The 72,089-nt window shown below is 41.9% G+C and overlaps 1 protein-coding gene, 2 long non-coding RNA genes and 1 pseudogene across 5 annotated transcripts in view; 1 reads left to right on the forward strand and 3 right to left on the reverse strand.

The window, feature by feature from the left end:
• The window catches only part of LOC116551604, a 2,383-nt gene extending 2,034 nt beyond the window's left edge, over positions 1-349 (reverse strand). Inside the window, exon 1 of the long non-coding RNA XR_004269016.1 lies at positions 1-349. This exon is cut by the window's left edge and continues 495 nt beyond it. This is a non-coding gene — a long non-coding RNA (uncharacterized LOC116551604).
• Positions 350-5,061: 4,712 nt separating this feature from the next.
• CRHBP (corticotropin releasing hormone binding protein) lies at positions 5,062-23,326 on the reverse strand. Of its 3 annotated transcripts, XM_032277850.1 has the most exons (7): positions 21,728-23,315; positions 21,249-21,342; positions 20,781-20,938; positions 19,092-19,302; positions 16,296-16,444; positions 11,770-11,887; positions 5,062-5,826 (listed from the first exon to the last, which is right to left on the reverse strand). In XM_032277850.1, the coding sequence occupies exons 1-7, from the start codon at positions 21,806-21,808 to the stop codon at positions 5,669-5,671; spliced, it is 969 nt and encodes a 322-aa protein (XP_032133741.1). In that variant the 5' UTR covers positions 21,809-23,315; the 3' UTR covers positions 5,062-5,668. The 3 variants fall into 3 exon arrangements, with proteins under 3 accessions (XP_032133741.1, XP_032133732.1, XP_032133748.1); XM_032277841.1 differs by lacking the exon at positions 21,249-21,342 and having other exon boundaries at positions 21,728-23,326; XM_032277857.1 differs by lacking the exons at positions 21,249-21,342; positions 21,728-23,315 and adding an exon at positions 21,124-21,208.
• LOC116551624 lies at positions 21,767-33,849 on the forward strand. Its single transcript, XR_004269021.1, has 2 exons — positions 21,767-21,899; positions 33,567-33,849. It is a non-coding gene; the product is annotated as an uncharacterized LOC116551624 (long non-coding RNA).
• Positions 26,670-26,711, reverse strand: LOC116554459 (annotated as a pseudogene).
• Positions 33,850-72,089: the final 38,240 nt, after the last annotated feature.

Below are 72,089 nucleotides of genomic sequence, written 5' to 3' on the forward strand. Positions count from 1 at the left end.
AACCTACTTATTTGAATACAAAGGTGTTTCTCTTTTCTGAAATACTCCACTGCACAGATAAGAGTGTATTCAGATATAATTTCATACAATTACCCTACAACAGGTGTTTCTTTCCACAACTGTCTTTTGGGTGCTTTTGAGCACATAAACAAACTGCCTACAAGTAAATCCTGTCCATCAAGCCTTTGTTTTTCTTTCACAAAGACTCTACTTTGCAGACAAGCTCTGGCAATATTGCCTCCCTATTAAAATAGCAAGCAAGTAGCTGGGTGCAGCGGCCCACGCCTGTAATCCCAGCACTTTGGGAGGCTGAGGTGGACAGATCCCCTGAGGGCAGGAGTTCGAGACCAGCCTGGCCGACAGGGTAAAATCCCCTCTCTCTACTAAAAATACAAAAATTAGCCAGGTGTGGTGGCACGTGCCTCTAATCCCACCTACGCGGGAGGCTGAGGTGGGAGAATCGCTTGAGGGAGGTGGAGGTTGCAGCGAGCTAAGATTGCGCCACTGCACTCCAGGCTGAGAGACAAAGCAAGACTCCATCTCAAAAAAAAAAAAAAAAAAAAAGCAAGCAAGAAAAGTTTGAAATTGGGAGAAATCTGGAAAAATCTTTGTCACAAAAATTTGTCCTGAGTCAAACGTGTTTTCTCCCTAAAGAAAAACTACATAGGAGATGAAGAAAAATTCATCTAGTAAAAGGCAAAATTAAATAAATATAGAAGCAGAAAGACTAAGTTGTTATTGTGGACTTATTTTGTAGCCAAATTCACTAATCAATGTTTTTAACTCATATTGAAGAGAGGGCAATTCACTGTGAGAAGACTGGTATAAGACTGACTTTTATCCATCACTGAATCCAATAGCAGGAGTTATCCTGAAATCCTGAGATGCTCTTTAGGGGTTTGTAAACTCTCAGGTATTTACGTGGTATTTTTGTATTTATGGGGATTTTTTATTGGAAAACAATTTGTAGTTTCTGTCAGATTTTCAAAGAGGTCTAAGGATCACTGTTCTACGATTGTTTAAAGAATGTGGAAGGGTTGCATATGGTTGTATCAGTTAAAGCTTAGTGTTCATAAGATCAAAGATTACACTTGAGGTATTTTGCTTTGGAAGAGTTGAGTCAAGCCTGTCTGGATAGTTGCAACAAAAACGGACAAAATAGCTAAGAATTGGATTTAGACAGGCCCACTATATGAAGTGTGATAACACTCAGTGCTACATATATTTATCTCAGTGGCTTAACAAAATAAAAATTTATTTCTTACTTGCACAAAGTCCAGACTGGCTATGCATAGTCAATAGGCAGCCTTCCATGTGGTCATTCAGGGATCCAGGCTTCTTGCATCCTATAATAGCTCTGTTTTCCTGTATGGCCTTGGAGTCCTCTGTTAGAGCCTCTGTGTCTAACAGACAGTAGATATGGGAAAAGAGGGAAGGTGCGGAGGATCACATGAAGGGGTGGACATCACTTCTACTCACATTCTTTCAGTGATAATTCAGTCACATGACCAAACGTAACTGTAAGAGAGGTTGTAAAGTGAGTTCTGATGAACACAGCATTTGTGCCCTACCCACTTAGATGAAGCAACAGTACCAGCGAGCAGTTGGAGGTAAAGAAGACATGCTGCTTTACATACTAGGAGAAAGTTCAGTACCATGGGCAGATCAAGATATTCTGTAGACCACAGGCTGGAAGACAGTGACAGAAGACGCAGGATTAGAGGAGGTAGAAAAGGATCCAGAAAGCTGGGTACAGTGTCTCATGCCTATAAGCCCAACACTTTGGGAAGCCGCCTTGGATGAATCACTTGAGCCCAGAAGTTTGAGACCAGCTTGAGCAACATAGTGAGAACCCTGTCTCTATAAAAAAAAAAAAATTTCTTTTTCCTTTGAAACGAAATCTCACTCTGTTGCCCAGGCTGGAGTACAACAGCGCGATCTTGGCTCACTGCAACCTCCGCCTCCTGGGTTCAAGTGATTCTCCTGCCCCAGCTTCCCAAGTAGGTGAGATTACAGGGGCCCACCACCATGCCCCGCTAATGTTTGTATTTTTAGTAGAGACAGGGTTTCACCATGCTGGCCAGGTTGGTCTCAAACTTCTGACCTTAGGCAATCTGCCCACCTGGGCGTCCCAAAGTGCTGGATTACAGGTATGGCCACTGCGCCAGGCCTATAAAGTTTTTTTTTTTTTTAATTAGCCACAAGCGGCATGCACCTGTGGCCCCCACCTATGTGGGCAGCTGAGGTGGGAGGTCACTTAACCCAGGAAGTTGAGGCGGCAATCAGCTGTGATCACACCACTGCACTCCAGCCTGCACAACAGAGTAAGACCCTGTCTCAAAAGAAGAAAACGAGAAGCATCTAGAAAATTATATGGCAACAGTGACATAAAACCTATGAGCAAAAATGCTCAGAATTTTACACAGGGAGATAGGAGGAATTTGGAAAATCAGTTATTGGTTGTAGAAGGCAGAGCCCTAGTCACCTAACTGGTATTTAGAAAGATCTATAGGTAGGAGTGAGAGATAAAAACAGCATCGGACAAGAACTAACTACAATGAAATAACCAAGATCTGGAAGATTACAGAAATGGAGAATGGGGCAGGACAGATAGTCCAGACAACTTTTCAAATTATTTGTTCATGAACAGAACGTCAGACAAGAGCTATTCAAATTCCTCTTGCCCAAGGTCAGGACTAGTCCTGGAGCAGTACAGAGCCTACAGACGGAGGTGGACTATGAGAAGAGATGTGTGTGAATTAGATAAATCCTGATATGATCTACCCTCAAATGTTAGGATTAGGGTGAGGATTGGGGCTGGGGCTACTATGCTTCTCAGTCACAGACAACAACCCTAACTAACCCTAGCTTCCTCACAAATGTCCTAGGATAAAACAGTATAACTGAATTACTGCAGTTCCTTCAGTGTACAAAGCAAATGTCCCAGTAGGAGTACAGAGGACCTGGAATGGTTTACTTGCTTAGAAGTAAGAGACAAAAATAAAAATAACAGCCAATGTGAGATGCAGGTCTTGGGCTTTAAATAAATCTGACCATTTAATGTGGACAAGAACCTTTTGAAGAAGGCACTTTTATCCTTCTGTAAAGGTACTGTAAATTACTCAAATTTTACAGGTTAAAAACTAAGGAATGGAGACTTATAAGTGACTTGCTCAGGTAAGTAGGAGAGCTGGGATTCCAAGAAGTTTGGCTACAGAGTCCACGGCCTTAACCACTACCCTATAGTTCCTTTCTTAGAAAGTCAAATTGTTTCATATTATAACTTTTACTCACCTGATGGATGTGCCAGTGAAAACACACCCTATAAATCTCCCCCAGAGATTTCATTTACCATTTTGTTTCCAGAAAGCCGCTCATCCTTTTGGAACACAGGCTAAGTAGTGGACAGTCCAAGAATAAGACATGGACAGTTCACTGGAGTGGCCATATTGAAAACAAAAATTAACTCAAGATGGATTAAAGATTCAAACATAAGACCTAAACCCATAAAAACCCTAGAAGAAAACCTAGGCAATACCATTCAGGACATAGGCATGGGCAAAGACTTCATGACTGAAACACCAAAAAGCAATGGCAACAAAAGCCAAAATAGACAAATGGGATCTAATTAAAGTAAAGAGCTTCTGCACAGCAAAAGAAACTATCATCAGAGTGAACAGGCAATACAGAATGGGAGAAAATTTTTGCAGTCTACCTATCTGACAAAGAGCTAATATCCAGAATCTACAAAGAACTTAAACAAATTTACAGAAAAAAATGACCCCATCAAAAAGTGGGTGAAGGCTCGGAACAGACACTTCTCAAAAGGAGACATGTTTGCAGCCAACAAACATGCAAAAAATGCTCATCATCACTGGTCATTAGAGAAATACAAATTAAATCCACATTGAGATACCATCTCATGCCGGTTAGAATGGCAATCATTAAAAAAATCAGGAGACAGGTGCTGGAGAGGCTGTGGAGATATTGGAACACTTTTATACTGTTGGTGGGAGTGTAAATTAGTTCCACCATTGTGGAAGACAGTGTGGTGATTCCTCAAGGATCTGGAACTAGAAATAGCTTTTGACCCAGCAATCCCATTACTGTGTATATATCCAAAGAATTTTAGATTGTTCTATTATAAAGACACATGAACACATATATTTATTGCAACACTATTCACAATAGCAAAGACTTGGAACCAACCCAAATGCCCATCAATGATAGACTGGACAAAGAAAATATGCACATATACACCATGGAATATTATGCAGCCATAAAAGAAGGATGAGTTCATGTCCTTTGCAGGGACATAGGTGAAGCTAGAAACCGGCATTCTCAGCAAACCAACACAATAACAGAAAACCAAATACCACATGTTCTCACTCGTAAGTGGGAGTTGAACAATGAGAACGCATGGACGCAGGGAGGGGAACATCACACACTGGGAACTGTCAGGTGGTGGGAGACTAGGGGAGGGATAGCATTAGGGGAATTACCTAATGTAGATGACAGGGTGATAGATGCAGCCAACCACCATGCCACGTGTATTCCTATGTAACAAACCTGTATGTTCTGTACAAGTACCCCAGAACTTAAAGTATACTAATAAAATAAAATGAAATGGAAAAAAAAAAAGAATTTTCTTTGTAGCTTAGAACCTTACTTTTTGCTCCAAGATATCTTTTATATACTACATGCTCAGTTTTAAGCCAAACATGGACAAGGTTCAGTCAACAGTAAACTGCCTCCAGTATCAAAGAAGTAGTCAGATTTCTGCAAATTGTGTCTAGGAGAGTTGTAAGGTCCTTACCATCCTTGTAGAAATGTATATCCATTGTGACGAAAACATGTATTCTTATGCAAACAGTGTTGCTTGTGCAAACACTGCAATTCTATCTCTACTCTACATAATTCTACTTCAGTGGTCCACAGTTCTTCTAGCTCTAAGAAGTCCAAAATGATTTAGTTCAGCATTTGGCTCTGCACCACATGATAACATTATTTTCTGATGGTAGCAAGAAAGACGACTACTCAGGAAAGCAAATAAAGCCAACATCAAGGTGCCAACATTCTGAATATATTTATTCATGTTTGTATTTGTGGATGAAAAATTTTTTCCATGCTACAAAGTTTTGTTAAAAACAAGTTGTTACAAATCAACAAATAATTGCTATAACTATTATCTATTGTAACAGAATAATAAATAGAAAATAAATAATACAACTACTTTGAAAATAAACAGATACTTTGCTAAGCACAAGACTTTTTTTCTGTTATTAAACTACTACAAGTGCCACCACTTTTCTTTCTTTGCGTATTTTCCCTGGAGATACATTTTTTTTAATTGCATGTTGCTTTGTGCTTGTCTTACCAGTCCCAGGTTTGTAACACATCAAAGAATTACAACCATTTCCATTCAGAACTATGACCCTACCAATCAGGGGCTGATTTTCTGCCATGTATTCATTTACAGCTTGCAAACATAAAAGAAGAAAAGTACAAAAAGTAATGCGTGATGCGTGTGTGTGTGTGCACGCATGTGCTCTAGACTGGGAATACTGACTGGTATGAAAGACTTTTAACTGGTTGTGCATCAAAATCATACACAATGGCCATTAAAAACTCACTTAGCTATCAGCATGTAAATCATCAGGCTGGTTATTCAAAGACCAGACAAACAGAATTCCCCAATACTGTTTCCATTTGGGTTTTCCAGCTCGTACGGTTCCAGCTGACGATACTCAAAAGTCACACGATTTATGTGTTTTCCACTGGAGACCATGCGCACCACAGTGTTGTCACAGCCAACTTTCATTTGGGCTATAATTGATGGAAAAGATAAAAGTTTCCCAGCAGGTTAGAAACCACACATTCATCATTTAAACGACGGGATCATTTAAACATAATGAAGCCGAGGAAACCTAGCTTCCTCTTTTGTACTCGTGTCATGCATCTACCATCAACTGAAATGTTTTTGTTTCATTCTTATTATATATTAGTTATGGAATAGTGTAATTGAATTCAGTCTTTCTCCTCATGTGCAAGAACACTATTAGAAAAATAAAACTAGCTGGAAAGAGGCAAGAAAATGTCTCCTCGGCCTTTTTTGCCTGCAAAACCTGAGTGGTAAAAGCAGGCGAAGGCAATCAGTCTGGAGTCTCAGTCGCTCTGGTTCAGGGTTTGCAGTGGAAACAGTACTGCCCTCTAAGGACAGGTTGGAAATTTGCAGGGGCAATTTTTGGTTGTCACAGATCTAGGGTTGCAAGGGGTATTTAGTGGGGGCTAGAGGATGGAATGTACTATGGGACATCTATGTAGACCAAAAAAAAAAAAAAAAACCTGTTTTCTGAATTTAAACAAAACTCTGTTTTTTTTTTTGAGACAGAGTTTCGCTCTTGTTACCCAGGCTGGAGTGCAATGGCGCAATCTTGGCTCACCGCAACCTCCGCCTCCTGGGTTCAGGCAATTCTCGTGCCTCAGCCTCCCGAGTAGCTGGGATTACAGGCACGCGCCACCATGCCCAGCTAATTTTTGTATTTTTAGTAGAGACGGGGTTTCATCATGTTGACCAGGATGGTCTCGAGCTCTTGACCTCGTGATCCACCCGCCTCGGCCTCCCAAAGTGCTGGGATTACAGGCGTGAGCCACCGCGCCCAGCCCAAAACTCTGTTTTATACATAAACAAAAAGATCATTTGCATGGTATAGACATACACTGAACACACTAGTTTTTGTTCTATTACCCACTTGCAACTTTTTTTCTGATTTTTTCTGTTCTACTTATACGAAATGACTTCTGACATCCTTGCTTCTCTTAAAACCAATCTTATTCATGATCTGCATAAGATCTGACAACTTTTATATCTCCTCTAGTATGGGTTATATATTGAAACTCATATTCTTTTTATTAAGAATTACTTTCCTCTTATTTATCCAGCCTCTAGCTAGTTCCTCAGGCAAGATTTACGGCCCTACAATAATTATCTCTGCTGTTTGAGTTTTCTCAATCTTTTTTTTCCTCACTTTGTCTCTATAAGGTATTTTTAAATTCTGAGACATGCTATCATTGTCCTTGTGCAATGGGTACCACTCAAACATGTACCTGGGTTAAATGAAGTAAACAGTTCAATAGGGTTATTGAGATAAAAGTCAATTGATGACATAATAGATATAAGCCCTATAATTATTTTTAAAATTAAAATATTAGTTATATATTATTAAAAATATTAATAATATTAAAATATTATTTAATAGAGAGTCTAAGCTTCTACCAGGAGATCCAAATTTATTTTTCTTTTCTTTTTTTTTGTGGGGGTCTTGTCATCCAGGCTGGAGCAGTGGTGTCATCTCAGCTGACCGTAACATCTGCCTCCCAGGTTCAAGTGATTCTCCTGCCTCAGCCTTCCCAGCAGCTGAGATTACAGGTGCGTGTCACTACATCTGGCTAATTTTTGAATTTGGGTAGAGATGGGGTTTCACCATGTTAGCCAGGCTGGTCTTGAACTCCTGGCCTCATGTGATCTGCCCACCTTAGCATCCCAAAATGTTGGGATTACAGGTGTGAGCCACCATGCCTAGCCAAATTTATTTTCCATTAAACAATTTGGAGGTCATTCTTTTTCTGATCTTATTCTGGACTTTAATCTTTATAACATGTCCTATTTTCTTTACTTGAGTATTACTTATTATTTTGACCTAATTCCTAACAAGAGCCAATGTAAAGGGCAGGGTCCCTAATGGTTCAACACTGAACAGCTAGGGAGGGGCTCATGGAAACATAAAGAAAGAAAAGAATTAAGGCAGGAGAATAGGGTCTGGAGGCAGGGAACTTAAAGCCAATTCATGCTGAATCAAGGAAAAGCACTAAGGTCTGGGGGCAGGGAAACTGAGGCCAATTCTCACTGACTTCCCAAAGCTGGGAAACAGGAAAACACCTGAGTCTGGAGGCAGGGGACCTAATGCCAATTAATGCAAACTTCCTAAAGCTGAGCCAAAAGGGGAAACCCCATTCCCCAAGCCCGAGGAGCAAAGGAACAAAAGCTAGTCTCCCTACATGCAACCTTCCTCTTCCACCATGTCCACCTTCCTCTTCCACCATGTCCACCACGTCTCACACAGAAAGGGAGACTGCCTTGGACCGGCCACAGACCAAGCATGAGCTATCTCTTCATCTTCATAGGGTGCCAATTCACCTCAGCCTTTAGCCACAAACCAAATCCTTCATCCAGACAAGCTGTAATTGATGGAAACCTCAAAAGAAGTACTTGAGGCTGGGTGCGGTGGCTCACACCTGTTACCCCAGCACTTTGGGAGGCTGAGGCAGGTGAATCACCTGAGGTCAGGAGTGCGAGACCAGCCTGACCAACATGGAGAAATCCTGTCTCTATTAAAAATACAAAATTAGCTGGGTGTAGTGGCGCACGCCTGTTAATCCCAGCTACTCAGGAGGCTGAGGCAGGAGAATCTCTTGAACCCTGGAAGCAGAGGTTGTAGTAAGCCAAGATAAAGCCATTGTACTTACTCCAACTGACCTGGGCAACAAAAGTGAAACTGTCTCAAAAAAAAAAATGTAGGATGTGAAACCCAGAAAACTTTTGTAACCAGGCCCTGGGGCCGCTTGCTTGGGTCCACTCCCACCCTGTGGAGTGCTTTCTCCCTTTAATAAATCCCTGCTTTCGCTACTTAGTCCTGTGTTTCATTCTTTTGCTGTTTTGTGTGTTTTGTCCAATGCCTTGTTCAAAACGCCAAGAACCTGGACAACTTACACTCAAGGACCCCCTTCCAGTAACGGAATGAAGTCTAAAGTGAACCGAAGTGATATAATTCCGGCCTTAAAATTGTCTTAAAACTGGTTTCAGTCACCTAGGTAATCTAGGCAAAAGTGGTTTTCTGGCCTTAGAATCACCTTTTTTGTTATATCACTTGAGCAGAAAAATGACTTTGGTGTCAATTATCTAAGTTTTTAGGCCTGATTGTTCTTTAATCTTTGTCTTACCTTTTAACCCAGCTGAAGCACAACTCCTCAAAGGTGCTCACCAATCATGAGCATGGAAGTAATTCAGTGCCTCAGACTGTGCACGCAAAAAGCTAGAGAAGTCGCATGCACTGACAGTTTAAACCAGGGCTCGAGTGTCAGTTCACATTAGAGAATACTCTAGTTTTCAGTAAAGTGTGTTTTTAGAAATCTTTTGGGGCCGGGCGCGGTGGCTCAAGCCTGTAATCCCAGCACTTTGGGAGGCCGAGGCGGGTGGATCACGAGGTCAAGAGATCGAGACCATCCTGGTCAACACGGTGAAACCCCGTCTCTATTAAAAATACAAAAAATTAGCTGGGCATGGTGGTGTGTGCCTGTAGTCCCAGCTACTCAGGAGGCTGAGGCAGGAGAATTGCCTGACCCCGGAGGTGGAGGTTGCGGTGAGCCGAGATCACACCATTGCACTCCAGCCTGGGTAACATGTTTGAAACTCCGTCTCAAAAAAAAAAAAAAAAGAAATCTTTTGTTTTTACCTTTTACCTTTCCATCTTCTTGGGGGTCCCTGCTTTCATTTAGAAAATGATGGCTGCCTTAAATCTCATCTGAAACTTTTAGAATACAGGTGGGGAAGGTGGAGTGCATATCAGGCTTTAGTGCTAACTTGTGTATAATTCATCCTTTGGTATCCTCAGGAGATTGGTTCCAAGAAGCTCCCCAACCCACAGATACCAAAATCCACAGATGTTCAAGTCCCTTATATAAATGGCTACCTTTTACCTTTACCTATTTTCATGTAAACTACACACATCCTCGCATATACTTTAAATCATCTGTAGATTACCTATAATACCTAATACAATGTAAAAGCTATGTAAATAGTTGTTATGCTGTATTGTTTTTTATTTGTGTTACTTTTATTGTTTTTTCTTGATTATTTTCTCATTTTTTTTATTTCATGGAGGTGTGGTCCTGCCACGTTGCCCAGGCTGATCTCAAACTGTTGGGCTCAAACAATCCTCCAGCCTCAGCCTCCCAAAGTGCTGGGATTACACTGAGTATTTTCTTTTTTGAGGCAGAATCTTGCTCTGTTGCCCAGGCTGGAGTGCAGTGGCACGATCTCGGCTCACTGCAACCACTACTGTCTGCGTTCAAGCGATTCTTCTGCTTTAGCCTCTTGAGTAGCTGGGACTACAGGTGCGTGCCACCACACCTGGCTAATTTTTAAAATATTTTTGGTAGAGACAGGGTTTCACCATATTGGCCATGCTGGTCTTGAACTCCTGACCTCAGCCTCCCAAAGTGCTGGGATTACAGGTGTGAGACATCCGCCTGGCCTACACTGAATATTTTCTATCTGCAGTTGGTTGAATCCAGGTATGGGGAACCCACAGTTAAGGAGGGCTGACTGTATATTAATTCTATTTTAGAGATGTTTTATTTACTAAGGACCAGCATCAACTCAGAGAGAAAATACTGGTGGTCTGGCCTGGTTTTAATTATAACAGGTAACGGCTGATCAAGAGGACTGTCAGCTTTGCAGCTTCATTGTCTGGCTCGTTAACAATCAGCAGTGACAGGGGAGGAAGGGGGCTACAGTAAGAATTAACTGAGATTAGAGACTGTTGTTCTTCTTCTGTTTTACTTTGGTCTCTCTGAAGATAATCTAGGACTACCATGTCTGAAGTAAAGATATGGGAGTGACCTTTATAGGAATGTCTTATGACAACTCTCTCCCCATCCCCCGGACTTCATTGAGTTGTTTGGTCAGGAAGTCCCATCCATCCTCACCTGACATGAGCATCATCAAGTGAAAATCCTCACTGGCCTCTGACATAGATCTAGGTTCTATTTGGTATGCTGTGCTAAATAAACCAGTCTTTTATTACTGCTGACTGCTTTTAGATTTCAGAATTTACCTCTGTATTACAGTGGCCTTTAAGAGGCTAGTTTAGCTGTTAAAAAGTTATAGACTTTCAGCAGTTCTAAGAATTTCTAATAAAACTTATCACTTTGTTGTTTATTTACTGTAACACACACAAATATACACATACATGAAAAACAGCTATTTTAATATTATCGTATTACTAATTGATGATACATCTACAATTTGAACCATAAGTTTTTCTGTTAATAGATAAACTCTTTAGTGTCTAGAAAATGAAAGCAGGGACCCCCAAGAAAATGGAAAGAATGCAGATTTTTAAAGCCTGGTCTTTTTCATAGTTTTACTTAAGGCCAACCTTAAACACACATCCGTATTGCTTCATAGGTTTCTCTCCCAATGTTGGATATTTTGGTAAAGATATTCATGTTATATGTAGGCTCAAATGTAAAATCCTCATACAGGCTAAGCGGGAAAAACTGAAGTTTTTTTTTTTTTTTGGTGAAACTCACCTTCCAATGTATAAAATATTGAAGAATTCCTTTTTTTTTTTTTTTTTGGGACGGAGTTTCGCTCTTGTTACCCAGGCTGGAGTGCAATGGCGCGATCTCAGCTCACTGCAGCCTCCGCCTCCTGGGTTCAGGCAATTCTCCTGCCTCAGCCTCCTGAGTAGCTAGGATTACAGGCACACGCCACCATGCCCAGCTAATTTTTTGTATTTTTAGTAGAGACGGGGTTTCACCGTGTTGACCAGGATGGTCTCGATCTCTTGACCTCGTGATCCACCCGCCTCGGCCTCCCAAAGTGCTGGGATTACAGGCTTGAGCCACCGCACCCGGCCCAAGAATTGCTTATTTTTTTTAAAACTCTTGATAGGCGCATACATCATCATCAAAGAAATACCTCACCTGGGCCATGAAAGGGGTAGCAGAGATCAGCTAAAGGCATCATCTTGGAAGGGTCCAATCCAGTTCCTCCCAGCAGCTCCACGAAGTCTCCTATTCCCTCACACCCTGCTGAGGATTTCTAGGGGTATAAAGAAGCAGAGAAAGACACATTTAAACCAATTACAGAAGTCAAGCCATTTGACCAGCAGCGGGTCCATGAATTCACTCAATCAGCCCTCAACATCCTGGCAATACCATTTAATTTAACGTCTGGGACTCTGGAAATTAAAAGATATTTACAAGAGAAAAAAATCATAAAAATTGCTTTTCTAAATCAGTTATCATTTTTTTTTTAAAGAAATGTGTGTACGTTTTTTTTTTCATTTTTTGTTAAGCTCAAGGACTGGAATGATAAAATGGAAATCTGTAAACTCCATATAAGACGTCTGGAAATTGCACCTAAAAATGCTTTACTTTTCAAATCATTTGGACATACATACTGAATCACTAGAATTTCCTAATGCATGCAGTCAGACGTAGACGAAGTCAAATATCTACATTTTATAAATAGGGCTTTCACATCTGTTTTTCCTTCACCTAATCTCTTTTCTTCTTCTTTTTAAAGGAACTTTGTGTGCTATTGGAATATACCATTTCTACCAATAAGAATTTACATTAATTATGAATATATTAAAGAAAGAATAAAATTCTGATTTGGGGCCCAAGTTTGCTACTGTTGTCATTATCTTTCTCCTTTCAACTAAAACACATTTATTTTAAGCTACTCAAAAGAATTCATCCTAAAGCTTTGTGTGATCCACGATGAGCACCTTTTCCTGCTTCTTCTTTTTTTTTTTTTTAAATTTTTGTACAGATGGGTCCTTGCTATGTTGCCCAGGCCAGTCTTGAACTCCTATCCTCAAGGGATCCTCCTGCCTCAGACTCCCACAGCCCTGGGATTACAGGTGTGAGCCACCTCACCCAGCCTTTTCACCTTTTCCATACTGTCTTGTCCACAGCAATCCCTGTGCCTCACTTTCCCATACAAACAAAGCAGCCACTCTCAGTCCCAAAAGTACTTTGAGCCCCCATCTCCCATAATCAGGGCAGGCCTCACGAGTATCCCACCTGTGCAGCCACATAAGGCCAGTGCCTAAAAGGGCTCTTGCTCGGTTTAATACTCTGTTGCATTATAATAAATTTATAATAAGGGCTCCCACATTTTCATTTGCACTCGCTCCCACAATTTGTGTAGCCAGTTTTGCCTGTGTTCCTCTTCTTCATTGAAGTGTGCTCATTAAGAGATCTAGTGGAATGTGACAAGGTGCTCAGTAGTTAACCAGATAGACCTTAACACATAAGAACCAAAGTCTAAAACAGAAAACTTAAAACACACACACACACACATAAGCACACACCTTCAGACATTTAGAAGGGCATTGGCATACGGTATGGTGGCTCATGCCTGTAACTCCAGCACTTTGGAGGTGGATCACTTGAGGTCAGGAGTTCGAGACCAGCCTGGCCAACGTGGTGAAACCCTGTCTCCGCTAAAAATACAAAAATTAGCCAGGCGTGATGGCACACACCTGTAGTCCCAGCTACTCGGAAGGCTGAGGCAGGAGGATCACTTGAACCTGGGAGGCAGAAGTTGCTCTGAACCAAGATCACACCATTGCACTCCAGCCTGTGTGAGAGTGAGACTCTGTCTCAGAAAAAAAAGGGGGGTGGGCATTGAAATACAACTGGAACTAGACAACAAATTGGAAAATAACATAATGGCAACTGTTTCACTAATAAGCAGGGGCAGGTGGAGATACATATTTTTAAAGGGCCTACCTACTGTGTGCTGGGTTCAATGCTTAGAGGCTTTATACATAATTGTATCAAATGATGAAATAGAGGTTTAATTAGCCCCACTGTAGACAGGCCTTCATGTTCTTGTATTGAGAGTGGAATAAGCAATTTAGCAGTAAAGGAAAAAAACCTTAATTGCCTTTCCCTTGAGTAGAGGACATCCAGGAGGAACATCTCTTAAGACTAAATTTTCCACTTAGTTTATAGGTTCCAAATTTCAGCAGGTGCTGTTGCAGAGAAAAAGGCAGACTTGGGAGACAGAAGTGGGAAATTAAGAAGTTAGGAAGAAATGGAAACTAAAATGAGGGGAACAAAACAAAATTAGGTGCGCTTATTCCTTGCTGTTCAATGATTTTTCTTCCCTCTTTGCAAGACTCTCAGCTTTTCTTATAAACAATGGCAGACACTGAGTCATGTAGGGACCTCTCAAGTTCAGTTCCTCAACAGTGATTCCCTAAATTTTCTTTGTTGAGGTTCTAAGCCACTACTGTCTTTAGCCTACCCCACAACAATGTACCAAAAAAGTACTTGGCCAGGCACGGTGGCTCATGCCTGTAATCCCAACACTTTGGGAGGCTGAGGTGAGCAGATCACAAAGTCAGGAGTGGAGACCAGCCTGGCCAATATGGTGAAACCCTGTCTCTACTAAAAATAGAAAAAAATTAGCCAGGTGTGGTGGCGCATGCCTGTAATCCCAACTACTCAGGAGGCTGAGGCAGGAGAATTGCTTGAACACAGGAGGTGGAGGTTGTAGTGAGCGAGCTGAGATTGCACCACTATACTCCAGCCTGGGTGACAGAGTGAGAGTCCATCTCAAAAAAAAGTACTTATATTCCTTGTACCAAACGTAAGATCCTCACACCAACTCAATGCACAAAATTGAAGGTTTTTTTGTTTTGTTATTATTTTGGTAGAACTCATCTTCCAATACATAGAAACCTGGGAAGTTTTATTTAAGAAAATCATCTCGATAGATACATTAATAATAACTAAAGAAACATCTCACCAGGGCCATGAAAAGGGTGGCATGGCCCTACAGCCCATTCATTGCATGGACGCCACAGTGGCGTTTTAGACAGGGTACATCAGATCATGTCGCTTTCCTCCCTGAACCCCTTCAGTGGTTTACCACTGCACTTAGAATACACTTAAACTCCCTAATGTGGCCCACGAGGCTCACGGCACTCTGGCCTTGCCCCTTTCCCTGAAGCTGTATTTTGCCAATCCTCTTCCTTCCATTTCTGGAATCCAGCAAGCCATTCCTGCCTCTGAGCCTCTCCACTGTGCCCTCTGCTCCATGATCTCATGGCTACTGGCTCCTTCTGATCTATCACCCAGGTCTCACTTATCAAAAGGTTTCTTTCCTGGCCACTTTATCTCAAGCAGCCCCCTGCCTCTCCACCCACCCCATGCTCCCAGTCACTGTCTACCACACTATTCTGCTGCATTTTCTGTGAAGCACTTATCACCGTTTGAAATACATGGCAATTTTGCTTTTCTCATCCCACTTGAATGTGGGGTCCCTGTGAGCAGGACCTGTCTTGTTTATTGCTAATTTCCAGCATCTACAATAGAGCCCTACACACGGCAAGCACTCAAAAAATATTTTGTGAAGGAACAGATGTCTAGAACACTGTAGGCTCTAAATTGTTCAGGAGGAAACACCAAGATTAGCCCCATAGCCCCAATAACTAAAGTGCAGATCTCCCAGTCTGTGCTCACACTTTTAATCTTCTGTTTTACATCAAGAATGACGTGCAAATAATATCAGGCCAGTAAGACTGTACCAAAGATGCCCAAAAATGTCCTTATCAAAGGACTATTCTTCCACTAAGTTCCAACTTAAAAAAAAAACAGGCGCTAGTTCATGCATTTAGGGCTTAAAGGAAATTGAATATACTCCTTTTCTCAGTCCTAGTTCTATTTATTTGGTTTTCACTAAAATCTGTCTGATTAGGAATTATGACTGCCTTTGATAGCAGCAAGTACATGAATTATCTTAACCTAGTCATGTGAGAAAGTAAAAGGAAATGAGGGTGACTCAGAGAAAAAATGCTACCAGTGCAAGAAAACATGGTCCAACTCGGCATGAATTTTAAGGTCCATACAGAAGTTTATTCGAAAACAGGTTGATAGGGATTGTCAGCTAATATTTTTCAGGCAAAATGTATTAAGTTAAATGTAATGCCAAATACTTTCTAAAACGTTACTATATTTTGCAATCAAAAATCCAATTTTGTATTTTATGCTACATTAGCACTCCTTCATAACAGTTCTGTCAATGAGATACTTCCTTCGAGTCAAAAGAAAATTCCAATAATCAGAAAAACAGCTGTGTAGATGACTCACACTACGTTCTGCTAGGAGAGAATTTTTGTAAAAGAGGCAAGTACAAGAGCGTTCAATTGTAATTATATACCACAACTTTACCAACTGAAAACATTTCTTACATCACAAGAAAAGTATTCAAGTAGTCAGAGGGGGCACCTGAGTATGCAACTTGCCACATAACTGAAATAGAAGAGGGGGTTAGTTAAAGCGGCTATGGCAAACACGTGTGAGATTTAAGAGCTAATCAGAGCGACGTACTACGCCAATTTGCTAGTGTCCAGGTTTACCCTGTATGATTGCTTCTGCGCTGATAAAGCTGTGGCCTTATCAAATGGTTAGAAAACAAGTAACCAACTCACCTTTAACTGAAGACCATTTAAGTGTCCCAGGGTGAGATCAGATATTTTGATCACCACAGGATAAATTATGGAGAAGCTGCAGTTTCGATGCTGGTGTGGAACTACCAGAGTAAACTTTCCATTTGGAGTCTGAGAAATGACATTGCAGGCTTTGCAGAAAATGAAAAAAAAAAATCACATTTGCATTACTTGGTTTGCTGGGTGTTTTCTTGTTTGTTTGTTTGTTTGTTTGAGATGGAGTCTTGCTCTGTGGTCCAGGCTGGAGTACAGTGGCACAATCTTGGTTCACTGCAACCTCTACCTCCCAGGTTCAAGCATTTCTCCTGCCTCAGCCTCCCAAGCAGCTGGGACTACAAGCACACGCCACCACACCCAACTTAAGTTTTTGTATTTTTAGTAGATATGGGGTTTCACCATATTGGCCAGGCTGGTCTCGAACTCCTAACCTCGTGATCCACCCACCTCAGCCTCGCAAAGTGCTGGGATTACAGGTGTGAGGTACCGCTCCCAACCAGTTTGCTGGGTTTTTATGGAAATTTATTGTATCCTTATTCTAGGGCTCCTGTTCATGGTCTAGGGCCTTCTTGCCCAGGAAAAGAACATATATATCATAAAAGCAATTTGGAGACAGGAAGGATTTGGGGAACAACAACCATCAGTGAGAAATGGATATTGTCAGGAGGCCCTGGGCTGTGACGCAGCTTCTAATCTTAATCTTAGGGAGTTATACCTTATTTATAACAATCACAAGACATAACTCAGCACCCAAACAAATACTAGCTGGTAGTAGTTTTAGTAACACTTTAGTTAACTAGAGTCCAGCTTAAAGCTAGGTATCTGGAAAACTGAGGCTTAATGGTAAGTCTAAAACTCAAACTCTGTCTATCTGAAGGCTTCATTCATAGCATTTGGAGTCATAATGTTATTTTTTAAATAATAAAGTAAATAATTTCAAGTATTTACTTTCTCATTTTTATTTTTATTTTTTTTATTTTTAAATTTTTATTTTAAGGCCAGGGGCCTAGGATGCAGCTCAGCAGCTTCACCATGGCCTCAGGCTTATTTTAAGTATTTTTCTTTTTCTTTTTGAGGTGGAGTCTTGCTCTCTCACCCAGGCTAGAGTGCAGTGGCACAATCTCAGCTCCCTGAAGCCTCCCCCTCCTGGGTTCAAGTGACTGTCCTGCCTCAGCCTCCTGAGTAGCTGGGACTACAGGCATGTGCCACCATGCCCAGCTAATTTTTGTATTGTTACTAGAGACAGAGTTTTACCACATTGCCCAGGCTGGTCTCGAACTCCTGACCTCAAGTGATCTGCCCGCCTTGGCCTCCCAAAGTGCTGGGATTACAGGCATGAGTCCCCGTGCCAGGCCTATTTTAAATATTTTTCTAATAGTGAGAAAATAGGCTGAGAAAAAAATGAAAGACAGCCTTAAGACTGATGAGTCTTAAGTGTGATAAATATTTGCTGCATGTTAAGTGATAAGCTAACTAAAAGGTGCATTTTTAATGTTTAATTTACTCCCAAGGCCTTCTAAAAATTTTTTGTTTTATATCTCAAATCAAAATTTTCAATACATTAACTAGTCTAGATTTGAAAGTAGAAGCATCAGAATCTGTGCTTTTTTTTTGCTGATTTCAGGATGAATCAATACTGATCAGAACAGGTCAGAACCACCTCTTGCCTCTTCTTGTATTTCTAATTATACTTTCTTTCAAAAATAACTGAAATTCCTTGATGGTTCTAGGAGGTTTCTTAATATGCTTTTTAAAAAGTTTTAATACAGACAGGGTCTCACTTTGTGGGCCAGCCTGATCTTTAACTCCTGGGCTCAAGCAATCCTCCTGCATCGGCATCCCAAAGTGCTAGGATTACAGGCATGAGCCACCACACCTGGCCCAGGAGGTTTCTGATTTCTAACGAAACAAAATATAGGGAAAACTCTTTGTCTTTTAGAATTATTCTGCTGCAGTCCTCATGAACAGCTTTTTATTTGGGGGGGGGGGGCTTTTTCAAAAATTCTTTTTGTTTTTTCAGAACTAGAAATCAAAACATCAGTAGTACATTATTCTTTGGCAGGTTAGGCCCCATCTTTCTGCCACATGAAGTGTTAATACTATTGCATGCAAAAATGAGTGGTATGTGTTCCTTTCCTAATTTTTTAAACAGATTTTTCTCTTAATGGGGAAAAAACAATTAGCAGATGAATAAACTCATTGTGATTAAGGTAATATACTTTAAGCCTGGGCTGTTCAGTTGTGTAGCATAAGCTATATGTGTGTTCATCAGAAATGAACTAAATTAGAGTGGTGGGCTCAGAAGCAGAAGGCAACATTGAAATGCTATAACCCAATCCTCTACTCAGGGCATGATACCTGTCTACCACATTCAGGCACAGGCTGAAAGACATGGACACTTTCAAGCCTGTGCCTGAATATCTCTAAGACTGCAACTTTATATCCCACCCCTCAAGCTTATCCTGGATTAGTGAAATGACTTGGAAGATTAAAGCTTATCACTAAATGCATTGTAGAACCTGAGGCGATCAGAGCAAGACTTTGGAGAAAAGATAGAATTGTACTTGCCATAAATTAGTATACTACCTAACCTGGGAAATAAATTAAAAACTGTGATTTGATTTTCATAATAATTAATATAAAATATCCTTTAGGTCATTTCTAATTACAAAAAAATTTCCATTCAAGTCATTCCTCAGTTCAAATTTTTTTAAGTCTTTCGACTACCTTCGAAAAGCAGGTCTGATTCCCAAGTTCTGCCTTTTGACGGAGAACACTTACGAAAGAGGTTGGGGTCTGTCTTTATGGTTAATGTGAATCCATTTCCTGGCTCATGGACTCGGAAGAAGATCATGGCCACATTCTGCGAAGATCTGATGCTCCTCCTGCTAAGACCACTCTCACAGAAATCTATGTAGCGCTCAGCTGTGGGGAGAGGATGATCCTGGGAACTGGGGAACTTCTCCCCCTTGAGAATCCAACCATCAAATACCTTTGGAAAAAAAATACAGACATAGTTGCCACCATTTCCATCAACTCCTGAAGTCAGGGGTGAGTTGAAAAGGGGGGAAAAGTTATCCAGCAATGGGCCTTCGGTCATAAGTGAGAACTGACAGTCCACACTCTGCCTGCTTGCTTTTCATTTGTATATATTGGACGGTGAGAGTTGTTTGCAAGTAATAGTATTAATTAATTATTTTTCTTTATAAGCCTTAAAGCTTCCAAAGTAAACAAACTTCCTTATATTTTATCATTTCAACCACTTTGGTAAATGAAACCACATAGCACATTTTTACCTTGGTCATATTTTCTACCTCCCACCTTCAGAAGAATTCCACAGAAGCATAACTTGGGTTTCATTTAGCTCCTCTCTTTCACTAGTCATTGAAATGTGAATAAAACATCTCAAAAATAGATAACAAAAGAAAAAACTGGAGCAGCAACTTTATCTGCTAACGGCTATATACATCTATTTTTTTCCCTTTCTGTTTTTTAAATATATCATCACATACGACTTTAAAATATTGAGAACTGCTTCAACAGCCAGGCAATGATGGCTGGTATGCTACCTAGGACATTTTTCCTTCACTTGTTTAAAGTTTGCAGTTGAACAAGGGGTCAGTGTCTATTGACTTGACTCTCAAAATCACGACAGGTCTCCGGTTTAATGAGTCTAATCTAGTCCACATTAGCAAAATTATCAACAACCCAGCTACAAATTACTTCTAATGCATGTGACAGGTTCCAAAATAATTCTACTTTGGAGACGTTAATCACGATTATTTTAATTGGACAGTAGAGCTCCACCGGCCACCCCACGCTGCCCTGTTACACTTATGGAGTCTGACGACTGGAAGCAGGGAGGCAGTCAGCTTAGGGGTCTTGTCCTCCTCTCCCACCTGTCTCAGTCCAGATGCCCCCTCGGCAGCCAGTCCCCTACTGCTCCAAAATCGGGTCACCCGAGCCCTGAAGACAGCCTCTGTGCTCTCAGAGTGAGTGCCGAGCGCGGACCAGCAGGAGCGAGGCGGGCTCAGATGTGAGACGTGTGGGGCGGGCCTTCTAACCAAGACGGCCCGCGTGGTGGACCCCAGCGCTCGAGCTTGTCGGTTTTTAATCGTATTTCTTCGGCCCCGGATTACATCACAGCGTTCCGCGCTGCGAGTTCAAGTCTTTAGAAGTTCCCAGGGCCTCGAAAACGCCTAAAAGGGAATTTAGACCACGCAGCGTCCAGAGCCACCGGACCCAGCCCTACGGGATGGGTGTGGGTCGAGGTCTTAGGGTAACGGCGAGCTTCTTGCCTGCGGAGGGTCCTAGAGAGCGCCTCTCCGACTCGGGCACCAGCGAAGTGTCTCAGAATTGCTACCCACGCTCGGCAGCCCCACGCTGGGCACAGCGCCCAGCGCTTTCCAACGCTCCCGTGCCCCCACCCACCGCACCCCCGGCTGGGCTGGCGCTCCGCAGGTGCCTCACCTTCAGGAAGTCGCCGCCCTGACAGTCGATGGAGACCAGGTCGTAATGGATGGTGATGAACTCCTCCGGCTCGCTGATGAAGAAGGCGGCGCAGTGCAGCTGCGGCCGGTCGGCGGTGAAGGTGAACTGGCCCTGGAGGCTCAGCATGTCCAGGCACCCTGGGGGAGGAGGGCACAGGGCACGGGCTGCAGCCGTCACGGCGACGGCCTCAGGCGGCCCCTCTCCGCGCGCCCCATGCCCAGTCTCTGCGGCGGCCAGCGCTCGGAAGCCCAGCCTCGGCTGCGCTGGGTTCCCGCGTCCCAGGCGCGCCACCCCCTTCCGCTCTCAGCTCGCCTCCGCGGACCCATCCCTAGCGAAGCGGACCGCGCCCCTGGCGGTCCTGACCAGCCTCCTCCCGGAGATGCCCGCTAGCCCTCGGCCCTCCGCACAGAGTCCCAGGCTCCCGCGAGCCGGGCAACCCCGACTCACGCAGAGCGCGGCGGTACGGCTGCTCCCCAGCCAGCTCCCGCTTCAGGTTGGCGCTGAACAGCAGGAAAGGTTCGTAGTCTGCCGCTTCCCGCAGCTGGCAGGGAACATGGGTCAATCCGGAAAAGTTCAAGGACTAGGAATAAAAAAGGGGACCAGGAGCGGGGCACCCTCCCTGCCACTCAGCATAACGAATAAAGAGAGAGGGGTAATGTTTCTCCGGGTCCAGAGAAGACGGGGAGGTCTTAGACCCTCTCCATCAGGCTGGGGTATCTCCAGCAGCCAGAGGAAGGCAGGCAGGCAGTCTGGGATGCTCAGAGTCAAGGAGGAAGACCAGGATAGGGGAAACCAGGGGCAGGAGAGCATCCAGCAGAGAGGGAAGAAACAGCGAACCCCAAAAGGCTGCGAGCAGAGGCAACCTGCCTGCCACCTAGGGCTCACACGCAAGGAAGGTGAGATGGGTCAGGCCAGGGGTGGCTCACCTCTAGGTACCGGCTTTCCCCTCTTAGAGCCGTCAGGAAGATGAGAACGAAGTGACACTGAAGTTTGAAGTTGGGTGACATGCTGGCCTTGCCTCTGCAGCTGCTGTGCTCTGCTCCGGAAGTCCTGGGCTTTCCTTCCCACACCCTCACGCAGACTGAGAGCTGGAAGCTGGTAAGGTCCCTTTGCTGGGTCTCTTTTATAGAGCAATGGGGAGCGGAGGCTCTCTGCCCCTAACTGATCGGAGCTCAGTAACCATGGGTTACCCTGTCTCATTGACAAAGTACGTGGTGATGACGAGGGTCCAGCTCTCAGCCACAAATTTTCAGCGTGGCCCAGCATTATTCACCAAGAATGATTTCAGTCACTACAACTTAGTGCACTAAAGTACTGGAGAATGAGGCGGAGACAAAGAATAATGGAGGGCATTTTGTTGACCTGCCAAATGCTACATTATTCTTTCTGAGGGCATTCAGGGAATTTTCCATTTTGCAAATCAAAGTAACAAAGTTACATACATGCACAAAATACTCAAACACATATAGCCTGTATTGTGCAGCATCATCACATAACCTTGGATGGAACCATACTAGAAATTGTCAAATAATTTAGTATTCATGCAATTACTCATGCCTCTCAGTAAGAAACGTGAGGCATTTTCATCTTTAAAAAGTGGTAGAACAGAAGTCTGATTTTACAGAATTGCAGTAATGCAATTGTAAGCTTTCTTCCTGCCCCTTACCCTTTGCTTTATCCTAGTCCAGTTTCTTATAAGCATTTCTTTCATGGAAAACTAACTCTGGTGTCACTGGACTTCTGGACTTTAGCTGATCTCTGTCACTTGACCTGAATGTTTGCTTGATGTACACACTCCTAAGCCAGGTAGCTGTAGACATGACCTTCACATCCATCTGAACCACTGAGAGATTAAGACATTCCATTTCATGCCTTCAAATACCTGGATTACTTTAACACTCTGGTAAAAAGAACTGCTGAGAAGCTTTATTATAACTGCTCACCAGCAAATTTACAGGGCTAAAAAAATGACTTAGGGATCCAGAAATAAGTATAAGCTTATCTCTGCTATTAGGAGAGAAGAGAATTGCTTCTTTGTGTCCAAAATTGTGGGAAACATGAGGATGCTCCACTTTTGGCTTTCCTACCCCTTTCCAGTCTCCGTACAAGCATTGTTATTACAATTATTACAAACAGTGAGACCATAATTCAGAGTTTTAAAGGAAGGAATGGCTGTACTTTTAATTTTAAAATATTCAAATTAAACAGTAATTATCCTGGCAGTGTCAGAACTGGATTATTTTTATGTCAGGACAATTCTGAGCTCTGGAGAGGCTTCCTCTTTGTTGTTTAATCAGGAGGCCTTCCTGCCACAGTCCAACTTTGTAAGCAGTCCTCAGACCACAGACAGTGTGAGGGAAAAGAGTACCCAAAGCTCGTGGACACTGGCCACCATGTCCTTCTCATCCCCAGAGCTGTTGAGATGTCTGAACTTTAAAAAGGTTATAAAAAAAACTGAGAGGAATAAAGGAGGAGAAAAACAAACTATTTGACCCCAACTTGCTGGCCTCAGACATGCCAGGCCATCTTCAGGTCTATCTCCCAGCCTTTTTGTGCCTAGAGGGAGCCTCAGGCCTACTCACCCAGCACGCCATGACCCAGGCCCTCTTCCCTGTCTTTTTTTTTGAGATGGAGTCTTGCTCTGTCTCCCAGGCTGGAGTACAGTGGCGTGACCTTGGCTCACTGCAACCTCTGCCTCTCAGGCTCAAGTGATTCTTCTGCCTCAGCCTCCTGAGCACTAGGGACTACAGGCACGAGCCACCGTACCAGCTAATTTTTTGTATTTTTAGTAGAGACCGGGTTTCACCATGTTAACCAGGTTGGTCTCGATCCCCTGACCTCGCCATCCGCCTGCCTTGGCCTCCCAAAGTACTGGGATCACAGGCATGAGCCACCACACCCAGCCAGGCCGTCTTCCCTTTCCCATTGACTTAGCCACAGTTCTTGGCCCGATCCCAGAATTCAGTCCAGCACCCGCCTTGGAGACCTCTGCCTTTACCTCTTTGGGGGTCTGGTACCTGGTGTCACTCCAGCTCAGTGTTGCTTTATTAGCATCACCAAGGAGACATTCTTGGCCATCCAGCCCCTTTACAAGCTTATGTACATGTGCACGTGTACACACACACATGCACACACGCACATGCATGAATAACACTGATGTTCCCACCCTGCTCTCATGATGCCCCCTCCTCAGGAACCACACACAGCAAGAGCTGGGATGAAAGTGCACTAACATAGGGACTAATTTTACAAACATCATAGCACAGCGTCTGATTTTACTTAATCCACAAATTATAGTACAAGATGAACCTCATTCCCACCAAATTCTAGGTGATAAATTAATGTGCAGTTTTCACCAGTTTGGTAAACACCTACTAAGCCAGTGGAAACTACCTTTTTTAAAAAAAGTAAGGACGACTAATTGATGGAAACTACAACCTATGGAGGAAAACTAAGATTAAATTGGAAAACAAGGAGAAGCCAGGTAGCCATTCCCTCTGAGAGAAAGTATTAAAAATGGGTGAGAGAAATGGAAGAGTAATTTGGATTAAGCAGAAGAAAAAGTTTCTTGGCAACAAGTAGGCCTATGTTTGAGGACTAAGGAGAAATTATTTTCGTGGACTGCTTTGATCATTCAAACAATTGGCTTAATATTTGAAAGTCGTTTGTTCAAACCGACTGGATTTTTTTTTTAAATATGTTCTGGATAAATTCAGAGCTCCCATGTTGATTGGAAATTACCTCTATGTTAACCTCCATCCTTTTCAAATATTTCAGTTTTTCTCCATCTTTTTCCAGGTAGCTTCTCCAATGTTGCTGTTATACAGTCCCTGATAGGTGCTTTTGGGGTCTTCAACAATTATTAGGCAGGGTTAAGACTTTCTTTTTGGCCGGGCGTGGTGGCTGAAACCTGTAATCCCAGCACTTCTGGGAGGCCGAGGCGGGTGGATCACGAGGTCAAGAGATCGAGACCATCCTGGTCAACATGGTGAAACCCCGTCTCTACGAAAAATACAAAACATTAGCTGGGCATGGTGGTGCGTGCCTGTCATCCCAGCTACTCAGGAGGTTGAGGCGGGAGAATTGCCTGAACCCAGGAGGTAGAGGTTGCGTTGAGCCGAGATCGCTCCATTGCACTCCAGTCTGGGTAACAAGAGTGAAACTCTGTCTCAAAAAAAGAATAAAAAAAAGACTTTCTTTTTGTTAGGCAGGATTAAGACATTTTTTTGTTTCATAAAGCCCCAGAGCAAATTGTCACCTATGTTAAGCCTAAAGATGAAATGAAGGTGGCCTCCCAATAGCCAGATCCAGATTCAATCCATGAACATGGGGGCAGGTGCAGAATTTAAAATTGTGCCAAGACTGAAGAGGTGCATACAGAGCGATTCTGACACTTCGGCACATAGCCATAGCAGAGCCTCCACAGGCTGCACTTGGCTTACACAGTCACGTTGTAGGCCATGTTTTCAGGGGGACCACAAAATCCCTTTGCATGCAAGTTAGAAGTCGTAATATGACCTGTAATAATAAATTTTTTATTTTGTTTATCACGTCAACACAGTATATCACTAATACATGCTTTAGGTGAACCTCCTTTTTCCTTTCCTGACTAGTCAATTAGCTGAAATGTAAGAAAACTGAACATGATTGCGTTCTTTAAGAAATAAAGACTGCTGACTAAAACTCATTGTAGTTAGCCAACAACCACCAAGCAGTTGTCAGTTGCTTTCAAGATGACTTGCTTGAATTAATTTAGCTATTATTTTTATTGATTGTGGTAAGAAGAGTTAAAACAGGAGATCTACTCTTTTTATTTTTTTTTTTTTTTTTGAGATGGAGACTCTGTCGCCCAAGCTGGAGTGCAGTGGCGTGATCTTGGCTCACTGCAACCTCCACCTCCTGGGTTCAAGCGATTTTCCTGCCTCAGCCTCCCAAGTTGGGACTAGACACACGCCATCACGCCTGGCTAATTTTAGTAGAGACAAGGATGCCACCATATTGGCCAGGTTGGTCTCGAACTCCTGATCTCGTGATCTGCCCTTAGCCTCCCAAAGTGCTCGGATTATAGTCGTGAGCCACCATGCCTGGCCACGAGATCTACTCTCTTAAAACATATTTAAGTGTGCAACACAATATCATCAACTATAGGCACAACATAGTATAACAGATCTCTCTGGAACTTATTCATCTTGCATAGCTGAAACTTGATACCCATTTTACCCTCCTCCCAATCCCTGCAACCATCATTGTACTGTCTGCTTCTATGCGTCTCACTACTTTAGATACCTCGTGTAAGTGGAATCATGCATGATTTGCCCTTTTGGCTGGCTTCTTTCACTTAGCATAATGTCCTCAAGGTTCATCCATGCTGTAGTGAATGAGAAGGACTTCCTCTTTTTTCAGACTAATAGTCCACTGTATGTATATACCACATTTTCTTTATTTATTCATCCAACATTTAGGTTGTTTCCACATCTTAGCTGTTGTGAATAGTGGTGCAATGAACATGGGAGTGAATGCATCTCTTCAACATACTGATTTCTTTTGGAAAAATACCCAGAAGTGGGACTGCTGAACCATATTATAGTTCTATTTTTTAAAAAACTTTTATTTTAACTTCAGGAGTACATGTGCAGGTTTGTCACATAGGTAAATGTGTGTCAAGGAGGTTTGTTTTACAGATCTTTTCATCACCCATGTATTAAGCCTAGTACTCAATAGGTATTTTTCCTGATCCTCTCCCTCTTCCCACCCTCCACCTTCTGATAGGCCTCAGTATGTGTTATTTTCCCTTATGTGTCCACGTGTTCTCATCATTTAGCTCCCACTTATAAGTGAGGACACACGGTATTTGATTTTCTGTTCCTGTTGTCAAGGGGAATGCTAACCTTCTCACCTTTTATACAATACTCTATTTTAATTTTTTGAGAAAACTCCATACTTTTTTCCGTAATGGCTATGTTAATTGCCATTCCCTCTAACAGTGACTAGGGTTTCCTTTTCTCCCTGCCAGCACTTGTCATCTTGTATCTTTTTGATAATAGCCATCAGAACAGTTTCGAGGTGGTATTTCATTGTGGTTTTGATTTGCATTTTCTTGATCATTGGTGACATTGAGCATCGTTTCATATACTGGTTGGCCATTTGTATGTCTTCTTTGGAGAAATGTCTATTAAAGTCCTTAGCCCATTTTTAAAATGACTTACTAGGTTTTTGCTGAGTTGTAGGAGTTTCTTATATATTTTGGATATTAACCACTTATCAGATACATGGTTGATAAATATTTTCTTGCATTCTGTAGATTACCTTTGTACTCTGCTGATCGTTTCCTTCGCTATCCAGAAACTATATATTTATTTAGAGACAGAGTCTCACTCTGTTTCCCAGGCTGGAGTGCAGTAGCACAATTTCAGCTCACTGCAACCTCTGCCTCCGGGATTCAAGCAATTCTCCTGCCTCATCCTCCCCAGTAGCTGGGATTACAGGTGTGCACCACCACATCCAGGGGTTTCACCATGTTGGCCATGATGCTTTCAAACTTCTGACCTCAAATGATCCACCTGCCTCAGCCTCTCAAAGTGCTGGGATTATAGACGTGAGCCACTGCTCTTGGCCTGCAGAAGCTTTTTACTTTGATGTAGTCCCACTTGTCTATTTTTGCTTTTGTTGCCTGTGCTTATAGTGTCATATCCATGAAATATCATTGCCAAGACCAATGCCATGATGCTTTTTCCTGTTTTCTTTAGAAATTTTATAGTGTCAGGTCTTACACTTATGTCTTTAACCCATTTTGAGTTGAGTTTTGTGTAATATGTAAGGTAAAGGTTCAATTTTATTCTTTTGTGTGTGGATATCCAGTTTTCCCAGCACCATTTCTTGAACAGATTCTCTCTTCCCCCTTATGTATTCTTGGCACCCTTGTTGAGGATGAGTTGACCATATATTTATGGATTTATTTCTGGGTTCTCTGTTCTGTTCAGTTGGTCTATATGTCAGTCTTTATGCTCATAACATATTGTTTTAATTACTGTAGTTTGTGATATATTTTGAAATCAGGAAGTGTGGTGCCTCCTGCTTTCTTTCTTTCTCAAGATTGTTTTGGCTATTTGAGGTCTTTCTGGTTTCACATGAATTTTATAATTATTTTTCTATTTCGGTAAAAAAACGATTTGGCTATTTTTAAATGCAACTGTTTTTAGTAGATAAGATTTATTTTTTGTGTGTGTTTGAGATCAGGAAGGAAGAAACTAAGCACATACCCTTTGGGGAACTAGTATAAATCAGCCTTTGAATGAAATTCTAACGTGCCAGCCATTTTCAACCCAAGTGATGATCAACAGTCAGTAAAAGTTCATACTTTTCAGGGTTGCAAGTGACTGATATCAAACTTGAGCTTAAGCCAAAAGGGAAATTTATTATCAGGACACGAAGACTTCTTCCAGAATACACGGAGCGCCAGGGTGGGGAGGATTAAAGGCAGGAGCTTGAATGCTACTGCCCAGCCTCTCTATCTGCTAGCTGACTTTCCTGACATCTACAGTCCCTGTGGTGGTAAACAAGCCACCAACAATTCTCAGTTTTACATGTTACTGTTAAATAAAAATAAAATAAAATAATGTGCTCCATAAAACTGTAGGAAGAGGCCCAGAGGCCAGGGGTAGGATCTTGTCATAACAGGACTGTTCTCAATGCAGCCATAGGGATAGAGAAGGGAGAAGTGGTTTTCAGAAGAAGGGATGCTGAATCCACAAAATAATAGGTATCCGCAAAAGAATAAAACAAAACAAAACAAAGCTGGATTCAATGATGTCTTTGATTGTAAATTTTCTCACATGGAAACTGGTGATATACACTGAGAATTCTGTAGAGATCAAATATTATGATATATATAATACATAAAGGATATATTTAAATGGTAGCCGTTATTAAATTATACCAACCATATTATATGTCTTTATCACTAGTGTTTTACTCCTAATAATAATAATTTTATACGAGTGCATGCATAGGGTATGTTTTTCATATAATTATTAAATCAGAATGAATGACTTCATATTAGAACATTAACAGACTTTAAAAGTCACAGTTAGCAAAACAGGGAACTAAGTTAAAATATAATTACAGAACTGCATTTCAAAAGATTAGCTAGGAATGGTTCCCATTAAAGATTATAGAGTAGTTCAGCTGCATCAGAGAGAACAGCTGAAATATAGAGTATAGTGAAATTGAGAAGACTGAAGAAAAGGGGAACTGGAAATTACAAAGCAGAAACAGAAAATAAAATAATTAGCAACTGCCCAAAAGAAGTAGTAGTATTCTGATCCCATATCAAGGATTGTTAAATGACATCATCTGTTAAGGCCTAGGAACACTGGGAATAAGAAAGCAGTGATTTAGCGAGAAGGCTTTCAAAGAGTAATGATGGCAGGTAAAGGATGAGAGATTAAGTGATCTATCTGCCCAGGTTGTCGCAGTGAGTCAGAAACAAAGTCCAGACCAAAGAGATCCCTATGTCCAGCTAGGTAGTCAATCCTTTACAGACAACAGCCTTGGAAATTAACCAAATGACTAGACTAGCAGCACAAAAGGAAAACTTCATTACAAAAAAAAAAAAAAAAAAAAGAGATGGTGCAGCCCAAAGCAAGACGCCTGCAGATGGATAACTGTGAAGGAGATTGGGGACTGTTCATGTTTGCACAATAGCCTTTGGAGTGACACTGTTACCTCAGCTCCCTTCAGGCTTACTCTAAAATACGCCATGACTAACATCTAGTCAGTAGATCATAATGAAATGCCATTCAACATCCCTCACTTCCTGCATCAAAGGGAAAAGTACTGCCAGGTCCAGAACCGTTGGTGTGTCTGTCATTAAGTAGTGGTGACGCATGGGCACGTAACATCAGCCTCTTCCCTGACGGCAGAGAAATGAAGTGTAAAGAGCCTCATTCCTTAGTGCCTTAGAATAGATCTAAAATAGAAAAGTCTGCCAGCTACATGCAGTGACACAAGAGGATCTAAATAAGGACAGTGGAAGAGAAAACTGCAAGCTAGGCGTTGTTTACTTATCTGTGGTGCCTTCTGACCTCACTTCGGTGGGACCTGCCAGCCGCCAGCCTGCTCCTCCCCTCTGCCATCCTACCCCCTTCTACCCACCCTCCTTCCTTTTTTGAGCAAAACCTAATGAACAGATTTAGTTGTCTACTCATAGTATTTTTTATATAGCTTGGAGAGCCCGTATCGTATTTTATTCTAACTTTTTTTTTTTTTTGAGACGGAGTTTCGCTCTTGTTACCCAGGCTGGAGTGCAATGGCGCGATCTCGGCTCACGGCAACCTCCGCCTCCTGGATTCAGGCAATTCTCCTGCCTCAGCCTCCTGAGTAGCTGGGATTACAGGCACGCGCCACCATGCCCAGCTAATTTTTTGTAGTTTTAGTAGAGACGGGGTTTCACCATGTTGACCAGGATGGTCTCGATCTCTTGACCTCGTGATCCACCCGCCTCGGCCTCCCAAAGTGCTGGGATTACAGGCTTGAGCCACCGCGCCCGGCCCTCTAACTTTTAATATGTCTGTCTTCCCCCCTAAATGCAAATGCCTCCAAGTTCCACCGTGCAGCTCACCCATCTTCCTCCAGAGTGGCCGGCACACGTACACCTGGCACTCCTGGGAAGTGCCTAAAAGAAAATTGAATAAAGGAGCTTCTGTTTCCACCCAGTTACAAATTAGGGATTAGTCACCACTGAAATGCTGCTGACAGCATCTGAAGATGTGGCACCAGCCAGGCAATGAGAGTCGAATGATAAAACCTCAGGAAAAGCAGGAGGTGCTGAAAGGATTCCTGGGTCGCCTCTAAAAGCCCACAGCGCGCTCTGCAGTGTGGTAGCAGCACAACGTGGGGAGCGAGCTGGAGGGACGGGGCATGGATAGGGTGAGGCAAGCAGGGGACTCCCAGGTACACAGAAGTTAAGGGGCCGCCAAAAAAAACTCAGTCATGATAAAGAATATTATAGTGCGATCTGTTATAAAATAAAAATTGATGCAAAAATCTGTGCTGAAAAAAAAATCTAAGTTTTAAATAAATACACTGTGTCAGTGACTTTTCCTTTTGCCTCAGGCCCCTTTCTGGTTTCTGGATATGTTGGCTAATAGAATGGAAACAAAAGGACCCTGGATTGGATGTCCCAAGTCCTGCACCCCTGGCTGGGAGCATGGGGTCATTCTCCTCATCTCTGAGATGAAGGACGTCGGAGTAAATATCGGAATCACTGCAGGAGACGGACAGTGTCTCAAATTGGGTAATTTGAGGAGTTTAATAAAAGGACTGTTTACAAGGTGTAGGCAGTGTGCAGGAAAAATGCAAGGAAGAGTGAAGTGTCCCAGGACCAAGAGCAGAGAGGAGCTGTCACGCAGCATCCTGAGCACAGAACAGGGGCAGGACACAGACAGGGACAGAAGGGGCAAAAGGAAGACATCCAGTCCTGGGAGCAACCGGGTCTTTCAGGTCCTGCCATGGTTTTAAAACTTCTCTGCAAATTCTTTGACACTCTTCCCACAAAAAGATAACGGCTAATTCTCTTTCCATGTGACTTCTTAGGCCAACTTAGAAAAAAGCAAAATGCCTTCAGCCCATAGTTCTCTCTCTCTCATGCAATATGTGCCTTTGGTGTCCTGAGCCACCATGAAGTCCAACTACCATGAACGACTATGCTGGAGAAGTCACATGGAGAGACCACATACAGGGAGATGCCCTGGAGCCCTAGCTGTTTCTGTCCTCAAATGTTTTATCTTCCCAGTCTGGGTACCAGAGGTGTGAGTAAAGAAGCCCTAGAGGTGACCCCGGTTCCAGCCACCATCTGACTGCACCATCATGAGAGAACCCAAGGCAGAAACATCCCATTGAGTACTTCCCAATACCCAGCCCACAGGAACCATGAGATTAAAAATGGCTGTTGTTTTAAGCCACTAAGTTTTGGAGTGATGCATTATTCAGGAATAGACAGGCCCTTTCGATTTCTAATTTTCTACCTTCTCTGGGGTCTGAACTGGGGAGTCCCCAAGCGCTCCAGCTGCATGACAACCTTTGTCTGTGAAGCCCTTGAGCTGAATCACCATCTGTGAGGCATAGCCCTGGGCCCAGATAGCTATTTCTGAACTGAATCAACATCTGTACAAACAAGCTGACTGGTGCCAAGCTCAACTTGTGGGGGCATAGGAAGTGGCTGAAGAGCAGATACTAAACACCTCAATGTCTCAGCCCTGAACCCAGCACACTCTCACCAGCTGCTGTTGGAATTACGTATGAAAGATCAATAAACCCTGCTCCCTTTTCAATGCTGACATTTTAACATTTCTAATCATTACTATTGTGCAAACAAACAAGGTTCCTCTAAGTCATATAGGGGAAGGTGGTCGTTTAATATTAAAGAAATCAGGGTTTCATTTTGTTGTTTTGCCAATATAAGAGTTATACTGGCTGGGTGTGGTGGCGCATGCCTGTAATCCCAGCACTTTGGAAGGCCGAGGCAGGCGGATCACCAGAGGTCAGGAGTTTGAGACCAGCCTGGCCAACATGGTGAAACCCTGTCTCTACAAAAAATACAAAAATTAGCTAGGCACGGTGACCGGTGCCTGTAGTTCCAGCTACTTGGGAGGCTGAGGCAGGAGAATTACTTGAACCTGGGAGGCGGAAGTTACAGTGAGCAAAGATCGCACCCCTGCACTTCAGCCTCGGCAACAAAGCAAGAGTCTGTCTAAAAAAAGAATTTAAAAAAAATGATAGTTATATAGTAGGTCCCATTCATGTTTTTAAATATCATGGTATAAAACTGACCAGAACACTGAATACCTTAGGGTTAAAAAGTAAACATCCAGAACCAACTGAAAGTGCTCTAATTGCCAAAATTGGAACAATTTGAGCAACAAAATAAATTAATATGATAATAAACCAGTGAATAAATTTCTACAAATCCATACTAATATAAATAAATAATTGAATAAATTAATAAACAGGGAGAAGAGACAAGTCTCCTGTCCAGAAGAATCCCAAATAATTTACATTGATTCTCTGCCATCAAGGCGGGGAGCATAACTGTGCTCCTTAAAAGTATGCTTCACATAGTGACTTCCCTCCAAAGAGAAACATGAGAAGGGGGAAGGGAGAGGTTGAGAGGGTGGGGAGTAGCTCTACAGTGGAGAAGCCTGACAAACGCTGTCTCAACCCCAGTCCACATCAACAGTGATGCATTACATTGACAGTATCTACCCTGTGTACTAGTCTCTTCTCATGCTGCTAATAAGGACATACCCAAGACAGTAATTTATAAAGAAAAAGAGGTTTAATGGACTCACAGTTTCACAGGGCTGGGGAAGCCTCACAATCATGGCAGAAGGTAAAGGGAGAGCAAAGGCACCTCTCACATAGCAACAGGCAAGAGAGTGTGTGTAAGGGAACTGCCCTTTATAAAACCAGCAGATCTCGTGAGACTTATTCACTATCCCAAGAACAGCATGGGAAAAACCCATCCTATGATTCAATTACCTCCCCAGGTCCCTCCCACGGCACATAGGGATTATGGGAACGACAATTCAAGATGAGATTTGGGTGGGGACACAGCCAAACCATATCACCTTAAAAACAAAAACCTGGGATCCCAATTCACAATGCCAAAAGGAAAAAAAATTGGGCTGAAAGTTGAGTCATGCAAGAAAGTGTCTTTCCTTTTGTTCCTAAGCAGATAGCTACTGATAAAAAGTTGTATCTCCACAGGTAGCTACTCTGCCATCATCCTATCTTACGGAAGGTGCTGATTTTCTGAGACCAGAGGAATACACAGTTGACTGTTCCCCTACCTGCTCCTTTTCTCTGGCAACATGTGGATTAGCGTACCCTCCCTCTTTCCCCTTCAGCCTGCTGTTCCCCTTTAAATACTGAAGCCCTTAAATTCATCTTTGGAGAACGGCACAGACCACAGACTGTTTTGTGATTACTTGTTCTTTTCTTCCAGGCATACCCTTAACCTTGGCAAAATAAACTTCTAAATTAATTGAGACCTATCTCAGATACTTTTTGGTTTACAATATGATGTGATGAAATGGTAATTTACCGCTGATAAATTTTTTACTTTACTTCCTTTCATAAATCCTGATATGGTTTGGATGTGTGTCCCCACCCAAATCTCATGTTGAAATGTAATCCCCAGTGTTGCAAATGGGGCCTGGTGAGAGAAGGTTGGCTCATGGGGGCACATTTCTTATGAATGGTTTGGCAGCATCCCCTTGCTACTGTCCTCATGATAGACAGTGAGTTCTCGAGAGATCTGGTTGTTAACGTGTGTGGCACCTCCCCTCTCCTCTTGTTCCTGCTTTCACCATGTGACATGCCTGCTCCGACTTCACCTTCAGTCATCAGTAAAAGCTCTGCGAGGCCTCCCCAGAAGCTGAGTGATGCTGGTGCCATGCTTGTACAGCCTGCAGAACTAAGAGCCAATTCAACCTCTTTACAAATTACCCAGTCTCAGATATTTCTTTTTTTTTTTCTTTTTTTTTTTTTTTGAGACGGATCTCACTCTTGTTACCCAGGCTGGAGTGCAATGGCGCGATCTCGGCTCACCACAACCTCCACCTCCTGGGTTCAGGCAATTCTCCTGCCTCAGCCTCCTGAGTAGCTGGGATTTCAGGCACGTGCCACCATGCCCAGCTAATTTTTTGTATTTTTAGTAGAGATGGGGTTTCACCATGTTGACCAGGATGGTCTCGATCTCTTGACCTCGTGATCCACCCGCCTCGGCCTCCCAAAGTGCTGGGATTACAGGCTTGAGCCACCGCGCCCAGCCTAAATATTTCTTTATAGCAATGTAACAACTGTATTAGTCAGAGTCCTCCAGAGAACCCTGGAGAATGGGCTAATACAAACCCATAACCCAATCTAATCATAAGTAAAACAGACAAATTCCAACAGAGGGGCATCCTGACCAGTACTTCTCAAAATTGTCAAGATCATCAAAAACAAGAAAAGTCTGAGCAACTGTCCCGGTCAAGGGGACCCTAAGGAGATATGACCAGTAAATGTAATGGAGTAGCTCAGGTGGACTCCTGGGCCAGAAAAAGAACAATTGGTGAAACCTAAAGAAATCTGAATAAACTATGGACTTCAGTTAATACTATTATGTAGAGATTGATTCATGAGGCCAGGCGTGGTGGTTCATGCCCATAATCCCAGAATTTTGGGAAACTGAGACGGGTGAATCACCTGAGGTCAGGAATTTGAGACCAGCCTGGCCAACATGGTGTAATTCCGTCTCTACTAAAAATACAAAAATTAGCCAGGTGTGGTGGCGCACCCCTGTAATCCCAGCTACTCAGGAGTCTGAGACAGGACAATAGCTTGAACCCAGGAGGCGGAGGTTGCAGTGAGCCAAGATTGCACTCCAGCCTGGGCAACAAGAGTAAAACTCCATCTCAAAAAAAAAAAAAAAAAAAAAAAAAAGGAAGGGGGGCAGGGAATTAAACACCAATTTTGTTTCATATTACTTCACCCTTTATATGATATATAAAAATTTGCAGCCCCAAACTTACTGGTTTTTTATTTACATCTTGGACATTGGAAGAGCAGAGCAGTCAAAGAATAATAGTGCCAAGGTTTTTTTTCTAACAAAATCTGTTTTTTTCTCTATTCTGAAATATATGATTCTAAAGAAATAAATCATTTGTAATTGTCTGCATGGGGCAGTCATAATAGGTTGTCCTTAAAGTTACTGGCCATGTTATAGGAGGCAGTGGGATGTGAAGACAGGGATGCATATTTCAAATTTTCAGGTTTAGGTTTAGAATATTTTTTTGCATGATGAGCAAACAAAGGAATAGAGGTACGTTCTATTAGTTTTAAAACATGGGGCCCAGGAATAGCTTGTTAACTATATGGGGAAAAAACACAATCTCTACTTCACATTATACATAAAAATTAATTTGAGATGGGTCACACACATAGACATGAAAGCTAAAACTATAAAATATGTAGAAGAAAACACAGGGGAATATCTTTGCAATCTTGGGACAGGTAAAGATTTCTTAGGTTACAGAAAGCACTATCATTAAAAAACTAATAAATTAAACTTATTAACATTAAACATTTCTGTTCATCAGAAGACACTGTGGGGATTCAGACAGCAATGCCCCATGTGAAGGCTTCAGAAGCAGCCTCAAAAGCAAAGTTCCTCTGACTCTCTCCTGCCCTCCTGTCTCTCACCTCTCATTCTTCCTCAAGACAAGCCATAGAAGCTAGAATTTCTCTTCTGCAAATGGTTCATAAAAACCAGAACCCCAAAAATCCCCAATGCCAGCCATAAAACGTAAAATATGACTCTAACCTTCGCCTGCCTTTCTGAGTAAGAACTGGCCATAAAGAAATTGTCTTACCTACCTTGTTTGATTGTATGTCATTGGATCTACCTTTTCGGAAAGGGTTCTGGCCCATAGCCAGGAGGAAGGCCAAGAAGAATCTGAATAGACAGGCATTGCTGGGTTCCCCTGTCTATTCCCAGTAGGTCATACCCTTTTTGACCAATTACATTTCTTTTTTTTTTTTGAGACGGAGTCTCACACTGTTGCCCAAGCTAGAGTGCAATGGCTCGATCTCGGCTCACTGCAACCTCTGCCTCCTAGGTTCAAGCTCTTGCCTCAGCCTCCTGAGTAGCTGGGATTACAGGCGCATGCCACCACGTCTGACTAATTTTTATATTTTTAGTAGAGATGGGAGTTTTACCATGTTGGCCAGGCTGGTCTCAAACTCCTGAACTCTATAAAGTTTTAGAAAAGAACAGGGGAATGAAAAAAGAACAGAAATGCAATAGGGATGAAAATAAGAAAGAGAGGAAATCAGGCAGAAAGGAAGAAGTCTTAGGTTGCCTACTTTTTTTTTTTTTTTTTTTTTATGAGACAGGGTCTTTGCTTTGTTGTCCAGGCTGGATTGCAGTGTGGCAATCATGGCTCACTGCAGCATCAACCTTCTGGGGTCAAGCAACCCTCCTGCCTGAGCCTCCTTAGTAGCTGGGACCACAGGTGTGTGCCACCACACCCAGCTATTTTTTTTTTATTGTAGACATGGGTCTCACTATGTTGCCCAGGCTGACCTCAAACGCCTGGGCTCAAGCGATCTGCCCACCTTGACCTGCCAAAGTGATGGAATTATATGCATGAGCCACTGTGCCTGGCCTACCAACATTTTGTTGATTGTAAAATACATAATATGTAGGGAAAAATATATAAAATGCACATCTAAAATTTAAGTAAAATAATAAAATGTATTATTATACTATCCATACTACTACCACTCTAGTTCTTTAAAAAAAAAAAAAATCAAATATTACTACGGTATTACCCCAGTTGCAACCCCTTCCTCCTCGTTACATAGGGCAAGAGTATTCATTCCCTTCCTTTTCTTTTGGTGATATCACTTACATATGTGTCCTTAGGTGATATGTTGCTTAATTTTGCAATCTTGAGGGGCAAGAAAAATTTAGCCTTTATGAAGAAGCCACTTCCAATCTCTTTTCTGGAAGGGTCAGAGTCTGGCTGTCGGTGTCCTGGACCTGAGTGGAAAGGTCAGGGAGGGCTCTGCAGCCAGGATCTGCTGAGCATTAGATCACTTATTCTTTCTGTTTGGGGTATGACGGTCAGACTTCCAACTGTGTATGGTGTCCACATACAGAGAATAAGCTTTCATACTTCTGTTGCGTGAAGGATGAGGGACTCAAGGGCTGAAGAATGACAGGAAAGACCTTCTCTTGAGATCCCACAGCTTCTCAGACAATCTTTCCCAGTGCTCCTTCCTTCAGTGCCCTCACCACCTCTTCCCTCCTCCCATCTCCATCCGCAGTGGCAATTCTGGGCAGGATTCCACAGCCTAAAGCAGCTTGGTTCATTTACCCACTGTGGTCTTGAGGCTAGGCTTTTATGAATCTACCAGACAAGTTTCCAAAATGTTTCCAGCTTCCAAAACATTCTTGCTGTTGTTTCCTTCATTGGTGTGTGTTGGGGATTGGGGATGGGGTAACTTTAATGGAGTTTTGGGAGAGAGTGAAATTGGATGCTGGTTCAATCTGCCATCCTCACTTCACAAATATTTTTAATTGGCTTTTGTCTTTATTATATCAAAAAATTATATGTTCATGGTTTTAAAAATGTTTAAAATATAAATAAAAAGGAAAACATAAATCTGCCTTAATCCTACCATGTAGATAGAAACATGGTTAACATTTTGGTCTTTATCCTTTCAGATATATACATAATTTTTCTTATAAAAATAAGATTATAGTGTACATACCAATTTGCAATATGATTTCTCATTTTTAATGTTATTTTTACCAGATGGAATAGGATTTCTTCAGGTCACATATCACAAACATGTTTTTATGTCATTAAATATACTTTTTCCACATCATTTAAATGGGCACACAGCATTTTACTGGCATCAGATTTTATTTAATCAATCCCCTATTGATGAACATTTCTGTTGTTTCTAATATAGTAATTTATTATTATAATAAAACCGATATATAATTAAGAAGATATTATTTTGGCTGGATCACGCCTGTAATCCCAGCACTTTGGGAGGCTGAGGTGGGCAGATCAGGAGGTCAGGAGTTTGAGACCAGCCTGGCCACATGGTGAAACCCCATCTCTACCAAAAATACGAAAATTAGCCAGGCATGGTGGTGCACACCTGTAATCCCCAGCTACTTGGGAGGCTGAGGCAGGAGAATTGCTTGAACCCTGGAGACAGAGGTTGCAGTGAGCCAAGATCACACCACTGCATTCCACCCTGGGTAATAAGAGCAAAACTCCGTCTCAAAAAAAAAAAAAAGTCATTATTTTGAGTCTTTAGACTTAAAGCTAAAGGCTTAAGCCAATTAATTCTGAAAGGTGATATCCTTTGAGTCGAGGGTCAAGGATAAATCAACAGACCAGGGAGAAGGCAGTAACACATCTAGTATCAGAGTCACATTAGACCAATTACTTTTCATAAAATTTTGAACACTCTGAATCAGATATGTTTCCCCAATATTCACTCATTGCCTTGCTTTCCATTTAGAGGAGAGATTGAAAGAAAAAGAACAGAAGCATGAGGCCAGACTGAGCGAAATGGTTGCTTAATTTATGATACTGAGATGGTGGGTTTTAGATTGCATTTCGTAGCACACTATTCCTGTCTGTGAAGACCTCTGGGTGTTCTGAGATCGAGAAAGGTCAAATTAATCTCAATGATGTGTCAAATTAGTAATCATATTAATTCCATATTGTCACCTGCTCTTTGGCAGGTTTGATAAACCACATGTTAAATAGATTATGCAAATAATTTTAGCTAAATTGAAACATCTGTTCCACACTTCACCAGATTTCAAGGTGAAAGTCTTCCTGAAGGTGAGTTTTCAGTCCCACACTAAATACAACATGTCTTTTGGCTACATTGTGCATTGGTTTGCCAGCATGGAAATTTGCCATTTGTGTCTTTCTTTTCTCATTGCCAGACATTGAGGTGCTACATTTTGGGAGCATTGGATGATAAGCTGGTTTGTTTTTCATACATAATATATGTTGACATAAACCATAAAATTGGGAATGAGAAATATGGCATGACTATAAGAGATTTATCTTTTCATTTCATAAAAGGTTAAGTCATGGGGCCACAGAGGACAAATAAGGTGGACATGCTGGAACTCACTCCAGGAGACCCCAACAAAAATATATAGTTAAGAACTCCTAGAGTCTTATTGTCTTAGTCTGTGCTGCTATAACAAAATGCCCCACACTGGGTAATTTATAAACGACAGAAACTTATTTCTCACTCTTCTGAAGTCTGGGAAGTCCAAGATCAAGGCACCTGCAGATTCAGTGTCTGGTGAGGGCTGCTCTCTGCTTCCATGGTGGTTCCCATTGCTGCGTCAGCTGAAGGGGAGGAATACTGTGTCCTCGCATGGTGGAAGAGACAAAACAGCAAGAGAATGCTCCCTTCCACCCCCAGCGCTGTTATAAGGGTACTAATCCTATTGATGAGCGTGGAACCCTCATGATTTAGTCACCGCCCAAAAGCCACACCTCTTCATACTCTTGCATTGGGGATTAAGCTTCAACAGGAATTTTAGAGGGGACACTATTATTCAAACCACCGCACTTGCCTACTCATTTCTCCTTTTCCAGGAGATCATTTGCCCTTGAGTTTGTAACTATGTTTTCTCTGTCACCATCTTTTCTTAGTTGCATTTTCAATAAAGAATGAAGTAATTCTCAAACTTTAGTTTTGCCTAAGAATCAACTGGGGAATTTGTTAAAAGTACAAGGATTATCATTTAGAAGATTTATCTTAGTAGGGTGGAGGCCAGAAATCCATAATTTTTAAGTACCCATAGCCATTCTGATTTAGTGGTCTGCGGTCTGCACTGGGAAAAACACTTGGTCAAGGATGATTAAGAGCATGGACCTTGGAGTGTGACATCTCTGGATTTGAATTCTTCCTCTGTCACTAATTCTTCCGTGGGCCTGGGCAAGTTATTTAATGTAAGTCTCAGTTTCCTAGCCTATACTACAACACAGATGAAACTTGAAAACACTATGCGAAATGAAATATGCCAGAAATATATGATTCCACTTATATGCAGTACCTGGTACAGGCAAAGTCATAGAGACAGAAAGTAGACTAGTGGCTATCAGATGCTTGGGGAAGAAGAAATTGGAAATTTTTAATGGGTACAAAGTTTTTGTTTGGGATGGAGAAAAAGTTCTGGAAATGGGTGGTGGTGATTGTTCCACAGCATTGTGAATATTTTTAACACTGAATTGTACACTTCAAATTTTGGTAAAATTTTGTTATGTATATCTTACCAAATCAAATGAAAGGTGTGGCCATGAAGAAATGAGAATACATTTTCAAGCTGTATTTTTTAAAATAGGAATAGTAATTCTTGTTCCGTGAAGTTGTTGTGTATATTGAGTGAGATAATACATGAAAAGTGTTTACTTAGTACAGGGCCTGGCATGTAGAAATGCTCAGGGCTGGTAGTTAGCTACCACCTAGTAACAGGCAACAGCTCCTTCTGGTATTCGCAGGACGTCATGGGCCATTCTGAGCTGCTGAGTGTTTATGTGCCCAGCCTCAGCACACGAGGGAGACTCAAGCAGGTCAGCCTGCTCAGCTCTCTAAGGTACATTCACACTGTTGGAGGTCATTCCTCCACCCACCCGATCCCAATTCTAAAGCTCCTCTTGAAGCGGCCTTCTCACTCCACAGAATTCTCCCTGCTCCACTGTACTGACAGAGGAGACACCACTGGGACAACATTTTCCTTCCCATGCTGTCCCTTGAGGGAGGGGAGAACTCCATGCAGCAACTCAGTAAAGAATAGGAGACAGGTGGCCGGGCGCAGTGGCTCAGCCTGTAATCCCAGCACTGTGGGAGGCCGAGGTGGGCGGATTACCAGGTCAAGAGATCGAGACCATCCTGGCCATCACGGTGAAACCCCATCTCTACTAAAAATACAAAAAAAAAAAGCCGGGCGTGGTGGCACGCGCCTGTGGTCCCAGCTGCTTGGGAGGCTGAGGTGGAAGAATCGCTTGAACCTAGGAGGCGGAGGTTGCAGTGAGCCGAGACTGTGCCACTGCACTCCAACCTGGTGACAGAGCAAGACTCCGTCTCAAAAAAATAAAAAAAAATAAGAGAGAGGAAGCCTCAGCCGGGGACTCCACCTGGCTTCTCTGAAGGCCTGAATACCCCCACCACCTGACACCCCTTCCTCTTTCTCTCGCCTTTGAATCACCTCAATTTTATACCAGACTGGGAACACTGTTGACTCTACAAAAATGTATCCTTAGACATCCTTTTGAAAATAACTCCCACAGTTGCAAATGTGAGAATTCAGATTATGACAGTAAGTTAAATTTAATTATAAAAGCACCCCTTTGTTTTCCTTTGGATTTATTCTAGCATTGGTGAAGCAAATATAATTTTGATTTCTAATTAGTTTCAGCTCCCACTGGTACTAAGCCGCTTTGTTTAGGTGTTAAATGTTAGAGTCATTAAAGGCTTTTCTTTATATTATTGTTTTTTAATCTTTTTTCCTAAATCCCATCAGAAACAAAAATTATGCCTAGCTTTACTTCGCTTTTATTTTTAAAGTGTTGATGAATAAATAAATGAAGTTTCTTTGTAAGCGGTAACGACAAAGTCATTCATCTGTGGATGGGAAGGGGTCAGCACACAGTGGGAGCCATTTTCCTAACCGGAGTTTCAAAAATGATCTTCACAGCCAGGCGCAGTGGATCACGCCTGTAATCCCAGCATTTGGAGGCACTTGAGGACAGGAGTTTGAAACCAGCTTGGCCAACATGATGAAACTCTGTCTCTACTAAAAATACGAAAATTAGCTGGGTGTGATGGCAGGTGCCTGTAATCCCAGCTACTCAGGAGAATTGCTTGAATCTGGGAGGCGGAGGTTGCCGTGAGCCAGGATTGCACCACTGCACTCCAGCCTGGGCAACAGAGTGAGACCCTCTCTCTCAAAAAAAAAAAAAAAAAAAGTCTTCACTTCTGTCTTATCCTGAGATGGGCATAAAAATCTTGTGTTATTGAAAGCCTAGGAGAAAGCTCAGTAAAATGATTATTTTTCAGCTTAACCAAATTATATTACTTAGGTTGTTCCTATAGGACATCAAAACAACTCGTCAGTCCTGCGCAAAAGCCAAACAAACAACAGCAACAAATATTCTATCTTTTCACTGGGGAGAAAAAAAAAAAAAAAAACTGTTAAACATGTTAACAGTACATGCTTGAGTTTACAACCTATGATTTTGAAAGATGCAGACACAACACCAGTGATCTTTGAAAACTGACATCTTATGAAAAGATATATTGGGAAGTTTTATTATAAATTATATGTACAAATAATAAATCCATGTTAGAAAAATCAGCACTAGTGGTGAAGGAAAAATATAAAATAACATAATTTTACCATCCAGAGATAACTACCGTTATAGATGTTACTCCTACTCTGTTCCTCTGTCTCTTCTCATATGTGTGTGTGTCAATGTGTGTATGTGGACAGCCTGGTGTCAAATTTTACACACTGTGACTTATGTGTGCACAAAAAAAAGGAAGAATAAAAAAACCCAAATGTTCTTTCTTTCCTGTAAGTGATCTCATCTTATTCTTTTTTTTTTTTTTTTTTTTGAGACGGAGTTTCACTCATGTTACCCAGGCTGGAGTGCAATGGCGCGATCTCGGCTCACCGCAACCTCCGCCTCCTGGGTTCAGGCAATTCTCCTGCCTCAGCCTCCTGAGTAGCTGGGATTACAGGCACGCACCACCATGCCCAGCTAATTTTTTGTATTTTTAGTAGAGACGGGGTTTCACCATGTTGACCAGGATGGTCTCGATCTCTTGACCTCGTGATCCACCCGCCTTGGCCTCCCAAAGTGCTGGGATTACAGGCTTGAGCCACCGCGCCCGGCCGCTGATCTCATCTTATTCTTAAGACGGCACTTACTTCTGGATATGAGACTGCCACAGTCAGTGGCTTCCTACTGCAACCTTAATGTTCTAAGATTCCCTATCCATCTGGTCTTTTCTATAACACTTCTCCACCCCTGCCAAGGTTCAACCACACTACGGGGCTGAAGGTGAGGGCGCTTCCTACTATGGACTGAATGTTTGAGCCCTAATCCTCCATGTGATAGTGCTTGGAGATGGGACCTTTGTAAAGTAATTAGGCCTAGATGAAGTCATGAGTGTCAGGACCTCATGAGATTAGTGTCCTCAGTAAGAAGAGAAAGAAGAGTCAGGCATGGTGGCTCATGATTGTAATCCCAATACTTTGGGAGGCTGAGGTGGGTTGATTGCTTGAGCTCAGGAGTTTAAAACCAGCCTGGACAACACAGCAAAATCGTGTCTTTACAAAAAAATTAAGAAAAAAAAATTAGCCGGGCATGGTAGCATAACCCTGTAGTCCTGGATAGCTACTTGGGAGCCTGAGGAGGGTCACCTGAGCCCAGGGTGAGCTGTGATCATGCCACTGCACTCCAGCTCTTGGCCACAGAGTGAGACCTTGTCTCAAAAAACAAAAAAAAAGAAAAAAGAAAAAAAGGAAAAAAAAAAAAAAAAGAAAGAAAGAAAAGGAAAAAGAGAGGCAAGAGCTCTTTCTCTCTCCCTACTCACTCACCTCCAAGCCAGGAAGAAGACCTGTTCCAAACCCCACTGACCCCACTCCTTCAGGCAAAAAAGGCTGTTAACTTTGCCGACCCCATTCCAGCTCTCCTAGGCTGCTCTCTAATTTATTTAGGTGTCCATTTCCACAAAACCTCTGCCAACCTGTAGTTTTAAAATATCTCTTCCAGTGGACTCCTACACAATCTCCCAGATGGGTAATATGCCAGGAAATCGAAGGGCCTCAAACACCCTTCTTCTCCTTGGATACCACCTTTCTCCTACACTTCAGACATAATGGTCAATTCCTCAAAAACATCAGTGCTGAGTTAAGCCCAGTGATCAATAGAACAGAGCTCAGTGATATGAAATAGAATTATGACCTAAAGGCAAAATTAAAGTAGCCCCAGCTGACAAGCTAACAGGGAATTTTCAGTTGGGTGATTGCATCTTTTCTAAGGTATCAAGCTTCAGAACTTGCTGTGGACTGAACAGGAGGGGTTGGTCCAATCACCTACTGCCCTAAGCAACCAAACCTTAGGGTTTGTGGTCCTGAAACCTGCCTGTGAGATGTGTGCCTCCTTACCCTGGGAATTACATAAGATTGGATTTTTGTGTACTTGAGACCTACATTCAGTCCTGGTCCCTCCAGGGGCCCTGGAGGATGTGTCATTTCTGTGCACCTGTTTTTGGTAAAATTTGGACATGCAATCATCATGTTACCAGACCTGCCCAAGCCTGAGCAAAAGCGGGGAGCTTGCTTAGTACAGAGATTCCAGGTATTTCTCTGGACATGCTGTCAGAGTCCAGATTAGAGTCTGGGAATCTGTTTCTAACAAGCATCACAGATAATTCTGTAGCACAGAAGAATTTAGGAAACACTGCATTTGGAAATCCCTGGGTGTTTTCTAGCTTTCATATGTCTTTGTTTTAAAGATGAAAAGCCACTCTGGGTGGGAATAGAAGACATCTTCACTGCAAACACCTCACCATGTTGTAGGAAAAGCCGACCGGCAGCTGCATCAGTGGAATTTTAGGATGCTGATGCACAAGATGTTTTTATTAACATTCTCCTCTTCACATGAAGGTCTACAGATCTCTTGTGCACATGCCTGTCTCCTTCCTTTTACCTGTTTCTGCTAGCTGCTATTAATTGAGGCATTTTCCTTTTTGGAAGTGGGTTGGCATCTCAGATCAATTGAAAAATGTGTCCCTGAAGGTTGGGTTTTTGGTATTGTAAATAACAGCCATCAACCAGCTATTGGCTATTTGGATACTGCTGGTGATCATTCTGCCCAAACTTTGCACATGTTTTGCAATGCATAGTTTAGCCTGGTTCCACCATTCACTCTGATTCATGGCCTGCGTATAATAACATTCAGCCTCTGCTTGGTTTCTGATACACTCAGGTTAACCATAATGATCCCAGCTTCCATTTCATGTCACCTCTCGGTATAGACCCAAATACTGAGTTCTATTGGAGCAACTGTAAAGCAAAGTGCAAGACCGTAAGAGGACGTTGTCATGCACTCATATTTGACCAAATGTGTCTGGCACAACCAATTTGGACACAATGCTTTTAATTCCCTTTCACTGCATGTATCAGAACAATTTTCTGTTAACTAATAGGATGTTTCATTTTACTGCATATATCTGAGAGACAAACTGTTTAACTGGTCCAGCAACTCCTTCCCTGAATTAGCAATGGAGTTTCCAGATGAAGTGGGCACATACAAGTCAAAGCCTCATTTGTGAACTTATTTCAGGAAAAAAAAAAAAGTACAATATGTATCTATCTTCACCCTTCTCTCTGCCATGTAAAAATCCAGGCTGATTATATAACTCAAAGACTAAACCCTAGGCCGGGCGCGGTGGCTCAAGCCTGTAATCCCAGCACTTTGGGAGGCCGAGGCCGGTGGATCACAAGGTCAAGAGATCGAGACCAGCCTGGTCAACATGGTGAAACCCCATCTCTACTAAAAATACAAAAAATTAGCTGGGCATGGTGGCGCGTGCCTGTAATCCCAGCTACTGAGGAGGCTGAGGCAGGAGAATTGCCTGAACCCAGGAGGCGGAGGTTGCGGTGAGCCGAGATCGCGCCATTGCACTGCAGCCTGGGCAACAAGAGTGAAACTCCGTCTCAAAAAAAAAAAAAAAAAAAAAAAAAAGACCAAACCTTTTCCTGGGTTTTTCCATGTGTTGGGTGCATTGTTCAGTGAGGAGCTGTAATTTTCTCTCTGCCACATCCATCATTAAAATTGACTGTTAGGTTCCTCCTACTGTGACTCAGATTCTAATAGTGAAGGTAACTCAAGAGACAGCCAAATAGCTGTGCACAGAGGCTCACACCTGTAGTCCCAGTACTTAGGGAGGCCTAGGGTGGGAGGATCACTTGAGAGCCCAGGAATTCAAGACCAGCCTGAGCAACATAGTGAGACCTTGTCTCTACAAAATAGGTTTAATCATCAGCTGGGCATGGTGGCACACCCCTGTAGTCTCACCTGCTTGGGAGGCTGAGGTGGGAGGATTGCTTGAGCCCAGGAGTTTGAGACTGTAGTGTGCTATGAGTGTGCACTGCACTCCAGCCTGGGTGACAGAGTGAGACCTGATCTCTCAAACAAAAACTAAAACAAAAAGAGACAGCCAAATAGTCAACTTCCACCCCACTAAGTGACACTGGGACTTTTCAGAGGATTAAAGAGCCCCATCAGGATATGAAAAGACCTCTGTTACTGAGCCTGAGCTGCTTCTGTCTTTAACTAATCTTCTATCATTTTAAGGGGAGATGGAATCTATGTGTAGCTTTGATATTTTGCTACTTTCTGTACCATAATGCAGAAAGAAAGCAGCAGCTTTAAGTAGCTTTACCTTCCCAGCTCACCCCTGCTCCATACAAGCCTTTTTTATTATATAAAATACGCCAGGAGGGACAAAGGCTTCTCACTCCAAACCTAAAGATGCATTATCTCATTTTCAAAATGGCTGTGAAGCCACGAGCACAATGGCACTTACATTTGATTCTACCAAGTGAAAGATTATTCAGAAAGCAATCAAATTATAAAATTTCAGGCATCTTTTTGCAGCGTTTATGTTCAGATCCTCTTCACTGGGGAGGTTATTGATTGTCCTGTTATGGTCCTTGTTTCCTTTGCACATGAAGGACCAGAAAGCTATAAATTATAAAGGTCTCTATTGTATACTAGACTCTTTGTTTCAAAACAGAGGAGGCAGTTCTGCCTCAGGTGCTCCTAAAAGATACTTGAAATCCATGTAGATGGTGAGAACATGGGAGGTATTCTTGCCCATGTGTCTTTTAACACTGGTGTAATGCCAGCACATGCACCACCCAAACCCCCACGTCCTCAGGCAGAGAGTCTAGGGCTGTGGACAGGCATCAGCTCACACACAGATGGGCTTAGAGTCAGCCGGGCCTCAGCTTGAACCTGGCTTTTCCATGTACTCACTGCAGGATCCTGGGAAATTTGCTCAACCATTTTGAGCCTTGGTTTCCTTATCTATGAAGTGAGGAGACTAACCTTTCCCCCTAGGCTTGTGGAGAAGTTTCAGTGTCATAACATGGGTGAAACATGGGAACAGGTCTGGACCTTAACGCATGTTAGTATTCACCCTCCTTACTCTCCTCTTTCTTCTACAACTGTTGTTTGTAAGCTGAAATTTAAATCCTTATCTTATTTCTTCCTTCACCAAAATGCCCTTTGAGTATTCTTTTAAAATTTCCTGGCCGGGCGCGGTGGCTCAAGCCTGTAATCCCAGCACTTTGGGAGGCCGAGGCGGGTGGATCACCAGGTCAAGAGATCGAGACCATCCTGGTCAACATGGTGAAACCCCGTCTCTACTAAAAATACAAAAAATTAGCTGGGCATGGTGGTGCGTGCCTGTAATCCCAGCTACTCAGGAGGCTGAGGCAGGAGAATTGCCTGAACCCAGGAGGCGGAGGTTGTGGTGAGCCGAGATCGCGCCATTGCACTCCAGCCTGGGTAACATGAGCGAAACTCCGTCTCTCAAAAAAAAAAAAAAAAAAAAAAAAAAAAAAAAAATTTCCTGACAGCCTTCCTCAGGGGCCTAAGCCACCATGGGAAGCGTCTGTAACTTCTCCCAGCCATTGTGGTGAATGATTTTGCAACCCAGAAGGGTTCTTGCTGAGAGTGTTGGTGGAAGCCTAACCAGTTACCAGGAAGAGATTTAAGTGCAAAGAAAATGGCGCCACTTGACCTTTTGAGACTTGGAACTTGCTGCCATTCACTATGCATTCAGTAAATTGTTTTTGAGCATTTATCATGTTCTAGGCATCATTCTAGATGGTGGAGAAACAATGGTAAGTAAAGGTAGCTTGGGTCCGCTCTCCTGGTGCTCCTGATCTGGTGAGGACAGACACTAAATGATCAAACACATAAACCAGATAATTTCTGGTACTAGAAATTTGGTGAAGATAAAACAAGGACATAGGACAAAGGACCAAGAGTGGTTGGGGGAAGGGGATCCTTTAGATAAAGGGTCAGACTGGCCTCTCAAGGAGGTAACATCTGAATGGAGATGAGAAAGATGAAGGACCAGCTATGTGAGGATCTGGGGCAGAGGGAGAACACAACTTGGCATCGACTGACAAGTTCCACTGACACCTGGAACCTCGGAAAGGGGACAGTGGGCTGGAGCCTCAGGGGACATGGTATGGGTTGAAGGTGGAGAGGAAGGGCCAGATGCTGAGGGCATCAGTGTGAGGGACTTGAGCGTCAGCATATCTCTCCCCTAGAGCACAGGAAGGGCCTGAGGCATTGAAACCTACTTGTTTTAGGGCCTCCCTGAACAACAACACTTATTTCCACACTTCATTTTTGTGGGTCAGCATCTTTGCTTTGGGTCTTGATGTCTCACCGTTACTACTGTCAGCGTTAAGAAGGAAGCAGCAGGAACATCTTATCTTACAATCGTGCACAGGGAAAGAATTACAGACTGAATCGGCAATTGCCCTAACCACTAAGCGCTAAAGACATTGTCTTAACGGGCGGGGGAAGAGTTCATAACAAAACATCCAGATGAGAAACAAGGAAATTAAAAACAGGAAGCTGGGGGAGACAATACCTAATTCTTGTGTTTATACAGACGTTTCTAAGAAAATAAAGCATGAATCAGGTTTCTCTTCAGGGGAAATCTTTTCCTTTCTATTTTGCAAAGCAGATTCTACTGCGGCAAGCTGGAAACTGTCAAATCCTGAGAAGAGAATTTTAATCTGGGCTTCACAAGCCTGTTCTTTCTCCAGCTCCCCTCTTTGCTTTCTCATCTTTCTGTCGTTCTAAAACCTACTTGGTTCTTTTCCTGTCTTGGCCATTTAGCCTTTCCCTCAGGCCTGGGCCATAAGCTTTATGCTTCGTTTTCTCTGGAGCCTCCCTCCCCTGCTCCACACTCCTAACCAGGCTTTTCAGGGCTTTCTTGCAAATTTCACAGCAGCTCCCCACTGGAGCAGCCAGTGTAGGGAGGGCTATATTTTAGCCCCGCCCACTTCCACAGCCCTTCCAGCTCCCGAACTGAACTGACACTTTCATCTTTTTTTTTCCTCAAAGCCCATTACCTGAATGTTGGGGAAAACTGAACTTGTTTTCGTATTTCTTTATCTGTGAAACAACCATAAAAGTACATCTTCCTGGAGTATTATCAGCATTTGGCAGGTAGGACTACAGCATCACGCTGCCCCAACCCTCACAGCTACTAATCACCAACTCTAAATTCATCACTCACCAGATTAGACAATTCTATTGCCGTAATATCTGCAATTAGGCCAGAGTACTCCCCCGGGTGAGTTATAATCGTCATTCCTCAGGAAAAAAAAAAAAAAGCTTCTCTACTATCCCATATCTAAACCATCCCCTGCTCTGCCCAGTAATTTTACCTCCCAGCTGTCCTTTGTAACCCAGATGCCACAATGACACACACTGAATGACTTGTTTACCAACCTTTGAAACTATATGCCCTTATATTTTCATGTACCTTTGCTTTATTTTGTTTCATTTCTTAAGACAGAGTCTCATTCTGTCACCCACGCTGGAATGCAACAACACAATCTTGGCTCACTGCCACCTCTGTCTCCCGGGTTCAAGCAATTCTCCTGCCTCAGCCTCCTGAGTAGCTGGGACTACAAGCGCACGCCACCATGCCCAGCTAAAATTTGTATTTTTAGTAGAGATGGGGTTTCACCATGTTGGCCAGGCTGGTCTCGAACTCCTGACCTCAAGTGATCCACCCACCTCGGCCTCCCAAAGTGCTGGGATTACAGGCGTGAGCCACCATGCCCAGCTTTATGTACCTTTATATTAAGTGATTTCTTACTGTCACCCACTAAGTTCTTCCTACGGCAAGCAACAAAGATTATCTAAAGAAGTTAAGAGAAAATCTGTAACTTTAAAAAATAAAAAAGCACTTGTGACAATTGAAAGCATGAGAACAAATCATGCAATTGCAACAGAAATGAGAGTCCGTAGACTCAGGAGGACAGAGAGATCCGAGCCAGGCTCGTGAACCGTTTCTCCTGAATAAGAGGACTGAGTGTGAGGCCTACTCTGTTTCCAGGAGGAAGTTTCCCACCCTCTTCACAAGGCAAAGCCCTGGTTATGGTTACTGCAGCATAGTGAGGCTATGAAATGATCCCTGCCCTTGGCGTTCACACCCCCGCATGCTCCCCTCCCACAGAGTGCTTCACTAGTGTGTACAACCAACAGAACATGTTAGAAGTGATGGCATGTCACTTCTGAGATCGGGCTATTAAAAAAACACTGTGACTTCTCTCCCGCATCCTCTGTCTGTCTCTCTCTCTCTCTAGCCACACATCTAAGGGGACCCTCATATCATAAGCAGTTCTACGGAGAGGACCTTGTGGCAAGAAACTGAAACATTCTGCTAACATGAGTAAGCCTGGAAAGTGGTTCCTCTGGCCAATAGCTCGACAACCTAACAGCAACCTCGTGAGAGTCCCACGAGCCAGAACTCACTAGCCAAACCACTCTTGCTTTCTGACTCTGAAAATATATGAGATCATGTATGTATCTTTTTTTTTTTTTTTTTTTTTTGAGTTGAAGTCTCACTCTGTCACCCAGGCTGAAGTGCAGTGGCGTGATCTCGGCTCACTGCAATCCCCACCTCCTGGGTTCAAGCAATTCTCCTACCTCAGCTTCTCGAGTAGCTGAAATTACAGGCACATACCACCACACCCAGCTAATGTTTGTATTTTTAGTAGAGATGGGGTTTCATTATGTTGGCCAGGCTGGTCTCAAACTCCCAGCCTCTCCTGATCCACCTGCCTTGGCCTCCCAAAGTGCTAGGATTACAGGCTTGAGCCACCACACCCGGCCAATAAATGTATCGTTGTTAAGCTACTAAGTTTTAGGATAATTTGTTATATAGAAACAGGTATCTAATATTACTGCTCTCATTCCTCTAATCCAGACCTAACTCATCTGGGGTCCTGTAAACCAGTGGTGCTCAAATTTCAAAGGGTATATTAATGACAGGGAGACTCTTGTTAGAATGTGTAGGGGCCAAGGGAAAGCTCTTCTTCACCCTCTGAAGGTTTGCTGAAAATGAACAAAAAATGAATAGGCAGGTTAATAGGAGAAAAGGGCACACAAATTTATTTAACGTCCATAAGCACAGGGGAACCCCAGGAGGTTTTGGAACCCAAAAACCCAGTAAGGTCTAGATGCTTATATACTTTTCTTTTCAGGGGAGGAGACAGCAGGGAAATGTGGCAATTTATATAGTAAATGATTTTTAGGGGTCATGAATGGGGCCAATGTTCAGAAAGTGGCTAGCAAATAATTCTCTCTGGGAATTGAAAAGGACCAGAGAACCATGTCTGGGCTCCAAGTGTGGTATTTAATTTTCATCTCTTCCCCTGAGAGATGAGTTTTCATCTTTTCTGCTTAGTGATATTTTAGGGGAGAGGATCAAAGGCAGTTGTGTTCCCCTTTGGCAGATCTAGTTTCTAGGTAGATCAGGGAACTTCAGAGAACAGCTTCATCCTGTTTTTAGGGAATGGAGAAGGAGGGCAGAGAGGCCTTGTGGCTGCTTCTCTAGTTCAACACGTCAAAGCCCCATAATTTGGAGTGTCATTTCTTTGAGCCCCAATAAATCCAGTTTTTGATTTGGTAATTATAGGGTAAGAGCTTCTGCATTTCCAACAAGCTTTCAGGTGCAGGTGATGCTGATGCTGCTGGTCCACAGACATTAATTAGCAAGTCTATAAAAACAGTTTGCCCATGATAGAGTTGTGGTGGTGTGGGTTGGGTTGGATGAGGAAACCTCTCCCATCTCAAAGGAAAATCTGGTTCTACACCCATAAGGGCGAGTTGGAGGTGGAAGAGGAACCATCATGCGGGGGAGGGTATTTTGCATTTGTCGTGGTATTGCCCTACCATGCCTCTAGCCTGCATTGGGCCCACTATACTCTAAAAGTGGGCAACTAGGCATTAGAAAGCCCCTAATGCAAGACTGCACAGCACCACCTGTGAAATACTCTGAACAGGAGTCCCACTTGACTCCATCCAGGCTCTAGAGCTACCTTCATTAATGGAAATATGGGTGATACAGGAAACAATTAAATAACATGGGAACAAATGGACAAATCCAGAATATGAAGCTTTCCACAGGGCTACCTGGTTTCTACAACATAGGGATGGGGAGAAATGAGAAAAGACTGCTGAGGATTAAATGTAGATTTAAGAGCCTTAACAACCAAATGTAATTTGTGGGCCTTGTTTTGTTCCTGATTCAAACAAACCCAATGTAAAAAGAGATATTTTGAGATAGTCATGAAAATTTCATTTTGAACTGTATATCAGATGATATCACAGAATTATTAAATTATTAGGTGTGATATGCTATTTGTATTTTTTTAGTCCTTTTTTAATATAAAGTCATTATATGGGCAAAGGGAAAACTTCCCCTTTGTCTTCTGAAGGTTTGCTAAAAATCAGCTAACAAAAGGCAGATTATTAGAAGCAAAGGCATACACATTTTATTAACATGCATACACGTGCATGGGATTCATACAAAATATGAACTCTAAGAGGGGCTAGATGGTTGCTTAAATACTCTGTGGGAAGAGATGTATGAACCTGGAAGGTGGGAGGGAGACATTATGGGAAGGAGAGGGGCAGAACTGCACAGGAACAGCAAGCATCTCATGAGACAGATCCAGTTTCCCAGGTAATCTCTTGAAGCTTCCTTCAGAAGAATAGATGAAAAGTCTGTCTGGGCATGGTGATAACTTTCAGTGTCTTCTATTCTCTGGTGATTGATCTGTCCTGATTATTTGGGTGAGATCCCTATGGAAGGGACCCTAAGAAAAATTGCATTTCTTTTGGGGAAAAAAAAAAAAGCTTTCAGCTGAGCACAGTGGCTCATGCCTGTAATCCTACCACTTTGGGAGGCCGAGGCGGGCAGATCACTTGAGGTCAGGAGTTCCAGAGCAGCCTGGCTAAGATGGTGAAACCCCGCCTCTATTAAAAATACAAAAATTAGCCGGGTGTGGCGGCACAAGCCTGAAATCCCAGCTATTCAGGAGGCTGAGGTAGGAGAATCGCTTGAACCCGGGAGGCAGAGGTTGCAGTGAGTCGAGATCACGCCATTGCACTCCAGCCTGGGCAATAGAGCAAGATGCCATCTCAAAAAAGAAAAGAAAAAAAGCTTTCCTGGTTAGACAAGGAAATTCCAGAGAGAGTCCCTCCATATGTTTGGGAGGGGGTGGAGACCAGACAAAGTTAGGGGAACCTTGATTCTGAGGCAGCTTCTAAGGCCTCTAGCATGTCAAAGCACAGTCTTTGGGGTATAGCTTTTGAGCCATAAGAGCATACCTGAACATGTAGGGATAAAATGAAATAGTACCTAGGATTCGCTTTCTTTTAAAAGATGAAGGACAGATGAAGCAAATACGATGGAAACTTGGTAACTGTTGACTCTGGGTATTTATTGTAATCATTTTCTTTTAAAATCTATAAGCAAAAGGATATTGCGGTTTTGGAATATCCAGTGTCATATTGCCATGTCTTACTTTTATTATCAGAAAGTTATGAATACTTTCTTTTTTTTTTTTTTTTTTGGGATGGAGTTTTGCTCTTGTTACCCAGGCTGGAGTGCAATGGCGCAATCTTGGCTCACCGCAACTTCCGCCTCCTGGGTTCAGGCAATTCTCCTGCCCCAGCCTCCTGAGTAGCTGGGATTACAGGCACGCACCACCATGCCCAGCTAATGTTTTGTATTTTTAGTAGAGACGGGGTTTCACCATGTTGACCAGGATGGTCTCGATCTCTTGACCTGGTGATCCACCCGCCTCGGCCTCCCAAAGTGCTGGGATTACAGGCTTGAGCCACGGCGCCCGGCCATGAATACTTTCAAGTAATCATTAACTCTCAAAAAGAAAGAATGGAAAGAAGAATAAAAAATATTGCCTAGTTCTATCTCTGTTACCTTCTGCAACTTTATCTCTTTATTTGTAAAATTAAGAGTCCGAATTCTCATCCAAAGAGAAAGAAGAAGAATTTTATTCTGGCTTCAGATATATTGACTTAAGAGCTCCCTTAATATTATTAATAACAGAAAATTAGAAAAATATATATGTAAAAGGGAATTGGAGTAAATATATTGTGATATATCTATTAAAATACTATTCAGACAAAAATAATACAGTTGTTTATTTATTGAGCTGGAAATACATAGGTAACAAAAGATTTTTTTGGTTTAATCTCATTTTTATGAACCATAGATATAGAGATACATGAACCTAGGGAAAACTCAGATGAAGATGTTAACAGTGATTATATCTGGATAATAAGATTATACTTGATTATTTCCCCCTACAATAAACTTATATTACTTTTGTAATGAGAAATGGTAAATGACTTTTCTTTTTTGTGGAAGTTGTGGATTTCAAGATAAAATCAGAGAATCTGTTTCATACAGCTGTAGAGGCATGATCACATTGGCTAAGGTTGCTGTAGACACTTCCTCACTGCTCTGTGCCTACTTTATGAGCATGAGAAGGTCTCAAGCAGTTTTCTCCAAAGCCCCCAAGCCTAAGGCACTATTAAACACATTCAGTGCTATTCCAGGCAGACCCCCTCCTGAGAGTGATGATTTTCAAGGATGCTGCTTTCCACTTTATTTAGCCCTTGATGAGCATTCACGAACTTCCTGAAATCAAAGACCCACATAGTCACTTGAAATCCAGCCAATGGCTGTGTAGTATGTTTCCTGCTGATGATGGTAACATTTAAATTGGACACATTTACTGTGAGTTTATGTACCACTCTGCTGTGACTATTTCTGCTCTGCTTTGAGGAGAATGAGGGGCACTCCATTACAGTCAGATGCATAGCCTCTTGTGGAAGGTGGGCAGGTATGTTCCTTAAGTTAGGTAAATTCCAGTGAAACATTGTGTATATCATTATGCTGTGTGTGAAAGCCCAGCAGTGAGGAAGTGTCTACGGCATCCTCAGCCCAGAAAGTGGGAAAAGTTAGCAGTGGATTCAGCTAATGCCAATTGCAATAAAATGTGCATTTCCGCTACTCCAACAGATACATACATTTTAAAATGAAAATCACACCTGATAAAGGACTTACCCAAAATATACAAGGAACTCTTTAAGTCAACAATAAGAAAACAAACCACCCAACTTTAAAAATGAAGGCTGAGGCCGGGCGCTGTGGCTCACGCCTGTAATCCCAGCTCTTAGGGAGGCAGAGGCGGGAGGATAGCTTAAGCCCAGGAGTTCGAGACCTGCCTGGGCAATATAGCGAGACCCCGTTCTCCACAAAAAAAAGGAAAAAAACAAAATTTAAAAAACAAAAAAACAAAAAAAAAAAGACAAAAAAAAAAAAAAATGAAGGCTGAGCCGGGCGCGGTGACTCATGCCTGTAATCCCAGCACTTTGGGAGCCCGAGGCGGGCAGATCACCTGAGGTCAGGAGTTCAAGACCAGTCTGGCCAACATGGCCAAACCCCATTTCTACTAAAAATATAAAAATTAGCCAGGTGTGGTGGCGGGCACCTGTAATCCCAGTTATTTGGGAGGCTGAGGCAGGGAGAGCTGCTTGAAACCGGGAGGCAGAGGTTGCAGTGAGCCAAGATTGTGCCACTGCACTCCAGCCTGGGTAACAGAGTAAAACTCTGTCTCAAAAAAAAAAAAAAAAAAAAAAAAATGAAGGCTGGGTGTGGTGGTTCATGCCTGTAGTAATTCCAGCACTGCGGGAAGCTGAGGCAGAAGGATCACTTGAGCCCAGGAGTTTAAGACCAGCCTGGGAAAGATGGTGAGACCTAATCTCTACAAAAAAAGCATTAGCCGATATGGTGGCATGCACCTGCAGTCCCAGCTACATAGGAGGCTGAGGTGGGAAGACTGCTTGATCCCAGGAATTTGAAGTGACAGTCACCTGTGATCACTGCCCTCCAGACTGGGTGACAAAGTGAGAATCCCATCTCTTTAAAAAAAAAAAAAGGAAAAGAAAGAGAAAGAGAGAAAGAAATAAGGAAGGAAGGAAACAAAAGACCTGAACAGCCATCTCACCAAAGAAGATACAAAGACGGCAAATAAGCATATAAAAAGATCCTCCACGTCATATGTCATTAGGAAATTGCAAATTAAAACAATAGTGAGAGACACAGCTGCATACTTATTAGAATGGCCAAAATCCAAAACACTGATAACACCAAATGCTGCCATGGGTATGGAGCAATAGGAACTCTCATTCACTGCTAGTGGCAATGCAAAACGGCACAGCCACTTTGGAAGACAATTTGGTGGTTTCTTCCAAAACTGAACATAGGCTTACTATCCAATCCAGTAGTTGTGTTCCTTGGTATTTACCCAAATGAGTTAAAAACTTTTATTTCCACACAAAAACCTGCACATGACTGTTTATAGCAACTTTTTCATACTTTCCAAACCTTGGAAGTAAGCAATATGTTCTTCAGTAGGTAATTAGATAAATGAACTCCGGACAATGGCATATTAGTCAGCTTTAAAAAGAAATAAGCTACCAAGCCATGAAAAGACACGAAGGAAACTTATATGTGTATTACTGAGAGAAGCCAATCTGAAAAGGCTATGTACCATATAACTCCAATTACATAACATTATGAAAAAGACAAAACAATGGAAAGAGTAAAAAGATTGGAGACTGCCAGGGGCAAGTGGAAGGGAAGAACGAGTAGGTAGAATACGAGGATTTTTAGAGCAGTGAAGGTATTGTGTATGATACTTTAACAGTGGCTATGAGTCATTATTCATTTGTCAAAACCCACAGAATGTACAACACTAACAATGAAACCTAATGTAAACGACAGACATTGGGTAATAACGATGTGTCAATGTAGGTTCTATTGTAACAAATGTACCACTGGTGGGAGATGTTGATAATGGGAAGCCTGTGCACATCTGGAGGCAGGTAGAACATGGGAGCCCTGTGTTTCCACTAAACTTTACCACGAACCTAAAACTACTCTAAAAAATGAAGTCTATTTTTCAAAAAGCAAATTAAAAACCTTATTCTACTGGGCCCAGTGGCTCACTCCTGTAATCCCAGCACTTTGGGAGGCCAAGACGGGAATACTGCTTGAACTCAGTAGTTTGAGACCAGCCTGGGCAACATGGCAAAACTCTGTCTCTACCAAGATTACAAATTTTAGCCAAGTGTAGTGGCGCACACCTGTAGTCTCAGCTACTCAGAAGACTGAGGTGGAAGGATCACTTGAGCCCGGGAGGCAGAAGTTGCAGTGAGCTGAGATTGCACCACTGCACTCAAACCTGGGTGACAGAGCCAGATTCTGTCTCAAAAACAAAATAAAAACCCTATTATATCGACAGAAAATAAAGTTGGATAATATCCAATTTTAGTAAATGTGCGGCAAAACACGCACATAGAGGTGCTGGAGGTACAAACTGGTATAAGGTTTTTAGATAGAAAGTTGACATTATCAATCAAAAATTTAAATACATATACCTTTGACCACAAGTCCAATTGTAGGAACTGACCCTACAGATAGATACCCTAAAGTCTACACAGATAGATGTTTAAACATTATCACTGCAGCACTATTTGTGTGAGCAAAAAGCAAGAAACAAACTAGATGTCCACTGACAGGAAACTGGCACTCTGACATTATAACAATATTGGGCATTGAGGTTCAATACCAATTTTGACTTTGGTATTCAATTTCTGATTTTTTTTTTTTTTTTGAGACAGTCTTGCTCAGTCACCCAGGCTGGAGTACAGTGGTGCAATCTTGGTTTACTGCCACCTCCACCTTCTGGGTTCAAGAGATTCTTGTGCCTCAGCCTCCGTTGTAGCTGGCATTACAGGAATATGCCACCATACCCAGCGAATTTTTGTGTTTAGAGACAGGATTTCACCATGTTGGCCAGGCTGGTCTCAAACTCCTGGCCTCAAGTGATCCAACCACTTCCCAAAAGTGCTGGGATTAGAGGCGTGGGCCACTGTGCCCAGCCAATTTCTGATTTTGACCTATGCTATCCCTCTGGAAGACCAACTAGATAAATTCCCACTTCAGAATCTTTTTTGACATTCTTAAACTTGCATGTGATCGTGAAACTATGTAAGTACCACGTCATACTTAGGCAGCCTAATAATGTCAGTAAACCAACAAGTTCTGTCATTCAGAATTATTGTGAGTATCTATGACTATCTATGGAAGTACGCTACAAAAAAGTCAAACTGGAAATCTCACATTTTATGTTTTGAAGTTCTATTAAATGATTGAAATATATATATTAATATATATTTAATTATACACTTTTATTTTGAAATATAGTTGTGAGAAATATGAACTTGATACCTTCCTCTTTTCTTCTTTGCATATAACTTTTTGAAATATCCTTTTTTTTGAGGCCAGTCTTGCTCTGTTGCCCAGGCTGGAGGGCAGTGACACAATCTCGGCTCACTGCAACCTCCACCTCCGGGGCTCAAGTGATTCTCTTGCCTCAGCATCCCAAGTAGCTGGGATTACAGGTGCTCACCACCACACCCAGCTAATTCTTATATTTTTAGTAGAGATGGGATTTCGCTATATTGGCCAGGTTAGTCTCAAACTCCTGCCCTCAGGTGATCCACCTGCTTCAGCCTCCCAAAGTGCTAGAATTACAGGCATGAGCCACCATGCCCAGCCTCGAAATATCCTCTTTTCTAATGCAGGGATTTAATGCTATAAATTTGCCTCTCAAGACTTCTTTAGCAGTATCCTATAATTTTGATATATCACTTTTTCATTTTCAGTTGAATGTGTTTTTAATTTTTCTTAAGACTCCCTTTTTGACCCATGTATTATTTACAAGTGTGTTTAGTTTATAAGTGTTTAAAGATTTTCATGTTATCTTTCTGTTCTTGGTTTCTAATTTGTTTCTACTGTGGTCGGAAAACACACTCTTATGGTTTCAATGGGTATTAATTTTTCAGGTTTTTTTTTTTTTGATGGCCTAGGACATGGTCTGTCTTGGTATATGTACTGTGGGAACATGAAAATAATGTGTGGTCTCCTGTTGTTGAGTGGAATGTTTCATAAAAGTCAGTTCAATCCTGTTAGTTGATGGTAGTGTTGGTTTCTTCTACGTCCTTCCTGATTTTCTGTCTAGCTATTCTACCAATTGTTGAGAGAGGGATGTTGCAGTCTTCAATTGTAATTGTGGATTTGTCTATTTATCTTTTTAGTACTATCAATTTTTGCTTCACATATTTTATACTTCTGTTATCTTGTACATATATAATTAGGATTGCTATGCCTTTGTGGCAGATTTACAGTTTTATCATTAGTAATGTCCTTCACCATCTCTGTAAATTTTGTTTGCTCTGAAGTCCATTTATCGAATGTTAATAGCATTTTAAGTTAATGTTTGTGTAATTTTTTTGTCCTTTTATTTTCTGTGTGTGTGTTTGTGCCATTTTTTTGTCTTTGTTTTTGTCCTTTTATTTTAAACATACATTATTGTATTTGATGTAAGTTTCTTGTAGTGGACATACAATTGGGTCATGTTTTTAATCCATTATGCCAGTTTATGTGTTTTAATTTTTATGTTAAACCATTTACATTTAATGTAACTATTGAAATGTTAGGGCTTAGGCCTACCACTTTATCTTATTTATTTATTTACTTACTTACTTATTTTTGAGACAGGATATCATTCTGTCACCCAAGCTATAGAGCAGTGACTCAGTCATGGCTCATGTCAGCCTTGTCCTTTGGGACTCAAGTGATACTCCCACCTCAGACTCCCAAGTAGCTGGGACTACAGGCATGTGTTACCACACCAGACTAATTTTTTAAACTTTTTGTAGAAATAGGATCTCCCTATGTTGCCCAGGCTGGCCTTGAACTCTGGGACTCTAGCAATCCTCCCATGTTGGCCTCCAAAGTATATTTTTTGTTTTATGTTTGTTCTCTGTGGTTTTTTGTTGTTGCTGTTGTTCATTTTGTTTTGCTTTGAGACGGAGTCTTGCTCTGTCACCCAGGCTGGAGTGCAGTGGCACGACCTCGGCTCACTGCAACCTTTGCCTCCCAAGTTCAAGCAATTCTCCTGCCTCAGCCTCCTGAGTAGCTGAAATCAGAGGTGCCCACCACCATGCCTGGCTAATTTTTGTATTTTTAGTAGTGACAGGGTGTCACCATGTTGGCCAGGTTGGTCTCAAACTTCTGGGCTCCAGTGATATGCCTCTCTTGGCCTCCCAAAGTGCTAGGATTATAGGCATGAACCACTGCACCTGGCCTGATTTATTACAATAAGATCTTGGATTTATTTTTTTACATTAGAATTTTTTCTGCAATGGTGATACTTAATTTTAGCCTTAGCTTTGGCCAAATATTGAATTTAATGGTTGGCTACTTGGCAACCACTATAGGCACCAATATTAAAATAAAGAAAATAAACTAAAATAGCAAATATAATTTTGAAAAAGAAGAATAAAATTTTAAGACTCACACTATCTTATTTCAAGAATTACTATAAAGCAATAGTCATCAAGACTATATGGTATCAGGAAAGGATAGACATATAGATTAATGGAATAAAATAAGAGTGTTCACAAAATAGACCCAGACATACATGCTCCATGGATATTCACAGAAGGTGCAAAGATAATTCGACAACAAAAAAAGGATAGTCTTGATGATGATGGAACAATTAGGCAATCATCAAAAAAGGGAAACTTCAATAGCCAAAATATGGAATAATATCATATTCATTGATAAATGAAGGAATAAAGAAAATCTGGTATATATATACGATGGAATACTAGTCGGCCTTTAAAAAGAAGGAAATTCTGTCATTTGCAGCAACATGATAAACCTGGAGGACATTATATTAAGTGAAAATAAGCCAGGCACAGAAAGACAAGTGCTGCATTACTGTACTTATATGTGAAATTTAAAATGTTTAACTAGAAGCAGAAAGTAGATTGGTAGGCCAGGCACAGTGGTTCATGCCTGTAATCCCAATAGTTTGGGAGGCAAGGTGGGTGGATCATCTGAGGTTGGGAGTTCAAGACCAGCCTGACCAACATGGAGAAACCCTGTCTCTACTAAAAATACAAAATTAGCCAGGCATGGTGGTGCATGCCTGTAATCCCAGATACTTGGGAGGCTGAGGCAGGAGAATCACTTGCCAGGAGGCAGAGGTTGCGGTGAGATTAGATTTTAAGTGTTCTCATCACACACACAAAAATAAGTATGTAAAGTGATTAAATGTTAACTTGATTTAATTATTCACAATGGATACATATACCAAAACATCATGTTGCCTACCATAAATATGTACAATTTTAATTTTGTCAATTCAACCTTAATAAAGAATGAAATAAAGAAAGAATAAAGAATAAAATAAAATATAAAAGAAGTTATTGGCTGGGTGTAGTAGCTCATGCCTGTAATCCCAGCACTTTGGGAAGCCAAAGTGGGTGGATCACTTGTGATGCATTGAACTCAGTGCGATCCTGTTAGAGCAGAAATCAAAACTGGACCAAACTCAGCAAAGGGCTACAGCACTCTGTGTCTCCAAGTATACTAGAAAGGCAGTCTAGGTCATTAGGACTGAAACTCTTCAGCGAGTCCTATGCTTGAACTAGGCCTAGAGACAGTGGACTGAGGGGGCATGAAACACACTGAGAAACGAACTGGGGTAGCCAAGGGAGTGCTGGCATCGCCCCTTTCCTAACCCTGGGCTGCACAGCTGGAGGCTCCAAAAAAGACCCCCTTCCTTCTGCTTGAGAAGAGGAGAGGGAAGAGTGGAGAGGACCTTGTCTTGCATCTTGAATACCAGCTCAGCCCCAGCAGGATGGGGCACCAGTCAGAGTTGTGTAGCCCTCATTCCACGCCCTGGCTCCCAGATGACATTTCTAGACACACTTTGAGCCAGGAGTGAACCTGCTTCCTTGAAGGAAAGAACCCAGTCCTGGCAGCATTCATCACCTGCTAACTAAAGAGCCCTTGGGCCCTGAATAACCAGCAGAGATACCCAGGTACTACATCAAGGGCCTTGGGGGAGCTGCTGAGACTTGCTGACTTCAGGTGAGACTCAGCACATTCTCAGCTATGGTGGCTAAGAAGCGAAACTTCTGCTTGAGAAAATCGGAGGGAAAAGTAAAGGGAACTTCATCTTGCACCTTAGGTACCAGCATAGCCACAAGGGAACAGAGCACCATGAGGGTTCTTGGGATCCTCAATTCCAGGACTTGATTCTCGACTGGCATTCTTGGACCCTCCCTGGGCCAGAAGGGAGCCCATTGCCCTGAAGGGCGAGTCCTGGACCAAGCAGCATTTACAAATGAGTTGACTGAAGAGCCCTTGGGCCTTAAGGGAACATTGGTGGTAGTCTGGCAGTACTCCTTGTGACCTGGGGTTGGGTGGCTACAAGATGAGGCTCCTCTGTCTTGGGAAAAAAGAGGAAAGAGTGGGAAGGACTGCATCTTGTGGTTTGAATGCCAGCTTGGCTGCACTACAACACCAGGTAGACTTCTAAGGTTTTTTATTCTAGTTCCTGACTCCTGGACAGCACTTCTGGACCCACCCGAAGCTTGGGGGGCCTTGCCACCCTGAAGGGAAGGACACAGGCCTGGCTGGCATTATCACATGCTGATTGTGGAGCCCCAGGACCTTGAGTGAATATAGGCAGTATTCAGGGACTGGTTACAGCAGGTATTGGGTGAGAACCAGTGCTATGCTGCCTTCAGGTCTGACCTAGCACAGTCATTGCGGTGGTGGCCACAGGGGTGCTTGTGTCACTCCACCTCTAGCTTTAGGTGGCTTATAAAAGAAAGCGAGAGACTCTGTATGTTTAGGAGAAAGTCAGAGACGAGAACTAGAGTCTCTGCCTGGTAATCCAGAGAATTCTTCCGGATCTTGTCCAAGACAATCAAGGAGGTACCTTTACCAGTATGCAAGAACCACAGTGTTACTGGGCTTGGGGTAGCCCCTAAAGCAGATACAGCTTGGATCACAACACCCAAGTCCTTTCAAATATCTGGAAAGCCTTCCTAAGGACAGCTGCAAATAAGCCCAGACAGTGAAGACTACGATAAATACCTAATCCTCAATGCTCAGACACTGAAGAACATCTACTAGCATCAATGCCACACAGGAAAACATGACCTCACCAAATGAACTGAATAAGGCACCAGGGACAAATCCTGAAGAAACACAGATATGTGACCTTTCAGAAAAATAGCTACGTTAAGGAAACTCAAAGAAATTCAAGACTACACAGAGAAGGAATTCAGAATTCTATCAGATAAATTTAACAAAGATATTGAAATAAAGAGAATCAAGCAGAAATTCTGAAGTTGAAAAATGCAACTGGTATACTAAATAATACATCAGAGTAGCAGAATTAATCAAGCAGAAGAAAGAATTAGTAAGCTTAGAGAGAACCTATTTGAAAATACATAGATGATACAGAAGAAAAAAGAATATAAAACAATGAAGCATGCCTACAGAATCTAGAAATAGCCTTAAAAGGGTAAATCTAAGATTATTGGCCTTAAAGAGGAGGTAGAGAAAGAGATAGGGGTAGAAATTTTATTCAAATGGCTAATAATAGTGGACTTCCCAAACCTAGAGACAGATATCGATATTCAAATATAAGAAGGATATAGAACACTAAGCAGGTTTAACCCAAATAAGACTGCCTCAAGGCATTTAATAACCAAACTCCCAAAGGTCAAGCAAAGAGAAAGGATCCTAAAAGCAGCAAAAGAAACAAACAACATACAATGAAGCTCCAATACATCTGACAGTAGACTTTTCAGTGGAGACCTTACAGACCAGAAGAGAATGGCATGCCATATTTAAAGTGCTGGAAAAAAAAAGCTTTTACCCTAGAATAGTAATTAAGTGAAAATATCCTTCAAGGGTCAGATGCGGTGGCTCACACCTGTAATCCCAGCACTTTGGGAGGCCAAGGCGGGTGGATCGTGAGGTCAAGAATTTCAGACTAGCCTGGCCAACATGGTGAAACCCTGTCTCTACTAAGAATACAAAAATTAGTGAAGCATGGTGGCAGGCACCTGTAATCCCAGCTAAGGATTCCCACTCGGGAAGCTAAGGCAGGAGAATAGCTTGAACCCGGGAGGTAGAGGTTGCAGTGAGCTGAGATTATGCCACTGAACTCCAGCCTGGTGACAGAGCAAGACACTGTATCAAAAAAATAAATAAATGGAAATCTATCCTTCAAACCTGAAGGAGAAATACTTTCCCAGACAAACAAAAGCTGGGAGATTTCATTAATACCAGACCTATCCTACAAGAAATGTTCAAGGAAGTACATGAATCAGAAAGAAAAGAACAATAATGGGCAATAAATAATCATCTGAAGATACAAAACTCACTGATAATAGTAAGTATAGAGAAAAACACAGAATAACACTTTAACTGCAGTGTATAAACTACTCTTACCCTAAGTAGAAAGACTAAATGATGAACCAATCAAAAATAATAACTACAATAACTTTTGAAGACATAGTTAATACAATAAGATATGAGTAGAAACAAGAAAAATTTAAAAGGCAGGGGCACAAAGTTCAGGCTATAGTTTATTAGTTTTTGCTTGTTTATGCAAATAGTGTTATCAGGTTAAAATAATGAGTTATAAGACAGTATGTGAAAGCCTCATGGTAATCTCAAATCAAAAAACACACAATAGATACACACACACAAAAAAAGGCAAGAAACTAAATCACATCACCAGAGAAAATCACTTCACTAAAGAAAGGAAGGAAAGAAAGAAGGAAGAGAAGACCACAAAAGCCAAAAAAACAAATAGCAAAATGGTAGGAGTAAGTCCTTACTTGTCAGTAACAACATGGAATGTAAATGGACTGAACTCTTTAATCAAAAGACATAGACTAGCTAAATAGATGAAAAAAACCAAGACCCATTGATCTGCTGTCTACAGGAAACACACTTCACCTATAAAGAGATCGGGCACAGTGGCTCACACATGTAATTCCAGCACTTTGGGAGGCCAAGGTGGGTGGATCACTTGAGGTCAGGAGTTCAAGAGTAGCCTGGAGAAACGTCATCTCTACTAAAAATACAAATATCAGTCAGGTCTTGTGGCATATGCCTGAAATCCCAGCAAGTAGGGAGGCTGGGGCATGAGAATCACTTGAACACTTGAAACTAGGATGTGGAAGTTGCAATGAGTCAAGATTGTGCCACTGCACTCCAGCCTGGATGACACAGTGAGACTCTGTCTCAAAAAAAAAAAGGGGGTGGGGGACAGGCAGGGTGGCTTACGCCTGTAATCCCAGCACTTTGGGAGGCCAAGACAGGCAGATCATAAGGTCAGGAGTTCGAGACAAGCCTAGCCAATATGGTGAAACCCCATCTCTACTAAAAATACAAAAATCAGCTGGGCATGGTGGCACATACCTGTAGTCCCAGCTACTTGGGAGGCTGAGGCAGGAGAATTGCTTGAACCCAGGAGGCAGAGGTTGCAGTGAGCTGAGATCACGCCACTGCACTCCAGCCTGGGCAACAGAGTGAGACTCCATCTCACAGAAAAAGGTGGGGGGAGGAACACACATAGACTGAAAATAAAAATTAAGGGATGGAAAAAAGTATCACATGCCAATGGAAACCAAGAAAGAGCAGGAGTCACTATACGTATATCAGACACAATAGATTTCAAGACAAAAACTCTAGGAGACAAAGAAGAAGGGTCGCTATATAATAAAGGGGTCAATTCAGCAGGAGGATATTTTATTTTATTTTATTTTTTTTTATTTTTTTTTTTTGAGACAGAGTTTCACTCTTGTTACCCAGGCTGGAGTGCAATGGCGCGATCTCGGCTCACCGCAACCTCCGCCTCCCGGGTTCAGGCAATTCTCCTGCCTCAGCCTCCTGAGTAGCTGGGATTACAGGCACGCGCCACCATGCCCAGCTAATTTTTTGTATTTTTAGTAGAGACGGGGTTTCACCATGTTGACCAGGATGGTCTCGATCTCTTGACCTCGTGATCCACCCGCCTCGGCCTCCCAAAGTGCTGGGATTACAGGCGTGAGCCACCAAGCCCGGCCGAGGATATTTTAAATATATATGCACCAAATATATGTGCACTGAATATATATACAATTTTAAATATATGTGCACCAAACACTGGAACACCCAGATGTATCAAGGAAATATTACAGTTAAAGAGAGAGATAGTCTCCATTACAATAACAGCTAGAGACTTCAACACCCAACTTTCAGCATTGGCCAGATCTCCCAGACAGAAAATCAACCAAAAAAAAACATGTTTAATCTTCACTACAGACCAAATGGATCTAATAGATATTTACAGAACACTTGATTCAACAGCTACAGAACACACATTGTTCCCTTAGCACCTGGATCATTCTCAAGAATAGACCATATGTTAGGTCACAAAACAATGCTTAAAACATTTAAAAAACCTAGGCACGGTGACTCACACCTGTAATCCCAGCACTTTGGGAGGCCGAGGCAGGTGGATCACCTGAGGTCAGGAGTTTGAGACCAGCCTGGCCAACATGGTGAAACTCTGTCTCTCCTAAAAATACAAAAAAAAATTAGCTGGGTGCAGTGGCAGGTGCCTGTAATCCCAGCTACTTGGGAGGCTAAAGCAGGAAAATCACCTGAACCCAGGAGGCAGAGGTTGCAGTGAGCTGAGGTTGTGTCATTGCACTGCAGCCTAGGCAACAGGAACAAAACTGTCTCAAAACAAACAGACAAAAAGTCAAAAAAATTGTAATAATATGAAGCATCTTCTCTGACTACAGCGTTATAAAACTGAAATTAATAACAAGAGAAATTTTGGAAACTACACAAATATATGGGAATTAAACAATATGCTCCTGAATTACCACTGGGCCAATAAAGAGGTTAAGAAGGAAATTGAAAAATTTCTTGAAATAAATGATAATGGAAACACAATATATCAAAACCTGTGGGATACACAGCAAGAGCAGTACTCAGAGGGACGTTTACAGGCATAAGTGCCTACATCAAAAAAATTGAAAAAACTTCATATAAACAATCTAATAATGCATCTTAAAGAACTAAAAAGGGGAGAGCAAACCAAATCCAAAATTAATAAAAGGAAAGAAACAATAAACATCAGCGTAGAAACAAATAAAACAGAAACTAAAAAAAAAAAAAATCAATAAAATGAAAGTTGTTTTTTTAAAAAGTTAAATAAAATTGACAAACCTTTAACCAGACTAAGAAAAAAAAGAGAAGATCCAAATAAATAAAATCAGAAATTAAAAAGGAGACATTACAACATTACAAGTAATACTGCAGAAATTCAAAGAATCATAAGTAGCTACTATGAACAACTATATGCCAATAAATTGGGAAATCTGGAAGAAATAGACAAATTCCTAGATACATACAACCTAAAATGATTGAACCAGAAAGAAACCGAAAACCTGCACAGACCAATAACAGGTAGTAAGACTGAAGCTGTAATAAAAAGTCTCCCAGTAAAGAAAAGCTCAGGACCCAATGGCTTCACTGATGAATTCTATCAAAGATTTAAAGAACCAAGGCCAATTTTACTCAAACTATTCCAAAAGCTCGAGGAGGCAATAATTCTAAACTAATTCTATGAGGCCAGTGTTAATACCAAAACAAAAGACACATCAAAAAAAGAAAACTACAGGGCAATATCTTTGATGAATACTGACGCAAAAATCCTCAACAAAATGCTAGCAAACCAAATTCAACAATACATCAGAAAGATCATTCATCATGACCAAGTGGGATTTATCCTTGGAATGCAAGGACAGTTCAACATAAATCAATCAGTGTGACACATTATGTCAACAGAATGAAGGATAAAAACCATATGATCAATTTGGTTGATGCTGAAAAGGCATTTGACAAAATTCAACATCCCTTTATGATAAAAACCCTCAAAAAACTGAGGATAGAAGGAACATACCTCAACATAATTAAAGCCATATATGACAGACCCACAGTATCATACTGAATGGGGAAAATCTGATAGCCTCTCATCTAAGATCTGTAACACAATAAGGATGCCCATTGTCACCACTGCTATGCAACATAGTACTGGAAGTCCCAGCTAGAGCAATTAGACAAGAGAAGGATATAAAGGACATTCAAACTGAAAAGAAAGAAGTTAAATGATCCTTGTTTGCTGATGATATGATCTTATATTTGGAAAAACCTAAAGACTCTACAATTTCAGTAAAAGTTACAAGATACAAAATCAACATACAAAAATCAGTAATGGCCAGTTGCAATGGTTCACACCTGTAATCCCAACACTTTGGGAGACTAAGGCAGGCGGACCATCTGAGGTCAGGAGTTTGAGACCAGCCTGACCAACTTGGAGAAACCGTGTCACTACTAAAAATACAAAAATTTAGCCAGGGATGGTGGTGCATGCCTGTAATCCCAGCTACTTGGGAGGCTAAGCTGGAAAATTACTCGAACCCAAGAGGCAGAGGGTGCAGCAAGCTGAGAGCACACCGTTGCACTCCAGCCTGGGCAACAAGAGCAAAAACTCCATCTCAAGAAGAAAAAAATCAGTAGCATTTGTATATGCCAACAGTGAACAATGAAAAAAAAATAAATTTAAAAAGTAATCCTATTTACAATAGCCACACAGAAAATTAAATACGTAGGAATTATAACCAAAGAAGTGAAAAATTTCTATAATGAAAACTATGAAATACTGATGAAGAAAGTTGAAGAGGACACCAAAAAGTAGAAAAACATTTCATGTTCATGGATTGGAAGAATCAATATTAAAATATCTATACTACCCAAAGAAATCTATGGATTCAATACAATTCCCATCAAGATAACAATGATATTCTTCACAGAAATAGAAAAAATTACCCTAAAACTTAAATGAAACCACGCAAGACCCAGAACAGCCAAAACTATGCTAAGCAGAAAGAACAACACTAGAGGAATCACATTACCTGACTTCAAATTATACTACGGAGCTATAGTATCCAAACAGCATGCCACTGGCACAAAAACAGACACACAGACCAATGGAACAGACTAGAGAACGCAGAAACAAATCCCCACACCTACAGTGCAAACTCCCCATCTGACAAGGAATTAATAACCAGAATATTTAAGGAGCTCAAATAACTCTATAGGAAAAAAAATCTAATGATTCAATCAAAAAGTGGGCAAAAGATTTAAATAGACATTTCTCAAAAGAAGACATACAAATGACAAACAGGTATATAAAAAGGTACTCAGCATCATTGATCAGAGAAATATGTATCAAAACTACAAATGAGATATTATCTTACCCCAGTTAAAATGACTTACAAAAGACAGGTAAAAATGAATGCTGATGAGGACGTGGAGAAAAGGGAAACTTTGCATGCATTGGTGGGGATGCAAACTAGTTCAACCAATATGGAGAACAGTTTGGAGGTTCCTCAAAAAACTAAAAATTGAGCTACCATATGATCTAGCTACTGAAACCTGCTGCTGAGTATATACCCAAAACAAAGAAAATCAGTATATTGAGGAAGGGGTGGGGGAAAAAAAAAAGGAAAATCAGTATATCAAAGGGATACCTGCACTCCTATGTTTGTTGCTTAGCTGTTTGCAACAGCTAAGATTTGGAGGCAATCTAAGTGTCCATAAACAGATGAATGTATAAAGAAAATGTAGTATATATAAACAATGGAGTATAATTCAGGCCTAAAAAAGATCCAGTCATTTGCAACAACACAGATGGAACTGAAGATCATTATGTTAAGTGAAATAAGCCAGGCACAGAAAGATAAACATCATATGTCCTCACTTATTTATGGGATCTAAAAATCAAAACAATTGAACTCATGGACATAGAGAATAGAATGATGGTTACCACAGGTTGGGAAGGGTAGCAGGGGGTTGGGGGAGGATGGTGGGGATGGTTAATGGGTACAAAAATATAATTAGAAAAAATGAATAAGACCTGCTATTTGATAGCACAACAGGGTGACTACAGTCAATAACATAACTGTATATCAGGTGGGTACGGTAGCTTACGCCTGTAATCCAACACCTTAAGAGGCCGAGGCAGGTGGATCACTTGAGGTCAGCTGAGGAGTTTGAGACCAGCCTGGCCAACATGGTGAAACCCCATCTCTACTAAAAATACAAAAATTAGCCAGGTGTGGTGGTGGGTGCCTGTAATCACAGCCACTCAGGAGGCTAAGGCAGTGGAATTGCTTGAACCTGGGAGGCAGAGGATGCAATGAGCCAAGATTGTGCCTCTGCACTCTAGTCTGGACGACAGAGCAAAACTCTGTCTCAAAACAACAACAACAACAAAAAAAAAACCCTGTATATTTTTAAATCACTTAATATAACTGGATTGCTTTTAACTCAAAGAATAAATGTTTGAGGGAATGCATAGCCCATTCTTCATGACATGCTTATTTCACATTGCATGCCTGTATTAAAACCTTTCATATACCCCATAAATATATGGGGTATATGAAATATACCTACTAGGTATCCACAAAAAATTTTTTTTTTTTTTTTTTTTTTTTTTGAGACGGAGGGTTTCTCTTGTTACCCAGGCTGGAGTGCAATGGCGCGATCTCGGCTCATCGCAACGTCCGCCTCCTGGGTTCAGGCAATTCTCCTGCCTCCGCCTCCTGAGTAGCTGGGATTACAGGCACGCGCCACCATGCCCAGCTGATTTTTTGTAGTTTTTTAGTAGAGACGGGGTTTCACCGTGTTGACCAGGATGGTCTCGATCTCTTGACCTCGTGATCCACCCGCCTCGGCCTCCCAAAGTGCTGGGATTACAGGCTTGAGCCACCGCGCCCGGCCAAAAAATTTTTAAATAATTTAAAAATTAAAATGACTTAGGTGGGCATCAGGGTTTTTTTTTTTTTAACTGTCATTGGGCATTAACTTTCAATTGTTTCTTTGATGGCACTAGATAATATTTGATGACCAAATTTCTATCATTTGGGAATTGCTGATAGGGATGTTTGCCAATAACTCCTTTAGATAATTTCCTTATTCCTGAGGAACTCCAGGACTAGCATATTATAAGTTGCTCAGTTTCCATGAAGGGATAGTTGGCTCTGTTATTTGGTTGGCGCTATACTTGTACAGTAAACAAGTTTAAAACGGTGATAATATTAACTAAGAATCCTGGGCATTCTCAAGACAGGTTCCTTTCAGAAAACGTGCTTGGCTTCTCTGATTTGTTGGTGCTGTGCTAGGTGCCACAGTCATTTTAAAGAAATGACTGACAATGCTGTGGGGGAGTGACCACACGTGGCTTAAGAGGGGGTCTCAGAGAAAAAGACACTACAGTTTGTAAGAATAGGGTAAGGGAGGAAGAGAGACATTTAAAACTAGGCTTCAGGGAATTCTCTAATAAAAATAAATAACATAGCACTTTTTTCTGATTACTGTGCATTGTTGAAATATTAAAATTTAAAGTATAAAGAAAATATTTAAATCACCAACAATGTCACCATCTGTGGCAAACACCTTGGTGGGCCTCCAGTCTTTCTTCCACATGTATGTATATGGTTGTTAAAATTTTGGCTGATGTCTGTCAAG

Source organism: Sapajus apella, unplaced genomic scaffold, assembly GCF_009761245.1.
Source record: "Sapajus apella isolate SASKATOON/1434 unplaced genomic scaffold, GSC_monkey_1.0 scaffold1, whole genome shotgun sequence".
NCBI lineage: Eukaryota > Metazoa > Chordata > Mammalia > Primates > Cebidae > Sapajus > Sapajus apella.

What these genes read in the sequence shown, in the direction of transcription:
- CRHBP (XM_032277841.1), bottom strand. Translation starts at nt 22,067, where the DNA reads ATGCTGGGCCACGCTGAAAATTTGTGGCTGAGAGCTGGACCCTCGTCA. An exon ending in AGGGCGGCGACTTCCTGAAG is followed by an intron (nt 19,303 to 20,780) that starts GTGAGGCACCTG and finishes TTTTTTCCAAAG; the next exon opens with GTATTTGATGGTTGGATTCT. An exon ending in TAAATGGTCTTCAGTTAAAG is followed by an intron (nt 11,888 to 16,295) that starts GTGAGTTGGTTA and finishes TTATACCCCTAG; the next exon opens with AAATCCTCAGCAGGGTGTGA.